The sequence below is a fragment of the Leucopleurus acutus genome (assembly GCF_964270905.1).
Source record: "Leucopleurus acutus genome assembly, chromosome: 16".
In the NCBI taxonomy this organism is placed as follows: domain Eukaryota; kingdom Metazoa; phylum Chordata; class Mammalia; order Artiodactyla; family Delphinidae; genus Leucopleurus; species Leucopleurus acutus.
In genome coordinates, this window is record NC_139158.1 from 44,387,523 (window position 1) to 44,448,470 (window position 60,948).

The following is a 60,948-nucleotide window of genomic DNA, read 5'->3' on the forward strand; positions in this document are numbered from 1 at the left end:
TGAGCTGCAGGCAGGAGCTCCCAGGATCAGGGCCACACCCGGAGAAGCCGCAGGGCCCTGCTTGGTCAACAGCCCCGCCAGTGGGACCGCACCATGGCGGCAGGGGCCGCAGGACTCAGAGGGCCGCACATCAGCCGGGCCCCGTAGGCCAGAGTCAGACTAGAGACAACCAGACGTGAGGTCGTGCATTTGAACTCAAAGGATCAGTCGTCCAGGAACGCGATGGCAGAGACTTGAACTGTCGGCAGTTCTGATGGAAAAGTCCTATATTTTGAGCTCATCATAAGCTTAATATGAACCAACACTGTGATGTGCTATAGAGATGCTAATTAATAAGCTAGGACCTCGTCAGAGGGCTTCCAGAGAATTTCTATGGCTACTGCCCATCACCCCCATGTCTGTGCTGCCCATCACCCCCGTGTCTCTCCCTCCTCCCTCCTGAGCTCAGACGTGTTTACAACTGTCTGTGAGACCTCCCCACCTGAATGTGCACAGACCCCTAAACCTGAACAATACTCACCAACATCCATTACCCACCCAGCACACCCGTCACACCTGCGGCCTGTTTTCCGGATCTCCTGGTGGTCCCGGCATCAGCCCCTGAGCCTTGTCTCACCTCTGTCCATGTCTCTCCCTCACCTCCTGCCAAAGCCTCTTCCCGGGGAGCAGCTGCCACTGACCTCCCCACTGCTCCCCTCAGCTCAGCATCGGCACCTCCTGCCTGGACACTTGCTTCCCATCTGGCCTCTTTTCCTCGTCCACCAAAGAGCCCTGCAGAACGATTTTACAAAGTGCACTTCTGCTGTTATCACATCCCTTCGTAAGGCCCCAGCTCCTGTAGAATAAAGTGAAAATTCCGTAGCCAGGTCCCCCCGCACCTGTCATCTCGTCCACCTGGAGGACGTCCTGCCACGGGCCACACTTTCGTCCACGCCGGACTCTCATGCGGACAGTAACTCAGCCCTTTCAGCCCCCCTAGTTCAAGAGCTGGCCTGAAGGTGAACTCTGGAGCGTCCGCTGGTCACCCAGCCCTGCTCCCAAATCTCTGCCCTCCTCTCCACCCGCATGCACTTCACCTTGGTGATTTTCACACTGTGGAATGAATCTCTGTTTACATGTCACTCTTGGCCATGAGAGAGCAGGACACGAGAGTGTCCTGTGTTTGTAACTCCAGCACCAGGCTTAGAGCCTTCAAATGCCTGCTGAAAAAAAGAAAAGAAATTAATAAATCCATACCTAAGGGCATGGATGGATGGACGGATGGATAGATGGGTCCCACCCCCCCTCCATCCCTTTGCATATTGCATCTCCCCCTCCTGCCTACACCAGCGAAATCTTCCCCAGGCATCTTCTCGGGTGCCATTTACAGCAGCAGGACTGTCCTTCGAAGGCCAGCCCACGGCCCCCCAATGTGCGAGCGTGCCTTGGGGAGGGTTTCCAATAAGACTCGTGAAGCACAGAAGCCTCTGGGCACAGCAACACAGCCTCCGGAGGGGCTGCTTCTGGAGCTGAGGCACCACCTGCCAGAGGAGAAGGGGGCCTTTCCGGACGGGCAAGTGAACCCAGGACGAGAGAGGAGTCGTCATGTGTGTCATCTCTTATAGGAACACAAGGCCTTGATGGAAAAGGGAGCAAGGGGCCTGCCACCCAGAAGAGGTGACAAACAAACCTCCTGAACCCTTCACAGCTGTGACTGCCACGCAGCCCCGACAGTTCAGCTGGGCGGGATCCCAGATCCTTCACAGTGAAAGTAGGAGGGAACTTTACTAACTGTGAATTAACATCTTACCCCCTTTCAGAGCATCTGGCACTGGAAGCAAAGGTTCTCATTACATGCACAAGACTTGAAATACACGGGCAGTCAGAGTATTTTATCTTTCGAGAAATATTCAAAGGACATGACACCCCAGTCTTGGGAGCTCCAGCTACCTGAAGACACCCCAGCAGACCTTAAACGCCATGTCTGAGAACGCCTTCCAAGGGGGGCAGCCGCGTGGGACGTCCCTCTGCCCAGCTCTTCCCCTCTTCCTCATCGTGGCTCAAAGGTGAGAGTTACCTGAATTCCGGTTGAAGATTTATTACACCAGCTACCAAGAGACTTTTTATGTCGAAGCTTTTTTGGGGGTTTTCTGCCCTCCTGGCAAATCAGAGAGGCAAGAAGACACCAGCGGAACAGATTAAGAGGTGAAATATTTTCAAAGAACCGCTATTATATTGCAAGGAGAGCTTCAATCTAATTTAATACACAGTTCAGGTTTTCTGGTTGGCTTAATAGTTACTCTAAGTGAGGGAAAATGGGTATAAAAGAAGAAAGAAAGAGAAGGAAAGAAATAATTTAACTGCCATTAGAGTACTGCTATGTGGCCACGTTACAGATGAGGAAACTGAGGTTCAGAGACGTTTTTTAAAAACTAACCCAAGGTCACAGAGCTGCTGAGCTTTGATGCCAGGATGCAAGCCTGTGCATCGGCAGAGGGGGGGAAGCGGACTGGACCCCGGGTCTGCTGAGGTGGAGGGTCACCCACAGGCACCCGGCAGGCAGAGGAGTTGGCCTGTCCAATGCAGAACCTGCCAGAGAACAAGGCCGGAGGTCTGCCTTCCCACAAGGGGTCACCGAGCATCCCTGATGCTGGACAGAGACTTGGGAGCTTTGAAAAGGGAAGGAATCTCCCCCAAGAAGACAACACGCCCAGGGCTTTGGGGATGGGAGTCACACTGCCTCTGTGTGCAAAATAAAAGCTGAAAATCCAGGTTACAACAGACCTAGATTCACAATCTCCAGGCTCCTGACAGAAGCAAACGTATATCCTTTCTGGAGGTATTTTAAATTCAGGCCACAAAGAATCCCCACAGATAAACTTGAATTTTTTAAATCATGATATGTATGAGGAAACAAACCATTTCAATCTAGAATCAATGACAACAACAAAAAGTGAGGAGAGAGGATTCACTGAGAAAATGAAAGGGAATTATCAAATTCAAAAATATAAAGATGCTTAACATGCTGAAATGGAGAAAAACCAAAGGAACAAGAGACTCTCAAAATTGACCATATAGTTTTAATAAAGTACAAAGTGGAATTTCTGAAAATGAAAAATATAATAATTGAAATTGAAAACTCCATGGGTTGAAGAGCAGAATAGATTTAGCTGGAGAGAGAAATAGTCCATTGCAGAGCAGAGCTGACAAAATTACACGGAAGTCTCACCTGACAGAAAAGAAATGCAGAAGAAAGAAAAGCACTAATAGTGGAAATCCTACCAACAAAGATAACGAAACAGTCCACGTTCTGCAGTGAGACAGCCACAACTGGTGAAAAGTATTTTTAAATAATCATAACCGTTTTGAAGTCTCTGGAAACCGCCCTAAGGGCATAGAGCAAGAAAACCTGCTAAATCTCAGTGAAAATTGCCAGAATCTGTAGCTCTTGAGCCACCACCAACTCCCTCCCCTCCCCACCAGCTGCCTTCCAGAGGGCTAAACCTTCTACCTTCTGTCTGACAAAATCGGTTTTGCATCAAAGGGATATTTTGAGAACGGAAAATTAGAGGTCAATCTTTTTCATAAGCATAGACACAAATATCTTAAAGAAAACATTAGCAAATCCAATCCAGCAATATATGCAAACAGTAATAGCATGTCCAAGTTGGGTTTATTCCAGAAATGCAAGGTTGACCTGTCATTGAAAATCACTTACTGTGTTTCACCACATTAAAAGAATAATGGGAAGGTACAAGGCCACATCAGTAGGTGCAGATAAGTATTTGGTCAAACAGCCACACACAGGTGGGGACACAAGGGACTATAGTGGGGCTGACCTGGGTGATGGTGACATGGAAGACCCATCAAGTTGTAACACAAACTGGCACGTTTCCAAATGTAAGTTACACTCAATTTGAAAACCTTTCTAAGAATGATGGCCCAAATTTTCTCATAACAATTAAAGAAATTAAATAAGAAGTTAAAATCTTCTCACATACGAAGCATGATAGCCATTCTGACAGGTGTGAAGTGATACCTCATTGTGGTTTTGATTTGCATTGTTCTAATAATTAGCAATGATGAGCATCTTTTCTTGTGCCTGCTGGCCATCTCTATGTCTTCTTTGGGAAAAAAAATTTCTATTCAGGTTTTCTGCCCATATTTGATTGGGTTGTTTTTTTTTTTTTTTGAGGTCGAGTTGTATGAGCTGTTTATGTATTTTGAATATTAACCCCTTGTTGATCATCATTTGTAAATATATTCTCCTATTCCATAGGTTTCCTTTTGTTTTGTTGATGGTTTCCTCTGCTGTGTAAAAGCTTTTAAATTTAATGAGGTCCCATTTGTTTATTTTTGCTTTTATTTCTTTTGTCTTCAGAGACAGATCCAAAAAATATTGCTATGATTTATGTCAAAGAGTGTTCTGCCTATGTTTTCTTCTAGGAGTTTTATGGTTTCAGGTCTTACATTTAGGTCTTTAATCTATTGTAAGTTTATTTTTGTATACGGTGTTAGAGAATGTTCTAATTTCGTTGTTTTACATGCGGCTGTCCAGCTTTTCCAGCACTACTTGCTAAAGAGACTGTCTTCTCTCCATTGTATATTCTTGCCTCCTGTGTCGTAGATTAATTGACCATACATGTGTGAGTTTATTTCTGGGCTCGCTATTCTGTTTCATTGACCCATGTATCTGTTTTTGTGCCAGGACCATGTGGTTTTGATGACTGTAGCTGAGTAGCATAGTCTGAAGTCTGGGAGGGTGATTCCTACAATCGTGTATGTTTAATTAAAAATCAGTCACCCAGGATGCACCCACAGATTTGTGCACAAGGAGGTCTGTTACAGAGTTATTTATCATCATGCAAAATTACAAACAACAGGCTGCTCAAATAAGTTACATGCAACAGATTACTTTGTAGTGTAAAAATCACATTTTCATGTGAAAAATCAGTTGAGCTACACATTTACGGTGCGTGCACTCTTTTGTGTATATTATACTTCAATAAAAAGTTTATCCAAAAATTACACTTTTAAAGAATACTTGGGCTTCCCTGGTGGCGCAGTGGTTGAGAGTCCGCCTGCCGATGCAGGGGACACGGGTTCGTGCCCTGGTCCGGGAGGATCCCACATGCCGCGGAGCGGCTGGGCCCGTGAGCCATGGCTGCTGAGCCTGCGTGTCCGGAGCCTGTGCTCCGCAACGGGAGAGGCCACAACAGTGAGAGGCCCGCGTACCACAAAAAAAAAAAAAAAAAAAAAAGAATACTTAATGACATAGTTACACGCAGATAATATAATGTTAAGTAAGAGAGAATTGCATACATAATAGGAGTCAAATTTTAAATACACACAACATTTAATATATATATTATATGTGTATAAATGTATGTGTATCACTGAAAGTAATCCACAAAGCTAGTGTGGGAGATTATCTGAGGATAGTGAGATTATGTGCAAGTTTGCAAACTTTTTTTCTTTTTCTTTTTTTATTCCTTTGGCCGCACCACGTGACATGCAGGATCTTAGTTCCCCAACCAGGGATCAAACTTGTGCCCCCTGCAGTGGAAGCACAGAGTCTTAACCACTGGACCACCAGGGAAGTCTGCAAGCTTTCTTTTATTCATTATACTCTGTGGTATAATCATTCAAATGTTCTACATAGAGCATTATTAGATGGAGAGAGGGAGGGAGGGAGGGAGGGAAGGAGAAGGAAAAGAAAGAAGAGAGAGAGGAAGGAAGGAAGGAAGGAAGGAAGGAAGGAAGGAAGGAAGGAAGGAAGGAAGGAAGGAAGGAAGGAAGGAGGAGGGAGGGAGAGAGAAAGAAAGAAGAAAGAGGGACTTCCTTGGTGGTCCACTGGGTAAGACTCTGAGCTCCCAATGCAGGGGGCCTGGGTTCCATCCCTGGTCGGGGAACTAGATCCCACAGGCCACAACTAAAGATCCTGTGTGCCGCAACTAAGACCCGGCACAGCCTAAATAAATAAATAAATATTTTTAAAAATAATAAAGTGCCGTACTTGTGCAGGTCCTGTACTCTAGGTAATATTTAAAAGAAAAAAGAGAGAGAGAGAAAGAAATTAATTTCATGGAGGCCCTTTCACTTGACATGTCACTTGACACGTGGACACGTATGGACAGTTGAAATGCTGAAAGGCTCAACCTCTAGTCAAATAGGTTTTGACGCTTTGAAAAGCATTTCCGTGCTTTGGTTGCCTGGCCCCAGTCCCCACAAAGCGCCCCAGAGTGGAGGAGGAGAGAGCGGCTGGGCGTGTTCCTCATGCTCTGGACAAGGCTGTGGCCCTGCATGCACACCGCTTCCTGGGCTCTAAGGGCACCCTCCTTCCCGGGGTGCAGACGCCTTGCTGGTGGTTGGGATGGAACCACGCCACACCAAGGCCGGCGGTGCCAGTTCCACAGTGGCCAGGAGCTGGTTCTCCAGCCACAAAACCCACTCTCGGGAAGAAAGGCTCAGAAACAAGCTCAGTCACCAGGGAGGGAGGTTCAGATTCAGTCAAGATGAATCTGATCCCGGCGCGGGTAGGATCAGTCCTCTAAAAAGAAACCACGTCCAGGACACTAGGCGTAATTACAAAACTGAGACGGTTCCTATAAAGCCAGCTGTAATCAAAGTCTTACCCAGAAGCTGCGCACTGGATTCCCAGGGAGCTCAAGCGGCCACAAGGCCTGTCGGCAGGGCCTGAGGCTGGAGGAAAACACGTGGGGAGAGTCACATCCATTTCAAAAGATGGGAAATCACCGAATGAGAACCAAAGATCTCCTAAGAATTGGTTTCAAACACGTCATTTGAGAAGGACAAGGTGAAGAGCAAGGGAGAGTGTTGAAGACAAAATGGGGAGAAAGAGAGAAAAAGAACATTTCTGTACAGCAAAGAAATCTGTAGATAATCTGTGCAAGTCAGTTTTTAAGATGAGTTCATAGAAAAGCACAACTGGGCTGCAGGGGGATGAGGACGAGTGTCATCGCCCATCAGACTGACGTACACGTTAAGTGACAACAGCCAGTGCTTGTGAATGGGACACAGAACCTCACCCACTGCTGTGAATTCCCACAGTCTTTGGGGGAAGAATCTGCCAGACCTGTCAAGTCTCAAAACCACACACTCAATGACCCAACGGTCTCACACTGGGAATTTATCCCACAGGAAAAAGGCAGCAGCTTCCAAGGCCTGTGACATGGTGAGGTGGTGTGACGGCTGTGTGCTCAGATCCCAGCATTGTTTGAGGCAGCAAGAAACTGGAAACAACCTGAATTCCCAGCAAAATAAAACGATAAAATTCTTTAAAAAGAGGAATTAAATAAACCATGGCACAGCCATTCTCTGGAATATTAAGCAGCAACGAAAAAGAAGGTGTCAGATCTCCATCTGTGTTGCCTCCGTGGATGAACCACTGTGCTGTGACGTGAGAAGGCCAGTCCCTGAGTGTGGAGTCCAGGCCTATCTAAGTGAAAAAAAAAAAGGGCAATCTCACGTGGGTGTGTTTGCAGCGTGGAGAAAGGTGAAGGAGGATACAGGTGAGGCTGCCAACGCCAGTTACCTTGGGGTGAGCAGGGGATGTATCATGGGAATAATGAAATTTTTTACTTTTTTTTTAATTGAAGTATAGTTGATTTACAATGTTGTGTTAATCACTGCTGTACAGCAAAGTGATTCAGTTATGCATATATATACATTATTTTTTATATTCTTTTCCATTATGGTTTATCACAGGATATTGAATATAGTTCCCTGTGCTATACAGTAGGACCTTGTTGTTTATTCATTCTATATATAAAAGCTTACATCTGCTAACCCCAACTTCCCACTCCATCCCTCCCCCAACCCCCTCTCCCTTGGCAACCACCAGTCTGTTCTCTATGTCCATGATTCTGTTTCTGTTTCATAGATAGATTCATTTGTGTCATATTTCAGGGAATAATGAAATTTTCTAATTAAAAAAACTAAACTTACAATCCCAGCTCAGAGAGTCTATGTACATCTCAATTACAAAAGTAGAAAGCACTCATCAAGATGAAAAACTTCTGCTTATGAAGACAAGCCCCAGACCAGGAGAAACTTGTGTAATGTGTATACCTGACTGTTGATTTCTACCCATAAGATATAAAGAAATACAAATCAATAAGAAGACACGGCAATTTAAAAATGAGCAAAAACATGAACAAATACTTCACAAAGTGAAATACACAGTTGTCCAACAAGTAGATAAGAAGAAGCCCAACACCATCAGTTTTCAGGAAAATGCAAATGAGAATCTCAAGGAGATACTGTTGTGCACCCACCATGATGGCTAAAGTTCAGGGTTGACAGTATCAAGTGCTGACAGCACTGCTGCTGGGGGTGAAGAACGGTCCAGCCAGAAAACAGCCTGGCAGTTTCTCATGAAATTGAACACACACTACCCAACGACTCAACAATACCCTCCAAGAGAAACAAAAACAACAACCACACAAGGGCATTATGCAAGAACGTTTATAGCAGCATTTTTCATGGTGGCCAAAACCTGGACAAAATGTAACACATGTCAACAAGTAACGGACAAACAGATGGGAACCCTACTCCTCAGTAAAAGGAAAGGAGACGCTGACACACAAACCACAGGGTTCAACCCCAGGGATGTCACCTGACACAAAAGAAGGGGGATGGAAAAGTCCCTCGTGCAGAGCTCAAGGTGGCCAGTCTCTAGGGGCCAAATCAGAACACGGTGCCTGGGGAGCCAGCAGACTGGTGCCAGGGCTCGAGGGAACCCAGGGCTCCGTACCCGCTTGTGTGTATCTGCGGAAGCTCATGGAATCATCCGCTTACGATCTTACATTCACTGCATGTAAATATTACCTCAATCAAATCAAAGTAGCAAGCCTCAAAGATCAATGTTTGGATAAATTTGGATTTGGAGCCAAGGGGAAGCCAGTGCCACGGGGATGCAGGCCTGGCAGGCTGCAGTGCCCCCATCATGCAGACCTCCACCCCCTCTACCCCCAGGAGTCATGGTGAGGTTGGGCTTGTCATCCCCCCAAGCCCCTCTGATCCTGTGGGCAGAGAGGCAGGGACTGCGGGCGTGGGTGGAATGTGGCAGGTGGCTGCTGCAGGGGCCACAGGCTGACAATGTCTGTCCTCTGGCTCCCACCCTGAGAGGCCAGGCAGCCATAGACCCCAGACTACAAGCCAGTGGAAGTCAGCGTCTCTGCATACACCTATGGCCGTGAAGATGCCCCCGCACCTGGCCGTCTAGGGGCAATATTCCTGCCCTCACCTTCAAATGGAGGGAAAGGGAGCCAGAGGTGGGCGTGACTCATCCTCCACCCCACAGCTTCCAAGCTTAGATCAAGGCCCAAACTTGAGTCCCAGACCCCACTTAGCCTTCAAGGGCATGGCCAAGGTCGTATCTCCAAGCTCAGCACCTTGGCTTCTTTTTTTAAATTAATTTTTATTGGAGTATAGTTGATTTACAATGTTGTGTTAGTTTCTGCTGCACAGTAAAGTGAATCAGTTATACATATACATATGTCCACTCTTTTTTAGAGTCTTTTCCCATATAGGTCATTACAGAGTATTGAGTAGAGTTCCCTGTGCTATACAGGGAACTATTATATATATTATATATATATATAAGTTACCTATTCTATATATAGTAGTGTGTATATGTGTATAGTGTGTATAGTGTGTAGTATAGTGTGTAGTGTGTATATGTCGGTCTAAGCTCAGCCCTTCGGTTTCTGATGCAACAAGTTCTGACTCCCCAGAACAGAAGACACCCCCCACTCGCCCCCGCCATCATCTCTGACGGAGGAGCCACCCTTGAGCTGAAGCCCATAAAGCAACTCAACCCACTCCCGTCTGCCCAGTGGCCTCTGTGGCTTCATGGCGGCGGCTGGGAACATCCGTGTAAATTAGTCTCGGGGGGAGCCTGTCGGCTACAGAAGGTAATAAAACATTGACACTGGCAAGAGTTAATTAAAGCTTTAACAAGAGTTTGCTCATGGAGGGCCTTTGAGTTCAAGCCAAACCCCGAAAGCCTGGAGAAATTAATGAAATTCACACACATCCCCAGCCTGGCCGTCCTCCTAGGTAGTAATAAGCCATCGACAATTAGCACAAGTTTACTCTTTCTTTAATGACTTAACTTGCAACAGCAGAGTGTGAAAGACAGCATTGCGCAGTCCACAGAAGAGGGCAAAGGGGTTCTCAGAGATAACACTTGCCTGCTTACAGAACATTTTACTTTGGGTGGTGAGGAAATAAATTAAGCAAAGAAAGGTTATTGGTGCCACGGCCCATCCAGCTGTAATGATGATGCCTCTCTGTGGGGACTCAGCCAGGACCCCATCTCCTGTCGGTCGGTAGAGCCATGGACACCAAGGCATTGAGGAGAGCCACAGAGGCCACTGGGGCGGCCGGCGGCAGACCTGCAGAGACATGCAGCCTGAAACACACCCAGACAGTAGTAAGTCGCCACCCTGAAGGTGCCCGCCCCACGACTAGCAGCCTGGCGTGTCCGTGGGCCCAGGAGAGGGGCTGGCCTGGCCTCCCTCGGGGGTCAAACAGTGGTACCCTCGGACCAGAAGCATGTTTCCATACCTATTCCAAAAGGACACCCAAGACTCTAAGCAGTTATTTTAGGGATAACTGGACTTCCACTGAGCCGTGCAAGCTTAAATCAGTAGTTCTCAAAGTGGAGCCTGGAGGAGCCGCATCAGCCTCGCCTACGGGCTTGTTAGACCCACACATTCCGGGCCTGCCAGAGGCCCTGGGCCAGAGGCTTGGAAGGGCCCAGCCCAGGGCGCTAACATCCCCATGGGTTCCACCTCTTGCTTCCCTTCAATGCCTTCTTTTGAAGAGTCACACCTGGGAGAAAGGGAGCCTGTCACTGGGCCCCTGGCACAGAAGGGAACCTGGTTCACCTGGAGCGGTGGAACTGGGCTGCAGCAGGCAGCAGGTTTCCTGTTTCCAGGGGAATTTAAACTGAGGCCACGTGGTCACTGGGCAGCATGGGGTCCCCAGGATTCAACATCAACTGAAGTGCGGCTACTTTGTAATTAATGTGCAAAAACAGCAAGAGGAACTGAGGGATGATGGGTGGATGAATGGATGGATGACGGATGATAGATGATGGATGGATGATGGAGGGATGGATGATGGATGGAGGGATGGATGAAGGATGATGGATGGATGATGGATGGCTGGCTGGATGGATAGATGGATGGACGATGGATGGTGGATGGATGACAGATGATGGATGGTGGATGGATGGATCATGGATGGGTGGATGGATGACGGATGGACGATGGATGGTGGATGGATGGATCATGGATGGATGGATGGATAGATGGATAGATGATGGATGGATGGATGGATGATGGATGGATGGAGCAATGTAGAAAAAGTTAACTGTGGCATCTAGGGGGTGGCTTGTGAATGTCCACAGAACAATTCATTCAACTTTTCTGAAAAAGCTTGAAAATTTTTCTACTAAAATGTTGTGGAAGAAATCAAGTGAGAACCGACTTTCATGACTGCCCCTTTGACCCTAGATTCGTGGTTCTGTGACACCTGCACCCACCACACACACGACATGTAAGTCCAGCCATCCCCGGTTCGGGCTGGTCCCAGGGGTTTCAGGAGGGTAAACACCTCAGCAGATTCACCTGCACAATTAAAAATTCACCAAGGATGGGACAAAGGCAAGGGAGGCGGTGAAACCAACCCTAGCTCACCACACAACTTGGAGTCGGGAAATTACAATCTGGAAATTTTACACGAGGGCTACGGAAACTAATGGCAGAAGGAAAGCCAGTGAAATGGGTTATCCACATCAGCGTGGAGCCAAACGAACGAGGCCCAAGAGTTACAGACGCCCGAGGGAAGGTTCGCCCAGGTGCCTAATTAACAGCAATAAATGGGACGTCAGATGCCAAGGGGGACCAAGGCAGAGAAGCCACTGTCGACTTAAAAAAAAATGCACAATGTGAGAGTTGTGAGCTAAGTTTTATTTGGGGCAAAATGAGGACTGCAGCCCGGGAGACAGCATTTCAGATAGCTCTGAGAAACTGCTCCAAAGAGGTGGAGGGAAGGTCCGTATACGTGTGATTTTCATTCAAGGGGAGTACATGCAAGCAAGCACGTATTTTTTTACAGAAGGTTTCTGCTAGTCACGAGAAGCAGTCATCACCATGAAGGATTTTAGTGCTTATCTAGATAGGAGGAGATACAAGAATTGGGCTCATAAAATCTGCTCCTGAAAATATGTATCTGCAGACCTGTTCTGCCAGTCTTTCCCAGAGCAGAGTGCCTCATTTCTGCTCTCCACCCGAGCTCCTTTCAGGGGGGGTGTTGAAAGTCAGCAGCTGCAGCAGCACCTGATTTAATCCTTGTAGAAGTAGGTGGCAGGTGCCAATGACAAGTGCCAATTTGTAGTTGATACCATCTTCGTGCATTTAAATCCGCAATCATTCCGTGAAACGAGGAGGGACGCAGGGAGGAAGACAAACCTGGGCCGTGGGGCGGGCGGTGTGTCTGCCTGAGCTCTTGCGGAGACCCAGCTGTGCTCCAAGGTCTAGCTGGGCCCCCAGGAGCTTTGAAGATGCTCATTCCCAGCCCCACACCCAGATCCACAGAGTGAGTGTTCACTCAGGAACAAACAGTCTGCATTTTTGCCAAGTTTGTGGGGCTATTCTAATGAGAGGCCTCCGTAGGAACCAGGACCCCACCTGGAAGCTGCCGGAGGCCGGAGGCAGGTGCTCTCAGTGCCCTGCCCACATCGCAGTGCCTGGTGGGGTGGCCATGCTACTGGGGGGACACTGTGAGCGCCACCTCTGCCTGAGGGTTCTCTCCAGCCACCCTGAGGGCTGCTCTCAGCCCACCACCCAGCACCTCCCCAACCTCCAGGGGCCTGGCTCTGAGATCCCCAGCCACCCAGCAAGAACCTGTGCGTTAACCCACCTGTACAGGCTGTGTCCCACTGCCCACCCACGACTCCTGGCGTGGAAATAAACAAGGACCACCCATAGGAGAACAAGCAAAAGCTATCTCCCCTATTCAGAGCGTGAGAGAGCAAGGGAACTCAGCCACTGGCGCGTGGCAGAGACGGGCGTGCAGGCCAGGGAGGGGGACGGGGGAGGCTGGAAGCAGGCAACTAGAAGCGGGGCATCCCGCGGGCCGGGCAGGGGGTACATTCGGCTTTCTTCTCTTGTTGATGCTAAGTTGAACACGGGGACAAAAATTGGGGAAGCTGGCAGTTCCTGACCAAGCCTGACCGTTGGGATGATTGCAGCAGAGGCTGTGGTCTGGCTTCCTGGGCAGGTGCAGCAGGGAGTGGGCAGGGTGCCATGGTCACGTGTGGTCCGGCTGTTGCCCACGAGTGCACGTGTCTCACTGGGACCCCCCCCCCCCACCATATGCCAAGTGCTCCAGCCACTGTCTCAGGTCTGCTGGAGGGGCGGTACTCAGCATGAGACCTTCCTGAGGAGGAAGATGAGGTAGGCGGTCTGTGAGACAGCTGAGCTGAGGCCCCCAGAGGCCTCAGCAGCTCCTGGCCCACCACGTTGCAGGGCCCTCCTCTTCCTGACACCCCCTGGAGCAGACGCAACAATGGCCCCAGAGATGCCCACATCCTAAGCCTGAAACCTGTGACTATGGTACTCTTCAGGGAAAAGGGCCGCTGCAGATGTGAGGAAGGACCTCGAGGTGGGGTGATTACCCAGAATACAGGGGTATGGCAGGGCGCTAAATGTAATCACGTGAAGCCTTAAGAGCAGAAAACGCAGCTTTAGTCAGAAAGAAAGATGTGAAGGGGGAAAACAGGTCAGAGAGCTGCCTCGCCTCGGCGGTCAGCAGCCCGTGTCCCTGTGCTGGGGTCACAGCAGGTTCCAGCACCCGACGTGCTGCCCTGAGCCTTTTCCTCCTCATCGTCCAGTTCCAGAATTTCCAGAGCCCCAACTCCAGACCCTGACAGCCCTTGGCTGTAAAACCCACCCGAAGAGAATGCGGCCCATGGAAACTCAGCAGGCGGGTGGGGACGATACAGGTGGACAGAGTCTCACTCTGCACACGGCCCTTGGCTCTCCAATGCCAGGTCATAGGTCACTCTACTGCCACTGTCCTGCAGCGTGAGGCTTAAAGAGCCACTGGACAAGGGCCTGGCTGGCAGCGGCAGAGCCAAGCTTGCTGTCAGCACCAGCACTTGCTCCCCTTGAGCAAACCTTCCTAGGCTCAGGTGGCCCCAGGAAGGACCCAGAGGTCCAGGACCACACGATGAGGCTGGGCCAGCACAGCACAGCTGTCCCGACGAGGCACCCGACCCCCACCAGCCTCTGCTCACGATGCTACCTCTGCTTTCACTCCTCCTTTCCTGCCAATAAAACTCCTACCCCGTCATCAGAGCTCAACTTAAATATCCCTTCTGTGGAGATAGTAGGGATGAGTCCCTGGGGAGCAAACAAGGTGGTGCTGGGAGAGCGGGGGCCTGCTGGGGCACGAGGGCAGCTGGAACTCTGGATCGGCGATGGGCCTGCGCAGAGGTGCTGCCTGGAGCCCCGGGGGTTCAGGCTGCCCCTGGGAAAGGGCATGACCCTCCCCTCGGCTGGAGGATGAGAACCAAGGTCCCGCCGTGGGGCTGGCGGTGCCCTGTGCCCACCAAGCAGTCAGCAGAGGGGGCAGCCGCTCCCTCAGCCCCTCCAGGCTAGCCCCCTGGTCCCAGGCCCAGGCCTCAGCCCCCCTCAGGGCAGTAGAGACAGCTGTGCAGGCTGAGCTCCAGTCTCCATGAGAAGCCGCTGCTGCAACATGATGTCGTGAGTCGCTGTCTGGGTGACACAGCGGGAGGCCAAGCAGCCCAGCCCTCGTGGAGTCCCCAGGTGAGGGGCAGCATCCAGCCCACCCAGGCGAGCCAGTATCAGGGCCCCTGAGGACGCTTCTTACCCGCAAAGCGTAAGGGCAAGAGGAGCAGCGGAATCTCGTCCCGTCCCGTCACACCAGGTGCTGCTCCAAACCAGGACCCAGGGCTGGCCGGTGCGGTCAGGCTGACCCACCAGGGCCCTGAGCTGAGAGCCCCCAGATCCACACAGAAGAATCATGTGTAAAGAGCTGGCAACTCTGTCCTTCCAGCCAGGTCACCAGACCAAGCAAAGGTTGGGCTGCCAGGTTTAGCACATAAAAATACACAAAATTTGGACTTTATAGAATGAATGATTTCAGTATAAGTACATCCCATGCGATATTTAGGATATACTTATACTAAAAATTTATTTGTTGTTTCTCTGAAATTCAAGTTTACAGGGTGCCCTGTATTTTAACTGGCAACCTTAGGTAACGGGTGTCAGAAGCCAGGCCAGGCCTTTACGTGACCTCTGGGCAGAAGCCACAGCACTGAGACAGGTTAAGGCAGGTTGTGTGCAGTATCTAGGAACCAAGCCCCACTGTGCCTGTGGCACGTGAGTTCAGCTCCACCTGTGGATCCAGGCTCCCGTCATCACCGGAAAGGTTCTCAGTTCTCCTGGTCAATAGCATTACCAACTTCTCCAGCCTCCCAACTGGCAAGCGCATACCCCTGATACCGACCCAGCCACAAACTTGTTTCCCATCTGTCAGTTGGGGCCTTTTATGCTGAGGGAAAGGAAAACAAACCTAGAAAATCCAACTAGAATGGTCTTAAGCAGCAAGAGACTGGATGGGAACTCATAACTGGAAAATCTAGCAGCACATGAGCTTCAGGGTAGGTTTGATCCAGGGGTTTGTCACCTGCCACTCCAGGGGCCACTACACCAACAGCCCCGCTGAGACCAAGTCCAGACGCGGCACCAGCATCTTAGGGTGATTCCAGGCCCAGCCTGTGGCTCTTCCCAGGGATGCCCCACACCCCATGGAAATGGACACGCCGACACATGCAGCTCCCCACGTGCAGAATGTGTGATCATGACGGATGGTTGCGGGCAGCACTGGGTGCAGGAACCCCACCCGCACAAGCACCAAGATCCCCCAGGAGGAGGCCCAGCCTGGGGAGAGTGAAGAGCCCCCAGGCCGAAGATTTGCAGGGTCCCTCCCACCCCCACTGAGAACTGTATTTCCCCAGAGAGGGCCCAGGACTGCTGAAATCCATCACCAGTACAGCAGATGTAGGGACAGAAGCAGGGGGGTTCCCAGAGCAGAAGAGGAAGCCCCCAGCCCCCAGCGTGGGAAACGCCGGGCGAGACCTGCTCGTTTCTTGGATCACGGCGCCACCGTGTGGACAAAGTCTGCTCGCCACCCAGCAGCTCTTCGCAGACCAAAAAAGCACATTCCTACCCCTCCACTCAGACAACCACCGTGGACTTTAGAAAATAAAGTACACGCAGGGCGTTAAGGTCTCAGAAGCCCATCGGGCAATCCTCTCCTGGGACAACCAGTTTTTTTGTGCTTCTTCTGTACATTGTTTGGGTGCACAAAAGTCACACACACACACAACCCTAGACTCCTTCCAAGGCCCCCCACACTCCTGCTCTGCAGGGCTCGGTGATGCTTTTGCCAACAGTCGTGCTGGACAGGATGTCGGCTCACACGGGCCACCATCGGGGACCCCCATGGCCAAGCTGGCATCTGCAGGCTGGCCGGTGCCGGCATGGCCAGCACGGACAGCCCCAGGCTTGGGGCCCCAGGCCGGGGGCAGGGGGGACGAGGGGCAAGGAGTGGAGGGCAGCGGCCGGGACCACAGCGCTGGGCCTGGGCCCCAACTCTGCAGAACTTCCCGCAACTTCTCACCCCCTTGTGCCTCAGTTTCCTCAACTGTCAAATGGTGTGGGGATTTGAGAAAAGTGCCCGGCACACAGCAAGTGCTGGAACATGCCCTCTCACCAACACCGCGGCTGTCATCAGAACGAATGCAGCAACACTTCTGGCGGAGCCCCAGGCTCCCTGAGCCCGGCTGTGGCCAAGACGGGCTGCACGAGGCAGGAAGCTCGGGACCTGGAAGCAGCAGGACGGCTCAGGTGTCCGGTTCGCTCCTCGGGGGCGGGCGGGGGTGGGGGGAGGACAGCCTGAGAACTGGACGGCTCCAGCCAACCAGCAGGGGGCACAGCGTGGAGGCCAAAAGAAAAAGTCTCCTGGGGGGGTTTGTGAAAACAGTTTCCTGGGCCCCACTCATAGAGCCTGATCACGGGCAGAGCCTGAGAAGCTGCATTTCCATCAAGGGCCCAGGGAGTGCTGACTGGGCACTGGGCAGGGGACCACATTTCAAGCAGGAAGGGGTGGCAGGAAGGGTGAGTGATGAACAGACCTGCCAATGAATGAGTGGGGCTCAGTGCAGAGCCCACGACCCCCAGCAGGCCGAAGATGGGGCAGAAATAGTGCACGTACACACCTACAGTCACACACATGCACAGAGACACAGACACATATGAACACACAGACTCAAAAGCAATGTACACTCTCACACACAGATACATACAGGCACAGATACCTGCACAAATATATGGGTCAGTGGTCTCCAGAAAAACAAAGGCAGTAGGGTGTGTGTATGTGTGAAGACATTTATCACAAGGAATTGGCTCATGGGATTAAGGAGGCTGAGAAGTCCAGACCTAGGACAGTCTGAGTCTGAGTCCGAAGGCTGGAGAAGACCGATGTCCCAGCTGGAAGATAGGCAGGCAGAGAGGATTCTTAGTTCCCGGCCTTAGTTCTATTCAGGCCTTCGACTGAATGGACAAGGCCCACCAAGCAGGAGGGCCGGGTGCCTTAGTAAGTTTACTGGCTCCAGCACTGATCTCCTCCAGAAACACTCCTCGTGGACACACATGGGATCATGTTTGACCAAATGTCCGGGCCCTCAGTGGCCCAATGGACACATAAAATCAACATCACAACATACATACAAAACACACACAGACTTATACACATCTGCGTGTAAGCACATACACACCTTTCATTCACACTCAGAAAAACACACTTCCACATGTTCACATTCAGACACATGTAAAGACTGGATGCACACGCAGACACATGACACATGTACACAGCGCACACATGCACACTTCCCCGGGGGCCCGTAACGCTGCTCTAACCCCAGTTCCTTCCTCCTCTCTGGGCCTCTGCTAGCCCCCAGGCCTGGGCGGTGAGGTGCACCATCACCCACATTCACAGACAACAGGGCCAAGGGCCAGAGACAGTGCAGTGACAGGCAGGTCCCGTAACCGCTCTGAGCTCCCCAACCCCCGGAACTTCTGAAAGTGGGAATGAGCCACCGCACTGAGGACATGCAGGAGTGACCGCCGGCTCCCGAGGTACTGCAGGGTCAAGGCCGTGAGCACAGGGGAAGCCCAACTCCTTGCCATGCCTGGTGGAGGGCACAGGCACAGTGGCTGTTTACATTCACGACATCCCCAAATCCTCAGCATAACCTGAGGAACTGAGGCTTGGAGACCCCCACCCAAGGTGAGCCAGGTGTTCAGAGGTAGAGCCTCAAGCCTTTTGGCTCCAGAGCTCCCACTCCTAACCGTGGGCCTGGTCTAGAGGTTGAGCAGAGCGCCGGGACCTCTAGCCCAGACACTGTTCCTCTCCTTTGCCAGCTCCGAGCCAAAAAGGTTCAAGAATCCATCACTCTTCAGCAAACGCTGTTCCTCACCCGGTTCCAGGCCTGGCGAAGTTCATTCTCTGAACTGCAGTCTGCACCCTGTTTTCCTGCTACTTCCCAGGGAAAGTCACCTAATTCACGCCAGCAGGAGGACAGTCTCCTGCAGGGGGCCAGTCAGATCCCAGAATCTAGGCCTGAGGAGCGTACCCTTTGGAGAAGGAACCCCAAGTGCGTGTGCTTCTGAAAATCCCTGCTCATTTTTCTGCTGCAACGTCTCTTCCATGTGTTTCAAGGGTAGAAAATCGCAGAAGTTTTGCTCACAGCTCTCACCTCTTCCCTCCCCTGCAAATAACTGCTGTTTGGAAACTTTTACAAAGGAAGCGGTTGAGCTTGTAGCTGCTAGATGTGGAGATGAAGAGCAAGAAACCACCACCCGCACCCCAGGCAGGTGGGCGGTTCGCGGGGCGGGGCTCCCCCAGCACCTCGCTGCCCGGCGCCCCTGCTCAGCACAGCCCTGCATGCAGCCATGCATCCTGCCGGCGTACTGCTGGTCTGTGGCCTCATCCTGGGTGCCACAGGGGACCCTTCGCAAGGTAAGAGGGGACCTCCCCACCGTCCAGGCGCCGTGAGCTTGACCCCCAACCCCGTTCCCAAGGCACGTTCCAGGGGACCTCACAGCAGCTGCCTTTGTGGGAAGCAAGCTTCGGCAGAGGGGGACTGGGGGGGTCTGGGGACCGGGGAAGTGCCTTCTGTCCCCCACGGCTCCAGGGGTCTGCAAGTACCCAAGGGAGGCCTGCCACAGCCCCTCCACGGAGACAGCGCACAGGGTAGCAGTCAGGCCGTTTCTATTTGATGGTGCACCCTTCCTGCCTCTGCTGCTGCCCTGTGACTTGGCTCGGGGGAACCTAAGTCTTCATCCTTCCAGCCAGGCCAGAGCTGGGGGGAGGGCGAGGGGAGCCGCCACCTGTAGGCCAGGAAATGAGGCACAGAGAGGTTAGGCGACTTGCCCAGTAACACAGCCCGTGAGCACCTGCCCCATGCGCACGAGGAAGCTGGTAGCCGGGGCTGAAGTGACCAGCGGGAGGTGGAGGATACAACCCCCAGGTAGCAACTGGTCTTTGCCCTCCTCCCTCTTTGAAGAGGTCTGGAGCCTGGCCAAGGGTGACCAGTTCTGGGGTGCCCAGGCAGGTGCCCAGGGGACAGCCTGAACCTCTCAGTCCCTGGAGGTCACAGCCTCGGAAGTGGGTGACACCTCAGGACCATCTCAGGCACCATGAGGACGGGACATCCTGCCTCTGTCCCCTCCCCCAGCCGCGGTCTTAGCTCACACCATGAAGCCTCACAGGTCCTCTCCTCCGGGAGCTGTCTGTCCTCCTGGGCCCCCTTAGTGCCCAACCGAGGAGGCCACGCCAGGGAAGTGGCTGGACGTTCAGGCCAGGGAAGTGACTCCCTCAGAAAGCCTGAGTGAGGGGCCCGCCATCTCCACTGCACTGGGATGTAACGTTCGTGCCCTCTGTCCCGCTTTCCTAAGCTGCTTCTGCCGGCCTCATTCCCTCCCCTAACAAGCGGGGCAGAGCAGGATTGTGTGGGGAACCCTGGCCCAGGAGGTGCTGGACGCTGGCCTCCTTCCCTTGGCAGGACTGCCTCCCCTCTGCTGGGGTTTGGTGCTGGACCAAACCCTCTCCAACCCAGTCCCGCACCTGCCCCCTCGGGAGGTGGAAGACTGCCTGCCCTTGACACAGCCCTCTGGCTGGCCTGGCCCTCCCCCATCAGGCCTGCTCTCAGCCCCACAGCCCAGATGGAGGAGGGTCCAGAGTCCAAGCCACATGCAGAGGCCTTGGGACCTGGAGCCTCTCTGAACCTCAGTCTCACTGTCCATGAAATGGGTAAACCACTGCACCCCTCAGGCCCTGGAGGCGCCTGGCTGCGGTGGCCCACGGAAGGCAATGCCCCGGGCCTGGGGTGGGGGGCAGCTGCCCACCCGCACCCCTGCTCCTGAGCCTCTGCTGGCCGCAGCCCCTACGCCACACAGATCCTTTCTGCTGCCTCCAGGTGACAGGTGACGGCCCCAGCAAGGGCCTCGGGCTCGAGTGAGTGGCTTGGAGGCCCCTGTCTGGGGGTCGAGAAGAGACAGCTCGGCCCCAGACCCGAGTCCGCCCCTCAGCCCCACGGCCTTCCTCTAAGAACAGATCCTAGAGCCTTCCGTGGTGGGAGGACAGAGGCCCCGAGTGTCGCCACCTGGGCACCTGGCTTCTCCCCACCCCTGGCGCTCAACTACGCTGACCTGACCCCGGCAGCCTCCCTCCCCAAGCCCTTCAGAACCTAGGAAATTGCTACATCGATTTCTTCAGCCACTTTTCCTTCAGTTGAAAATGGAAGCCCTTTTTCAACCTGACTCTCATCTCTCCTGGGAAGCCCTCCCAGTCGGGCTCACAGGGGCCCATCTTCCCATCACAGGCCGCCTGGCAGGGTCTGGGGTCCAGCAGCCATCGTCACCAGTGGCAGGACCCAGAGACCACCCACCACAAGGGAGGCCCACGCCGGCCTGCATCCCAGGGTGGGGGGTGGGGGGAACTGCTGCATCTCGGCATGAGGGCCAGTGACCCACCCTCTGCGTTTTGAGGTTTCTTTTTTCCAATGGGGACACCCATTTGCCCTCAGAGCGCCACTGCAGCCATTTCCCATATTTGATAATCATGACACTATGGCATGTCCTTTATCGACAAGATCTTCCTGCAGATGGTCTCCTGTATCCCCACCACAACCCTGTGGGGTTGGCGCCATCATCACCCCATTATACAGATGGGGACACGGAGGCTCAGGAAGGCCGAGCAGCCTTTGAGGCAGACTTGGGACTCACTCTGGGCATGTCCCAGTGGATTAAGGCGGGGGCTAACCAGCATCTTGTTTGTGCCGGGGGACACCTATGCTCTCAAAACAACGGGGCTACTCATTAGTCAGAGCCCCCAGAGCACAGCCGGGTGGGTGTGGCCCCACGGAATTAAGGGCAACCACCAGCACATTGAGTTCTGGTGTCACATGAGGGGGCGAGGCTCGGAGTGAACCTCCAGGTGGGCAGTGGACACCAGCACCCCGCTCTCTGGGCACAGCCCTCCAGGACCCTGCCCGTGACATGACAAGGGCCCCGTGATGCTGGCAGGGAAGCAGCCACCACGAGGAGACCACCGGGGACACGGTGGGGTAGCCTCCAGTGGGGGCCTCAGTGTTTGGCTCCTGGGCACCCTGGCTCCCTTCTAGGGTCCCCCCACCTCCCAGCCACACACAGGACACTCCTGAAACAGGAAGGGGTGGGGAGCCTCAGCTGCCAGAGCAGCCCCCTCTCCCTTCCACACCAGGGAGGGAGGGGCTGCACGGCCTGAGGCACTGGACTCTCCAAAGGGCCCAGCACCCCTGGACGCACAGCCAGCGTCCCAGGCTCCAGCGCCTCCTACAGGACATCATCCCATGTCTTCATTTTTCAGAAAAGCAAGTTGAGGGATGTTTACCAAAAACATTTGCTGCTGACTCATTTTACCAGCTGTTCTTTGTCAGGAAGTTACTGTCCTCTCCTGGGACATTTGCTGCATGTTTGGTGGTAATTGGAGGGCAGACTCCATCCTCTTTAACCTGCACAGAAACAGTTAACTGTTACCGCAACCCAAAGGGCTGCTGACCATGTCCCCCAAGCTCCAGCCCCACCTGCTCAACTGTGGATCTGCCTTGAGCCCCTCGATGTTTGTGAAGTGCCCACACACTGGTGGAGGGAACTGAGTGCCCCAACTGGTGAGGGCAAGCGCAGAGCCTGGCCACCGAAATCAGTGGGGCCAGTGTTAGTTCTGAAGAAGTGGGTGTAGGGACAGGACAGGACAGGAGCTGGAGTAGGAATCACTTGTGATTTAGATGCAAAGTTACTTTTCAGCAAGAAACATCAGAATGTTTCCTTGACGTTTTGCTTCCCATTCTGATCACATGAGGAGAGACTCCTTGACTCCCTTGTATCAGGTTGAATCAGGGGGTGTCGAAGGGGCCTGGGGTGACTTCACAGAAACGGGTGGCCGGGAGTCCACTGGTGCAGCCTGAGCAGCCCAGGGGCCTGCAGGATCCCCAGCCGTGCTGGCTCCTGGAGCAGGTCCCAGCTGTGCCAGGGCAGGTGGGAAGGACCTGCCAGAGGCAGGTCCCGCACTGGTTCCTGCCCACGCTCTCAGTTCCAGGGCCAGCTCCACCGCCCAGGTCTGAGACGACAGGCGCTCGCATTTCCGCCCTGGGGAGTCTGCTCTGGCCCCAGGAAAGCTGGGCCTCTGCCGTCCTCCCTCCAAGCCTCGCGCCTCTGCACACTGCGCTCACCCGGTGCTCTTACAACTGTGCATCCGGGGGCAGCTGGAGCCCCCGGTCAGTACCCAGCACAGCGCTGCTGTCACCCTAATCTTCCCAAGTCTCCGGCCCCCCATCTCTTGCCCAATCTCTTGCCGTCTTGAGTCATTTTTTTCAAGACCAGCTGAAGAGCTACTTCTCTCCCAAGAGCAGTAAGGGGCCCTCTTCTCTCCTTCCTGACTCAGCCCGCCCCTCACCAAGGGGTCTGCCCACCTCCCTCTTCCCAGTGCCTTTCTGGGCCAAAGCCTCCATGCCCCGCCTGGCAGGGGATGGGGGAGGGAGTCTGGCTTATTTGGAAACCTCACTTCTCTGCGCCGCCCGGCCCTCCCCCACCCCAGCGTGTGTGATGAAGAGTGTTTGTTCCTCCTCACAACCTCTCCTTCTGGTTGTCCTTTCAGTCCACGTCACCAGGCCACCACCTGCCACCAGCGTGACTCACGAGCCCCCCCTGTGGCCCCCGCACCCAGCCTGAAGCTAAGGGCAGTCAGGTCTGCCTCGTGCTCTGCTCTCTGCTCCCCTGGCCCATCTCCGCGCCTTCTAACTGGTCCCCACTCCCAGCTCCCTCTTTGAGCCCCTTCTGCCAGATCACTGTCCTGCCCCCAACCTGGAGTTGCCCACAGCACCTACTGAGAAATACTTCTTGAGAGAAAAAGAGCACAGCTTTCACACCTAGGTTTAACCCGCCCTGCACTCCTTCGAGGCCTGTTTCCTCCCTGTAGATGGGACCACGGCCAGCCCGGGGCGGGGGGGGGGACCCCTTGGCGGTGGTGGGAGGGGGCTAGCTGGCTGGGGCCCAGGGCCCCCGGCTGCCTGTCTTCTTCCAGAAGGAGAGCCCCTCTTTGGGCTTATTCTGCACCAACCTTGCCCTGTGGACGTTCTGAAGAATCGCTCTGAAAATAGGTTTGACTTTTCAACTTTTTAAAATTAAAAATGGGATTTTACTGTTTGTTTAGATAACTCTGCTGATGAAACCTCACTTAACTGAAGCCTATATTTCGGGAAATGTAGTTAAAAATAAGCCAACTTCAAGTTTCCTACAACCTCTTTGTAACTTTACCAAAATTGCTTAGGAACTGACATCACACGTTGGCAGAGACATCATCAGAGGTTTGGCCTCACCTAGTTTCACTTCATTATTATAATCATGTTAAGTTCAAGCGAAATTAAATGTAGTATACTTTATTTAAAAAACAGGTAGCAGTGGTTACCTTTGCAACACTGAGAGTGAGCTCTAATGTTTCTGTTGTACTTTTCTGTGTTTTTCAAGTTTCCTACCAAACAAGTAAGCTTATAATCAGAAAAAGCAATATATGTAATTTGTACAAAGAAAAAATAGCCGTGGATATAGACCCACAAACACATGGGCGACTGGACCGTCCACCAGGTGGTCCTTCCCGTCTGCTGTTCAGACTATGCTGACAAGCAGAAATCAAACGGTTTTCAAAACAGAAAAACACACTGGACTTCCTGTCGTCAACAGCAGGCCAGCAGCCCTCAAAGCACCAGAGTCAGAGCCACGGGCTCAGGGCCCAGCCAGCCGACCAACCCAGCTGCCGCGTCCAGAGACCTCAGCCACGGCCCAGCCCAGTCTTTGGGGACGTCATGTGAGGGCCGGATTATGGCAAAGGAGACTCTCAGAGACGTTGGGGACAAAGCTTCGTGGGGGAAGAGCGACAACCTCACCTGCTGGGAAGCTCTCATGGGGGTGGAGCAGGCCTCCCAGCTGAGGGGGCCTCACAGAGCCATCCAGAGCTCCATCTCGACCCAGGGACCCAGCTGGGGCCCACCTGCCAGGAGGGGTCCCGCTTGGGTGGGCAGTGCCAGCCCCCCTTACAAAGAGGCTGTCATGAGCGCCAGCGGCTCACCCCCAGGATCATGGGCCCTCTGCAGATTCTACCCAGACCAGACCCACGCCTCCTCTGCCCACTGCCAGAGCCCCCTCCACCGCTCCACCCAACTGGAGAGGAGACCCCTCAGCGAGGCTGCATAGGGCCGGCTCTGGCCATCCTGGTTCTCGCACCCGGTGGGGGTCTCATGTGCCCACTGCCACAGAAGATGTCCAGTTCTAAGGAGGGCTCTGTGCAGACCTCAGGCGGCGGACGGTGGAACCAGCCTCCTCCGAAAACCTCGCTCTGGGCTGAAGGGCTCACTGACACCCTGGCAAGACCTCCCCACTGAGTTGAGCTGAGCTGGCATCCACCATGTCTCACCCTCTGCTGTGACCCACGTACAGGCCGGCCCCCAGAAGAGGTCCCAGCGTTCTGGACTGACCCTGGCCGAGGCTCCTGGACACATAGCTGCACACAGGCCGTCCTGCCAGGTGCCTGGGTCCCGGCCCAGCAAGGCCACTGACCCTGACCCCAACCCCCAGCTGAGGTGAAGGTCCTCAGCTGGGGGGCCCTGTCTCCAGTGGGACACCCCCGTCCAGCCCCTGAGGAACAAAACCCCCAAGCACTGCCGACCTCACACCACTGTTTTCCTCCCATGAGTCGAGACTTCTTCACAACCAGGGAACCGTGTGTCCTCAATACAGCGGGGTCCACACCCAGCACCCTGGGTCTGCAGTCCCAGCGAGTACCCCGTGAGGAGGGGACCCGGGCAGCACTGACCCCTCCTTTCCACATGCAACACCCAGAAGCTCGTCCACGAGTCTCTACTTCCTGTGGCTCCAGCGGGTCCACCACGTGCTGACCCCACCCCCACTGAATGCACCACAGGTGCTCCCCAAGGTCACGGCCAAGGGCAGCGCAGGGCAGTGGACCCTCCACACCGGCCAGGACACAGCTGATCCCCGATGCAGGCCGTGCACGAGGCGCGGACCCCACTCTCCACGCGACTCAGTGAAAGAAAACAGCTGAGCTGGCCCCAGGGGGTGGGTCAGCTCCGAGTCACTTCTGGCACAAGATGATTTCAGGAAAATCTGGGGAATTCTTAGAAAAGAGAAGTAATCTACAACCCTAAACCCTCTTCCCATTCTCCCTCCCCCTCAATTTAGATTTTAATATAAAAGTAGTCCGTGACCACTGCAGCAAAACTGAGAAACATAAATTTGAAATCGAGTCACCCCTGAGCCACCAACTAGAAAAGCCACCACCCACCTGCTGCCCAAACACCCCAAAGGAGGCAACACACGGGTGCCGCGGGGACCTGGCAGCTGGGCGGATTCGGTCGAGAGTCCTGGGGGCGGAGGACGGCCTTCGAGCACTTCCCCTCGGCCACTTGCTGGGGACAAGCGGAGGGCTCGAAGCCAGAGGGCGGCCTCATAGGCCAGGGCCGACTTCTCGGAACACCAGGGCTCATCCTGACAGAGGCTCCAGGCCTGAGGGCGGGCAGGGGTGTCCAGGCTCCTGTAACTGTTGGAAACAACCTGGGTTCTGAAAGGACAGAACCCAGGGACACATGCGGGCAGGGACAGGACGGGACCACATCTCATCCACCTCTGCGCCGCCCACCGCACTGGCCCTCGGCTGTGGATGGGGCGACCACGGGGATGGAGGGCAGACGCACCGGGGGGCGAGACATGGACAGGCCGGCAGGGTACACGGCCGTGGGAGGGGAGTACAGGCCGGGTGGGCCGGGCACCACACTGGGAGCAGAGGCGGGAGGCATGATCCCTGGACCAAGGACCGCCCCCCCCAGTTAACGTTCTTGTCTGGTTCTGCTTCTCATCCAGATTTTTGTTCCAAGATCCTTAACTCAGGTGTGAAGCCAGGATTTCCCAAGACTATCAAGACCAACGACCCGGACGTCCTCAAGGCAGCCAGACACAGCGCTGAGAGCTTCAACAACTGCAGCAACGACGCCTTCCTGTTCCGGGAGTCACACATCAGCAGAGCCCTCGTCCAGGTGGGGTCTGGGCTCAGGACTGCCCAAGGCGGCCAGAACCGGACCGGGGCCACCAGAGTCAGGCACCGAGGCCGGCGCCGCCTCTCACTGCACCAGGCTCCTCCCGGGCAGCACACAGAGAGGAGGGCGGGCGAGGGCGGCTACCACGGGCCACAAGCTGCCCCACTGCCCACCTTCAGGGCTGCCTGCCTGCCGGGCTGCCCGCAGGCCACTGCTCCACGACCCCAAAGCACTTGCGGCCACGTCCCCCAACCACTGCCCCGTCCCTACAGAAGTGTCACACCCTGCAAGGTCCCCACGCTTCTCAGCGGCCCCATACGAGCAGCCTAGTGCTCCCCCTCTCACGGGGACACCACGAGGCAGCCAGGCCTGGCTCGTCCTGGGTCCCGAGAACACAGGTCAATGAGGGTACAGGACACAGTCAGTGACAGGACGCAGCCACTCTCGAAAAGCAGGGGCCCGGTGCAGCCGGTCAGCAAGCTTCGCAGTCACTGACCGGGGAGCTGGCCTTGGGGAGAGAGACCCACAGCGCCGAGGATGTGTGCTGCCCGACACCACCCCACATGCTGACTCACGATAATGGTCACCCCTGGGTATAGGATTGGGGGGGTGACTCTATTATGTCTCTTCTCTTTGGTAACCGCAAACTCTCAGGGCGGGATGCTGTTCCTATCATGGAGGGTGGTCTGCATGGGTATAAGTAGCCAATGTCAGGACTCCAGGGGCCCAGACCCAGGGACTGGGGTCTTCAGCCTCCACCGTCTGCAGGAGCGCATGCCCAAGCCTGGGGGGAGGGAAGTGGGCCCCCAGCTCACCCCATCTCTCACCATGTCCTAGACCCAGTGACCCAGGCCCGCCCTCTATCCCCTCAGATAGTGAAGGGCCTGAAGTTCATGCTGGACCTGGACATCAGCAGAACCAGCTGCAAGAAGACCAGGCACTCGAGCCTGGACGACTGCAGCTTCCAGACCAACCGCACCCTGAAGCAGGTAAGAGGGCTCTGGCCTCCCCACCGCCCACCACCCCCCAGCCAGCTCCGCAGCCTCGGAAATCACCCTCGGCACTGCTCTACGTGCGAGGTTCTGACCCCACCCCTGAGCAGCGCCCACGTCCACCCCCGACACGGGAGAGCGAGAGGCAGCCCCCCAGGACTTCCCAAACGACACCCCTCCTCGCTCCCACAGGCACACCTCCAGGGAGTAAACACTGCAGGTTTGGGGGTGGGAGGAGAGCAAAAGAAAACTTGTACATAATTGAGAAATTTTATATACACACACGGGGAGAGCAGATGTCGCAAAATCTGGTAATTTGTAAATACATGTGTTGAGTATATATTTTTGAATTATTCTTTCAACTTTTCTGTAGGTTTGAAGTTTTTCAAAATAAAGTCAGGGCAGGGAGTGAATTCTTCAGTAAAGAAAACACACATGCACATGCGTGGGCGCACACAGAGACACGTGAGCACACAAGCACACACGTGTACAAACACACACACACACACACACACACACACACACACACACCCGCCTGAGGCAGTGGCACTGGGAACCCACCTCTGCGGCGGGTGAGGTTACCCTGGCGGGGTGGGAAGCCTCCGTGAAGGGGGGATTCTCAGGTCACCCTCGTTTCAGACGCTCAGCTGCTACTCTGAAGTCTGGGTCATCCCCTGGCTCCAGAGCTTCAAGGTGCCTGTCCTCCGCTGTCACTGACTCCCGCCTCCCAGCTCCATCCCTGCTGTCGCGGGCCCTGGGAAACCATCTCCTGAGAGCAGAATGGCAGACGGCTGCATTGAACACATCAAGCCTCCTCCCAAACTCAACTAGTCTCCCCGACACTGTGCACCTAGATTCAGGGTCTGCACAGACAGGGCGAGTCCTCCAGTGGGGATTACACGGGTTCTCGACCCCGAGGGGCCCTCCCACCTCACTGCCCTGAGATCCCAGGCCCTCGAGGAAAGCCCAGAGGGCCATCTTTCCATCTGAATAACTGTCCCTGCACTGGGCAGGGACCAGGCATCAGTGATGTCTTGGGTGAATAGTTAGGAATAAACCTGAATAAAGAACTTGAACCTTGAAGCAATGCCTGCTGCTTGACCTGCTAAGGGGAGAACGGGGAAGTCAGGAGGCCCCCTTCCCTCCACAAAGCCCTGGGGGGCCTCGCCACTGAACCGTACTGAAGACCAAAGCCCCAAGGCCCCCCACCTCCAGCTGCGCTGTCCTCTGCGCATCCCACCCCCACGTTCTCTGCTGCCTGAGGCTCGGCAGCTGCGCCTGGGCAGGTAGGTGGGCAGGGACGGAGCAGATCCCACGGCTCGGCCCAGACAGGGAGGCAGGGTGGGGGACCTGCTGGGCGGGGGCACCGCCGTGGGTGGGAAGGCGGGAAGGCCTTCGCAGTGGAGGCGGCACAAGGCTGGGCCAAGCGGGAGCAGGGGACCCAGACGCCTGCACCATGAGCCCGGGCGTCCTCGTCCAACTACGGATTAGCGCCAAACGTGCTGTCACCTTTAAAAGAATGACTCGGTAATTCACAGGAAACAGAAAATGTGCATTAAATTCGGCGACTTAGCTCGCTGTCATAAACGTGACAAACGCGAACCCCCAAGTGAAGTTCCTCTGGCTCCTGCGGCGATGAAAGTCACGATAATTCCACAGCCGCCTCCATTTCTGCGGCCACTAATTCAGGGGCAGTGGCAGCCACTGTGCCACGCGAGGCTGGACTCATTCGAGACTCTGAAGGCCCCTGAAGGCAGCCCTCTCGTGAACACAAGCAAGTTCAGCCCCTGCTTGACCCCGTCTGTCAGCAGGACGGCAGGCACACCGGGGTCCAGCACCAGGGCCAGACGCTTCAGGACACACCTGTGGGGCCCCCGTGACTGATGCAGGGGACACAAGCTCTAAGGTCCCCTCCGTCCTCACTTTCAAACACGCACCAGAGCACAAGGCCAAGTGTCTCCTGACAACTGTGAGACCAACCGGACACTGCCCCACAGGCCTCACATGGTGTGAGAAAGGGAGGTGTGACGGGGAGCAGCCTCACGGCACCCCTGCCCCCAACTCCCCCGTGCCCGTGACAGCGTCACTTACCACAGGGAGTGGATGTCAACCAGTGGTGGCCTGAAGTCCCATGCTGCCACCCAATTCTACCTGTTTCTTAAAACTTACCAGCTTTGCTCTAAGAGGGAATGATTCTGACAGTGGGAAGCTGCACCTTCATCTCATTCACTGTCACTGGGAAAATGTAAAGTTAAGGACACAGGATTCTAAGACATACGGTACCAGAATTATGACCAAGAAGAAGAAACACTTGAGGTCTCAAACTGACCAAAACCAGTCAAACTCCCGACAGACAGGCCTGCCCTGCTCTGTGTTCCAGAGCCTCCCCGCCAGGCCCTCCACCCCTGCTCACCAGCCATGCAGACTCTGGGATCCAGCTTCAGGGCCTCCACTCCAGCCTGTGCCCCTAGGCAGGTCCCTCCCCAGCCTTGGTTCCCCCATGAGACGCGGCCACGTCTCTTTATATCACAAAGAGGTCAGTGCACATGAAAACTCAACACGGCAGAGAGAAGGCTGATGACAAAAACCTCAACGCAGGGCCTCTGTCCTATAAAAGGCAGCAACTGAGTCCTGATGGAGTTTTTGTAACGATGACAAAGCAGCACACAGTGAATGAATCACTTAATTTAATTTTAAGATCATGTTAGTAATTCCCATTAGAGTAAATCCGTTTCATGTTTACAACAAAAACCTATCATATATTTAAGCCTAGTGAGGTTTATTTTGCACCTCATCATGGCAAATTACCAGATAAAATACAGGAAATGACACTTTGAGACAGAAAATCAATATCTGAGTCAAAACAAAAAAAAGACACCTTTGCTGAAAACTGTGAAAAGCTACCAGCTTCTCTGCACTGAGAGCACAGCCCTCAGTTCCCAACCAAGAAGAAATGTTCAGGGTCAGCACGCTTGGGTTCTGTGTTTTCGAGGAAGAATGGTCAGGTTTCACCTTACTATTCCTGCAGACTCGATACACACGTGCACTGTTGCCTGTTAAAAAGCATTTCCTATGAAGTTACAACACCTGACAGGACACGGGTCACATCACGGCCATGCAGCCAGTCTGACTCTGCTGTACACAGCTATGCGTAAAGCTGGCCCCAAGCAGGCAACTCGGAATGAGCCCCCATCAGACACTGACTCTCTCCCCTAAAATGGCGCAGACCAGGGAGGGGAAAGGAGCTATGAACCAGCACAAGACACAAACGGTTCAAGTCTCACCACGATGTCGGCCATCCTTGACGTTCAATGTCATCCCCTACTCAAAATACTGCCTTTTCAAGTTACAAAGACAATTCCAGAGACACAATCCCAGATGTGTTCTCACAAATACGCAGGAAAGGAAGGAGCAGACATCAGCCCCACCTTGCAGAATGGAAACAGGAGAGGAGTGTCATGTGGACTGAGTCAGCGTGGGAGGCAGGCAGCTACAGGGGAGGCCCCGAGCCAATCTAAGCATGACCCCAGCAGAACGGCCCCTACGACAGGTGGAGGACAAGACCTTACTCACTGTTAAAGTAGATTAAAGCACAGAAGAACTTCCCAGGCAACACCATCAAGAGGTTAATCAGCAGAAAAGTCCATTTAATTACCATAATCACATGGATCACCCCACAACCGGGACCATGTGTGGACACACCCGTCAGGATATAGAGCAGCTTCAGGCTTGTAACACTAGAGCAGACGCAACCCCAGCACGTGCACTATTCACACCTGGGTCTGGAGTGAGGAACCAGGTGTGTGAACAGGACTCCTGGTGCCCAGCGCCCACCTTCACTCCCCATCCTCTGATCCACACGGCACGCTGTCCATGGAGAAGCCGGTGAGTCCTCTGAGCTGCTGGAATCAACGTGCTCTTCCTCCACACACACCCGGGTCCTTGCCTGCAGAGCGCTGGCAGGTACCCGGGTAGGGAGGGGCCAGGTGCAGCAGGAGGGTGGGAGCCACGGGAGGGACGCCCAGGGCCGAGGCTCAGGTCTCACTTGATTCTGGGGAACGTAGCCGTGCCCTCTTCACCTGCACAGCCCATCCGAGGCTTCACACAAGTTTCCTCTGAGCTCTCTGCGCCCTCCCGGAGCCCCTCTCACAAAGACAGGTATCACCCATTTAACAACAAAGACATCAAGGCTGGCGGGACACAGCCAGCAGCAAAAGCGAGACGCCAGCCGACTCACCCACAGCTCCATCCCCACACCTGAAGCCTGTTAAGTGCACCAAGTCCTCGGGGCCTAAAGAATCACTGCACTTGGGAAGGTTTTTAAGAGACAAGGGACTCATCTTCCCCAGGGCAGATGCAAGGCCAAGTCCAGGTGTCCAGGTAACAGTGCCCCGAGAGGCTGCACTACACCTCTGCGGACCAGCAGGTGCAGGTGGGAAGGGTGTGTCCACGCACCTCCTGGCCCAGGGGTGGCGCACAGGGCAACAACGGGCCTAAGCAGACTGCAGGCGTAGTCTGCAGAGGAAAGGGGACCTAAAGGAGCCCAGGTACAGGTGCCCGTCGTGCTCGTGCACCTCGCTTATGTAAGCGGCCACCTGCCCATCGGGGTCGTGCAGGCTCCTCCGGAAGGCCCCGCTGTCACTGAGCTCCAGGACGAGGCTGTACCGCGGCACGAACTTCATCACCGTCTCCTGGCTGAACAGCTGAAAGGGAAGCACAGTGAGAGGAGAGCGTGACACGGGCCACGTGGAGTCCTGCAGGCCGGGCACTGTGGCTCTTGTCACCTGCTGGGCACGTCCCACCCACCCTGCCCCCCACCTCCCCACCGGCTCGCTTCCACACGGCACTGCAGCTGCCTTTTTAAAATACCGGCACACCCCACACCTGAACAATTCAGTCAAGAAGTAGCTTGTGGAGCCAAGCAGGGTAGGTGCGTGCAGGGGTGGCCCAGACCAGAGAGTCAGTCTGAGCAGGGAGAGTCCACGCTGGAGAAGAGAGAGGGCCGTGGCTCCAAGCAGGGTGTCAGGGCCCAAGCAGGGGAGATGGTGTCCTGCAGAGTGACCTGGCACAGGCCATGAGCCCTTAAGAGGTAAGGCCCCTGCACACGGCTGGGAGGAGGGAAAAGGGCTGGCATGGGTGCTAGAGCCCTAGCCGGGGCCATGTGATGCTGGGGCCACATGACAGCTGAGGCCACGTGACAGGGGACAATGGCTACAGACAGGGACAACTGGGGAATCTGATCGCATAGGTATGAAGGAGCATGAGACCCGGGTTTCTCACCTTAGAGAAGGGAAGTACAAACACAGACAGTAAGAAAACTGGCATAAATCCTGTGGTATGGGACCGGAAGCAGAGATACAGCCTTACTTACGGTTTTCAATTTAAAGAAACAGATGAAGACACATAAATGTAGGTGTGAGGGTCTGTGCACGAACACGTGTGCATACATACCCAGCTCTCTCACGAGGGCCTGGGAGCAGTGACCCCCCGTCAGTAAGCACACTTAGCACCTGTCCACTCTAGAAGCCGGGCTCCCTGACAAACGGCTGATCCCAGAGCCGGGCAGGGAAAGAACAAGAGGAGCCTGAACAATGTGCGGGGCCAGGAAGCAGGAAATACTCCAAGAACGACTGGGACACATGCAAAGGTCAAGGGGCCATACGGAAGGGGCTCCCACTGGCCACAGCCGGACAGTGTGAGCGTCAAAGTAAGCAACGATGGTTAACAGATCATAATCACTGATGAAACCATCAACCCCGAGATCATAATGACACTTACTAACTATCGCCACAAAATACTTATTAATTACAAATGATAAAGAGTAACTTCACAGCAGAAACCCGGCACCCACCACTGGATGAGGTGACGGGCACTGCAGGGACAAGTGGACACCACGCACCTCCCGACAGGTCACGCTGAGGGCACTGGAGAGGCACAGCCTGAACCTGACCGTGAGAAACATCAGGCAGCCCGAGGCAGGGACATTCTGCAGCAGAGCTGACCTGGGATCCTGAAGGTCAGGTCTGGGAGCCGCTCCAGGCTGAAGGGGACAAGGAGAGGTGGCGACTAAGCCAGCCCGATCCTGGGCACAGTCCCATTACAAAGGACACCCCTGGGCCACTGACGAGCCTGAGCTGGGTCTGTGCACCGGAGGGTCACCCGTATCCGCGGGACATCCTGTCCCAAGGGAGTCATCCCTGCTATAGGAACAGCGCTTGGAGCATCCGGGGGCGACAGGTCAGCCACCTGCCTGCAAACAGCTGAGGGAAAGACATCCTCTGTTCCCTTCCTGCTGCTTTTTAGGTCTGATGTTGCCTCAAAACTAAAAAAAGAAAATCCTCAAAGACTTCAACAACATTCTGAAGAAAATCTAACCTCCTTTTCAAGTCTGCAGGGCCTGTGGTCCTCTCCCACCTCCCACCTCCCACCTGCCCCAGACCCACCATCTATCTCCCAGCCACATGACGACGCCAGGCCACTCCTACCCAGGACGCCCATGTCCGGGAACACGCCCACCCCGCTGGCCCTTTCTCACACACGGTCTTGGCTCCTGATGCAGACACTGTTCTAGGCGCTGAGGATAACGGAGAGAACTCAACAGAAGAAGCACCTGCTCTGATGGTGCAGAGATGCAGCCTATCAACCAGGGGGGAGATGCGATCACCACGGACAGAGCACATCCTCTGATGGGTACCAGCTTCAAGCACTCACTATACTCAGCTAAGGGCATCATCTGCATATTCTCATTAAATTTTTCCATCACCTAATGAAGTGCTATTATTCTTCCCACTTGACAGATGGAGAAACTGAGGCAGAGAGACCACATCCCCTGCCCAGGGCCCCACAGCTGGTCAGGTCTTCCTCAAGACCCTTCTCCTTGCACACTGCCATTCTGCGCCCTCCAGGCCCCAGCGAACAGATGTAACTCTGCAGCCGACGATGCGTCATTTCTGAACAGTGACCTGCCGAACTTGGAACAACACTGAAGGCCATGGGCCAGCCTCACTGAGAAGGTGCCCACAGCCCTTGGCAGGGCCCAGACACAGGGCTACGTGCCACACAGACTCAGCAACTGCTGCCCAGCACCTTCCAGGACCTTAAGGCTCAAATAGTTTAGTATTTGCAACGAAGGACATGGGCGAAATCCCATGAAGGGGGTGATGAGGCTCCGAGGAGGCAGGAGGAAGCGGGGCGGGAAGAAGGGGCACCTGCAACCACTCAAGGAAGAGCTGAGTTTGCTGAGGACGGGGTCTCGGGGAGAGCGGAGAGCAAGAGGCAGGGCTAGAGGCCCCAACAGGTCACAACGGGGAGGGTGACGATAAAAATACCCAGACAAGGAAACCAAGAGAAAAAACTCAGAGGGCTCAGATGTTTACATTTAAGTTACAAGGCAAAGAATAAAATATGTTTTAAAGAAGTCATTAAAAGCACCAAATACTATAAGCAGAACTAGAATTTTCAGAGCTTCCATAAAGGTCAAAAAACCCATAATTAGATGCATTTTCATTTTGTTTTTTGAAATCAATAGTTCTCATAGTTACCTTAAAAATCATTCTTTTAAGATACGGTCTCTCAGATAAGAAATCCAACATGGAAAACCCAGGATTGGAGCGAATGGTCGACATGCCGACCCAGTAACCCCCGGAGTTGCTGGCTCGGATGTTGTCTGGGAATCCAGGCAAGTTCTCCACAAACAGGTCGGCCCCTCCCTTCATCAGGCCAGACACGTAGAACCTGAAAAATTCGCCCAAGCAGGCAATGAGTGGCAGCCCCCAAACTGAAGGAAAAATTTTAGCCAAGCACCAAATTGGTCTTGGTCCCAATAACCAAATGGATACAACTGTAAACCCGTCCATCACGAACGATGGCACGGCTGCTCCAAGAAGCCCTCAGAGCCCTGGGCCCACCCAACAAGAAGCAGGTGCGGGAAGCAGGGCCGGACCAGGCCCACCAGCAGGGAAAAGGGCCGGGATCGCAGCCAGCATTCCATCAAGACTCTCCCAGCCCATCACGCGCAAGAAGGCTGAGGAAGGGAGAGGGAAGATGACTCTCTCATCACACGGGACAGGCACCCGCTGCGTCCCAGGCTCTGCAGCTGACACCTCACAGCCGCCCGGCCCACAGCTCGGTGGACTTGACATCAGCTCACGCACCTCCTGATCCTCGCCATGGTCAATTCCGCCACCAGGACAAAGTCCTCCGCAGGCGAGAGCTGTACCCCGTTGGGAAACCGCAAGTGGTCCAGCAAAACCTTTACCTCCTTGGTCTCGGTGTCGTACTCCAGCAGGCTGCGGGCGCCAACAGCGGAGGTCACATGGGGTGTCTGGGGGCCCCTGCTGGGCTAGAGCCCTGCTCCCGGTCTGGGCCCTCAGGCACCCTCCTCCTCCAGACAAGCCCACGGTCAGCTCTCTTGCGGACCTGAGCACTGGTTCAGCACCAGGGAGGGCCACCGTGGCTGCAGCCTCACAGGAGTCCCCTTCAGAGGTCGCCTGTGAGGTCTCCCCCCGCTGCGAGACCACACCCTCAGACAGCCTGGCCATTCTACCTTCATTTCTCCAAAGAAGAAAGTGAGAACATCTCGCTGTTTCATTGTGTCCGCCACCTGTTTCCAGGAGACAGTAAGATCCTCCCTTAAAAGCTGAGTACTATGCTCAGAAACACCCCAACAATTCCTGGATGTAGTAAGCTCTGCGAAGTCACCCTGCCTGTCTACGGCCTCCCTGAGGAGAAGATCCAGAAGGAACACTCACCGACCATCATCTGTCCCCTCCATCACCAGCAGCAGATAATCTCGTCTTTGCCATTTGCTGCTAGAATCCGTAAAATAAATCTTCCTCCCGTCCCGAGTTACTGTAAGATCATTCACGAAGGACATTTTCCTCCCCTCAATGGGTGTCTCGGAGGACAGCAGCAGTTTTACTTCACCTGAGGGAAGGCGGGGGGAGGAAGAAAAGGAAAGAAGGGAAGAAAGAAAGAAGAACGAAGGGGAGAGACTTGCTTGTATTCTAAGAACGTGTAACTCAATAATTTCAAAATATCAATCGGCCTAACTGATTTACAAGGAAAAACTAAATGAGCTTCTCCGTGTCCTGACAGAAGATTTATTCCTTCTTACAGTAAAAATCAGTGTTTTCCTTTCTTTCTATTAGGTGATGAATTTTTTTCGACCAGCTCCACTAAAGGCAGAATCCCCCCTCTAAGGATGAGGACCTCCTTTTATCAAGACCAACTGACTTAAAAATCTGGTAAGAATCTTAGGTTAAAAAGGCAATTTTCTATTTGTCTGCTTGAGAGAAATATAGAATGTTCACCTCATCTGCTTTTAAATTTAAAAGGCAGAAATCATAGTAAATCTTTTTAGATTGTAGCACAAACGTTCAAGGAGCGCTCAGCGCTTCCCACATATAATCCCATTTAAACCCCCCACAACTATCGCGCAAGGCAGGCACTCCCGTCAACCCTGCCCCGTGGGTGAGGAAAGCAGGCACAGAGAGGCTGAGTAACTCTCACACAGCCAGCACCCAGCAGAGCGGGGGCCGCCCAGGGGCCCGGTGCACCACCCACGATGGCAACTCCTCCCTCAGCATGAACCTCCCGCTGAAGCACACACAGCAATACTGTGGCACTGATCGAGGTGACATCGTGCTCAGTCAGGGGAGAGAAAGAGGAGAAGGAACTGGAGGAAGGAAAAGACAGAGAGGCAGAAAACAAACAGCAAGACCAGATGCAGAGAAATACAGAGAAGTAAAGACAGGAAGAGGAGCCTAACATCCTCAACATGAGTCCTTCTGAGATTCTGTGGCTCAAACACAAAGGCCAGGGTAAAGGAGGGAATGGGCCAGAAGCAGGCATAAGTGAGGAGCCACATGGTGTGAATACTGGCTGGTATCTGCAGGTAATATTTTCAGTTCCATTCAGTGAATAAGAAAAACATCAGGGTCTCCAGTAGACTGTACTGAACAAATTCTACTAAATCCATTTATAAATAAATGCACATACTGTTTAAAAGATCAGCAATCATCATAGAAGGAAACAAGTTACTGTCACTTACGTTTCCAGGGATTTACTTCAAATAGCCCTTTGTATGCATCAGCCACAAAAAGGGTCCCGTTGGGCCCGGCCCGGATGCCCAGGGGTCTCCCACAAGCAGGCTCATCATCTCGGGTTTCTAGGGAAACAAACAGACAGGAATCAGTGGCTGGTCCAAGATTTGTGGCCCCTCAGTGTCCAAACACTTCCTCCACCCCGTCCTAAACCTGCATCATGCTGTAGAGAACAAAACAGACCATGGCTTCAGAGACAGACGCGGCCCCCCATGTTCCAGCCCCCCTAGAGCTTAGGACAATTGTCCAGCATGTCTAGAGGGACCACCCGAGAATCTGGATGTGGACATAAGCACAGCAACTGATACCCAAGAATCAAGTTCACATCAGCATCCTGAGACTCAAACAGTTAACTCAGGGACGTCAGCAGACACAGGCCCCACTCCCAAATCCCCCAGAACCTCAGGAGTGGGATTTAGGCCCAACAGCTGGACCTGAATGCTGTGCCCATCCAGGGACATGGCAGGGTCCCTCCTCCCGTCATAAAGGGAAAGCTCCTATTTTCCTGCTGAGATCCACTCTCCTGTTCTACTACCTATACTCTTTTTAAACCCGTGGCGGAGCATATTTATTGCCGGGCACTCACTGCAGGGCACTTACGGCAGAGTGCTTACTATAGGGTGCTCACCGCAGGGTGCTTACTGCAGGGTGTGCTCCTCAAGGTGTATACTGCAGGGCACTTACTGCAGAGGCACTTACGGGCAAAATACGGAGTGGGAAAAAGCAGGTTAAATACCCAAACGTAGAGTATGATGCCATCACATCAAACCATGTGTGGGTGTGAGTATCCATGAACAGAAAGAAATCTGAAAAGTTATTCATTAAATTGTTAACAGTTACATCTGAGAAGACTCTGAGGTGATTTTTACTTTCTTCTCTGCGTTGTTTGCATTTCACCATAAAAATGCATCATTTTTAGAAAAACATTCTAGCTCTTAAAAAAATAAGTCTGGGAGCTACCAGTTTTTAAACAGTGAGTTTCTAACAGCTGAGTGACCTAAGGGTATTTCACTCTGGATGCAGGGCTGAGGTTCCTGAGGGGCTAGTACAGGAATGCGCTCCAGCACGTGAGGAACAAAGCCCAGCACCTCCTGCAGCAGCTCTGGGGTGTGGGGGCCCGGCAGGGCCACGGCCACAGCTGGATGGGAAACTGCAAGCACAGGTGGCAAATGAGGAGCCCAGGCAGCCTCTAGCTGGGCCGTCAGGCTCTCCTCCTCCAAGGACCCGACTTCTGGGGAAGACAGCTCCTCCTGGCACCCTCCTGGGTGCCTGGAAGAGACACACGTCAGGGGTCACTGACTTACTGCATGGGCCTGAGCCAAACTGGGCGATGGTCTCTACTTCACCGTTTTCAAGTTTTACGACTCGGCCATCTGCTGTACCAGTGAACATTACATCTGTTTAAAGACAGGAGGGAATAAGGGTATTACTGGGTTAGCCTAAAAACTGTGCTCTCACAACCTTCTACAACAGAGGCGGCCAGTCTGTGCTTTTTATCTCCAGAGAGGAAACGGCAGTTTTGAAGATGAAGGCAAGTGGTGTCTGGGGACAAAAGTCTTAACACGTGCAGCGATAAACCCCACGGGGGCCTCAGACAGCATGGTCGTGACCCCGAGGCTGGATCCAGGGCACAGCAGACACCAGTCAGGGATAAAAACAGGATTTTCTACCCTCAAAGAAGCGGGGACCCTCGGGCTGTTCACGTCTGCTTCATGTCAGTGTCTGCTGCTGAAGCCGATTACACCCAACCAAAGGGGAAGAACTGCTAGGAAGGCCCTCGGTGTAAAATTAAGTGCTCACTTCAGCAGCACATACACGAGAACTGGAACCACAAAGATGATGTGCAAATTCATGAAATGCTCCATATTTTTAAATGTATATTGCAAACTCTAGGGCAACCACTAAAAAAAGTTTTTAAAATAAGTATAACTGATATACGAAGAAAGGAGAGAAAATAGAATCATAAATGTTCAGCTGAAACTAGAAAGTCAGAAGGAGAGTAGAAGAGAAAATAAGAAATAAAAAAACAAAGGCAATGAACAGAAAACAGTAACAAATATGGGAAATAGAAATCCAACTACAGTTAACCCTTGAACAACCTGGGAGTTAGGGGTGTCAACTGTCACCCTGTGCACTGTCGAAAGCCTGTGTATAACTTTATGGTCAGCCCTCACATCCTCCAGGTTCTGCATTCAAGAGGTTCTGCATCGCAAGGTTCTGCACCCGTGGATTTAAGCAACTGCGGATCGAGTAGTGCTGCAGAATGTATTTACTGGAAAAAAAATCCACGTGTAAGTGGACCCACGCAGTTCAAACCCGACTTGTTCAAGGGTCAACTGTATATCAATTATCATTTTCAACATCAATGGTATAAAAACCCCAATTAAAAAACAGAGACTGTCAGAGTGTATCAAAAAACAAGACCCAACTATATGCAGTCTACAAGAAACCCTCTTTAGATATACAGACACATATAGATTAAAAATGAAGGGACAGAGAAAGATATACTACACTAACACTAAACAAAAGAAAGCTGGAATAGTTCTATTAATCTCAGAGCAGCTACAGACCTAGGAACACAATCAGGGATAAAGAAGGCCTCCACGTAATGACAAAGGGTTAACTGTAGAGAAGACATAACAGTCCTTAACATGTATGTGCCTAAAAACAATCATCAAAATACATGAGGCAAAACTGACAGAACTGCAAGGAAGCAGATGAATCCATGATTAGGGGAGGAGACCTCAGCATACCTCTCTCAGAAATGGACAGATACTGATGGACAACAAGGTCTGACTGTACAGCACAGGGAACTATATTCAATGTCCTGGGATAACCCATAATGAAAAAGAATATGAAAAAGAACGTATACATATGTGTAACTGAGTCACTTTGCTGTACAGCAGAAATTAACACAACATTGAAAATCAACTATACTTCGATATAAAAAAATAAAAAAGAAATGGAAAGATCCTGCAGACAGAAAATTAGTAAAGACACAGTTGAACTCAACAGCATCACTGACTAACTGGATATCAACTACCTCATCCAAACAACAGCAGAATATATATTTTTCTCAAGTTCACATGGAACATTCACCAAGACAGACCATATTCTGGGCCACAACACACACCTTAACAAATTTAAAAGAATAAAAATCATACAACGTCTGCTCTCAGACCAAAATGAAATTAAACTAGAAATCAATAACAGAAAGCTGGAAAATCACAAAATACTTGGAGATTAAACAACGTGCACTTCTAAATAACACATAATTCAAAGAAGAAACCTCACGAGAAATTAGAAAACATTTTGAACTAAATTAAAATGAAAATACAACTTATAAAAATTTTCTGGCTGCAGAGAAATCAGTGCTTAGAAAGAAAGTTGTAGCATCAAAGGCATATATTAGAAAAGAAAAAAGACCTAAAATCAATCATCTAAGTTTCCATCTCAGGAAACTAGAAAAAGAAGAGCAAATGAAACCCCAGGTAAGCAGAAGAAAGAAATAATAAAAATTAGAGCAGATATCAATGAAATTGAAAACAGGAAATCAATAGAGAAAAATCACCAAAACAAAAGCTGGTTCTTTGAAAAGATCAATAAAATACTGGGTTGGCCCAAAAGTTCGTTTGGGTTTTTCCGTAAGATGCTACGGAAAACCCAAATACACTTTTTGGCCAACCCAATAAATAATCCTCTAGCCAGGCTAACAAAAGAGAAAAGATAGAAATTACCAATATCAGAAATGAAAGCGGGAACATCACTATAGACCCCATGGACATTAAAAGGATAATAAAGGAACACTATGAACAACTCTATGTCCACAAATTTGATAATGTAGATGAAATGGTCCAATTCCTTGAAAGACACAATCTGCCAAAACTCACACAAGAAGAAAAGAGACAATCTGAATAGGTCTGTATCTATTGAGGAAATGAATCAATAATTAATAACCTTCCAAAAGAGTACCAGACTGAGATGGGTTCACTGATGAATTCTATTAAACATTTAAGGAAGAAATGATACCAATTTTCTATAATCTCTTCCAGAAAATAGAAGCAGAGGAAATACTTCTTAACTCATTCTATGAAGCCAGCATCACCCTAATACCAAAACCAGACAAAGTCACTTCAAGAAAACTACAGATCGGACTTCCCTGGTGGCGCAGTGGTTAAGAATCTGCCTGCCAATGCAGGGGACACGGGTTCAAGCCCTGGTCCAGGAAGATCCCACATGCCGTGGAGCAACTAAGCCCATGTGCCACAACTACTGAGCCTGTGCTCTAGAGCTCGTGGAGCCACAACTACTGAGCCCATGTGCCACAACTACTGAAGCCTGCACACCTAGAGCCCGTGCTCCGCAACAAGAGAAGCCCCCGCAATGAGAAGCCCGCGCACTGCAATGAAGAGTAGCCCCCACTCACCGCAACTAGAGAAAGCCCTCGCGCAGCAACGAAGACCCAACGCAGCCAAAAATAAATTAAAATAAATTTAAAAAAAAAAGAAAACTACAGACCAACATCTCTCATGTACAAAGATGCAAAAATCCTCAAGAAAATATTAGCAAATCAAATCCAACAATGTATAAAAAGAATTATACACCCCAACAAAGTGGGATTTATCCCAAGTACGCGAGGCTAGTTTAGCATTTGAAAATCGGTTAAGTAATCCACAATATCAACAGAGTAAAGAAAAACTACATGAACATATCAATAGATGCAGAAAAAGCATTGACAAAAACCCAACACTCATTTCATGATAAAAACTTTTAGCAAATTAGGAGTAGAGGGGAACTTCCTCAACTTGATAAAGAATATCTACAAAAAACCTACAGTTAACATCATACTTAATGGTGAAAACTAGACGCTTTCCCACTAAAATCAGGAACAAAGCAAGGATGTCTGCTCTCATAACTCCTTTACAATACTGGACTGAAAGTTCTAGCTAAAGCAATAAGACCAGAAAAGGACATAAAAGGTATACTTATGGGGAAGGAGGAAATAAAACTATCTTCACTTGTAGATGACATGATTGTCTATGTCGAAAATCCCAAAGGATCAACAATAACAAAAAAAACTCCTGGAACTAATAAGCAATTATAGCAAGGTTGCAGGATACAAAGATAATATACAAAAGTCAATCAGTTTCCTACATACCAGCAATGAACAAGTGAAATTTGAAATTAAAATCAGAATACCATTTACACTAGCTTCCAAAAGAATGAAGTATTTGGTTTAAATATAACAAAATATGTACAAGATCTAGATGAGGAAAACCATGGAACTCTGATAACAGAAATCAAAGAACTAAATAAAAGGAGAGATATTCCATGTTCATGGATTGGAAGATTCAACATTGTCAAGAGGTTCTTCCCATCTTGATCTATAGATTCAAAGCAATCCCAAGCAGCTATTTTGTAGATATCCACCAAATGATTCTAATGCTTATATGGAGAAGCAGAAGATCCAGAATAGCCAACACAAAAAGCTGGAGGACTGACACTACCTGACTTCAAGACTTACTATAAAGCTACAATAATGAAGGCAGTGTGGTAATAGCAAAAGAAGAGACAAACAGATCAAAGTAACAGAATACAGAGCCCAGAAATAGATCCACAACTCATCTCTAACAAAGAAGCAAAGGCAATATAATGAGGTACAGATGGTCTCTTCAACAAATGTTGCTGGAACAACTGGACATTCACCTGCAAAAAGATGAACCTAGACACAGACCTTACACCCTTCACAAAAATTAACTCAAAATAGATCACAGACCTAGATCAAGTAAAACACAAAACTACAAAACTCCTAGAAGATAAAAAAGGAGAAAACTTAGTTGACTTTGGGTGTGGTGATGACATTTTAAATATAACACCAAAGACATGATCCATGAAAGAAAGAATTGATAAGCTGAACTTCATTAAAACTAAAAACTTCTGCTCTGAGAAGGACACCATCTAGAGAATAAGAAGACAAGCCACAGACTGGGAGAAAATATCTGCAAATGATGCATCTGATAAAGAACTTGTATTCAAAATATACGAAGAACTCTTAAAACTCAACAATAAGAAAATGAATAATCCAATTTAAAAAATATCCCAAAGACTTAAACAGACACCTCACCACAGAAGATATACAGATGGCAAATAAGCATATGAAAAGATGCTCCACATCATATGCCAGCAGGACATTGCAAATTAAAACAGCCATGAGATACCACTTCACACCTATTAAAATGGCCAAAATCCAGAACACTGACAACACCAAATGCTGGCGAGGATGTGGAGCAACAGGAACTCTCATTCACTGCTCGGGGGGAATGGAAAATGGTGCAGCCACTTTGAAAGACAGTTTGGCAGTTTCTTATGAAACTAAACATACTCTTATTATATGATCCAGCAATTATTTTGGTATTTGCCCAAATGAACTGAAAACTTAAGTCCACGAAATAATTTGCACACAGATCTTTACAGCAGGTTTATTTATAATTTCCAAACCTTGGAAGCAACCAAAATGTCCTCCAGTAGGTGAATGGAAAAATAAACTACGCTACATCCAGACAACAGAATATTATTCAGCAATAAAAAGGAATGAGCTATAAAGCCATGAAAAGACATGGAGGAACCTCAAATGCATATCAGTAAGTGAAAGAAGTCAATGTGAAAAAACTATATGCTGTATAATTCTAACTCTAAGACATTTGGAAAAGGCAAAACTAAGGAGACAGGAAACAGATCAGTGGTTGCCAGAGGCTGGGGGCAGAGAGGGATGAAGAGGTGGAGCACAGAGGATTTCTGGAGAGGCAGTAAAAATTTTCTGTATGATACTATAATGATGGATGCATGTCATTAAACATTTGTCCACACCCATAGAACGTACACACCAAGAGTGAACCCTAATGTAAACTGTGGAATCTGATGATGATGATGTGTCAATGGAGGGTCATCAATTATAACAAATGTACCATCTTATGGGAGATGTTAATAACGGGGCAAGGGACTTCCCTGGTGGCACAGTGGTTAAGAATCTGCCTGCCAATGCACAGGACACAGGTTCAAGCCCTGGTCCAGGAAGATCCCACATGCCGCAGAGCAACTAAGCCCGTGCACCACAACTTGAGCCTGCGCTCTAGAGCCCGCGAGGCACAACTACTGAGCCCGCATGCTACAACTACTGAAGCCCCCACGCCTAGAGCCCGTGCTCCACAACAGGAGAAGCCACTGGGATGAGAAGCCCATATACCGCACGAAGAGTAGCCCCCGCTCAACGCAACTAGAGAAAAGCCCGCGCACAGCAACCGAAGACCCCATGCAGCCAAAAATAAACAAATAAAATAAATTTTAAAAAATAATAATAATGGGGAAAGTAGGAGGTATGGGATATATGGTAAATCTCTGTACCTTCCCCTCAATTTTGCTGTGACTCCAAAACTGCTCTAAAACATAGTCTATTTAAAAACTTAAAGGATGTTCATCGGCAACTCCGGAGGCTAGTGCCTCCCTCCACTGTCAGCAGCAGTGGGTCCCCAGGGCCTTTGTGCGGTTCACACCTGCAGGGGGTAACCAGAAATATCACCAAAGGACAAGCAGCTCCTTTAAGAGAGAAAAGGGAGGCGTGATGAGAGAGCAAGATGAGGCATCAGGCCAAGTAGAAAAGACAAGAAAAGCATTCTCTGAGAGATTTTTTAAAAAATCACTATAACTCCTCAAAGTTCCAGTTTTAAATGTCAATACCGGGTTTTTTTAACCAAAAACACAAAATCTGTGAAATTAATAAACATCAAAATCTTTTTAAGAGAAACATGAAGCTCTATCACGAAGTGCCCATCCCTCCTGAACAATTCTGACTTTGCCACCAACTGGCAGAAACACTCAGTCCTCGGGCCAGCCAAACAGTTGGGCTGGGAAAGATGGGCTGGTCCACAGCAACAGAAGTGGAGGCGTGGGCCTGACAGGCCTTCGGAAGGAAACAGAAGCACGCTGGCCGCCCATGCCCACAGCCGTTCCACCGTGCTTTGGAAAGACGGCCAGTGAGCAGAGGTAAGAAGCGGCTGGGAAATCCTCACATCTCAACCCTCGGCAAACTTTTCATTAACTATATTTTTTGATTCCTGAGCTTAACTCTCATTCTAACAGACAGAAAAGACCTGTTCCAGGTTGCTACAGACTCAAGAATTAGAACCAGACCCTATTCCAGTTCTTAGGTTTGGGCAAGTTTGAAGCAGATCGTTACCCTTAAATGTACCCACCAAAGTGAGCTTTAAAAAAAAGTGGAAATATTGAGAATGGTTCCTGTTCTTTTCAAAAATGAAATCTACACAAAAACAATCTGTGCTAGGAACGTCCTATCAAGTAACACCTACCCAATGTGATAAATGAACTGAACACCAATGTTTGTCCACATTTTTTCCTTTCTCCTTTCACTTTAAAGGGTCCAACAGTTTGAGCAGAATAAAATGCTTCACAGACATGAACTCAAAATCACCCAGCACTAAAATGGCCTGCAACTCAGAGAGGTGAGAGGCTCCCGCAGGGCATCTGGTAGACAAACACGTGCACGACCGCAGCCAAGAAGGCTGCCCGGGGCTCCCCACGGAGCTGCCCCCACAGGACCCCACTCAGGCAACAGACAGCGCCAAGTCCCAGGGGTCTACTTACCCCCGATATGTGCTATGGACTCTGGCCCAACAAGCTGATTTTCAAAAAGCCTTTCCGCCTGTCGCAACTTCGTATTTGGTTGCAGGACACCAAGCAAGAGCGGGGGTTCTTTGAAGCTGTAAAATAACGCAATTATAGGGATTTGTCTATAAAAGTACATGAAGAAAGTATTTACGGAGGGCCTACAAGGACCTACACGCGTAACTCCCCATTCTTTGACAAAGAGCACATGTTCCAATAACATCCTTAGTTGCCAGAAGCACAAGTTAAGAAAAAGAACTTCCTGGGATATCAGGAAAGGTCACAGCACAAAAGAGAACTGAGAACGTAAGCATGGCTGATGCAAGAACTCCGCAGGAGCAGCCACCCGAGGCCACCGGGCCTCCGCCCACCCATCCAACCTGCTCCACCCTGTGGTTCACACAGCCAGGCCTTTATTCTCCCCCGGGGCTGCCAGGCCATCCGGGTCCAGCTGAGACGGAGGGAGCGGAGTGGACATTTCACAGTGACAGCCTCACCTCCCACTCCATAGGGGACAGAAGACGGCTGGGCCTGGCGCCACAGCCCCAGCGTCCGCACACGCGCACCTGTCTCTCACCTGTCACTCTCGGGGGCCCCCCAGCTCCTTCTGGCCTGGACCCCTCCCCGCACGAAGAAGCCGCCCCAGGAGCTCTCCCCTCTCCACACACAGGCAAATACGCCATTTCTCCCAACCCGTCAGCAACTCTTGCTGATGCCACCTGTACAAGTCAGGTCCTCTGCTGCCAGCCTGGTCCACGCCACCATCTTCCCTCCCCACCTCCTCCCTTGTCCCCCACAGTCTGCTCGCAACCCAGCAGCCCACCTGCACCTTAGGAAACACAGTCAGATCACGGCATCCGCCCCTCAAACCCCTGCAACGGGCCCTCTCCCCCGGAGCCAAGGTCTTCCATGAGCTCCTCGCCCTGAAGTCCGGCCACAGCCTCCTCTCCTCCCCTCACTCTGCCTCCCTGCTGGTCCCTGAGGGCACCAGGCATCTCCCATCCTAAGTCTGCTGCCTCCTCTCCATCACCTTCTCAGTGAAGCCTGCTCCCACCACCCATTTAGCGTCCAACACGGCCCCCAGAAGCACAGACCCCACCCCACTCGACTTTGTTGGCAGCACTTTTCAGCTCTCACTTCTCTATGTCAACTGTCTGTCCCCACAAGAACACACGAGATCAGGGATTTGTTGTTTTTTCCCTGTTGTATCCTGAACACCTGGCACCCAGGAGGCTCCCGGGGAGTACCGTGGGAGGGAGGGAGGAAGGGAGGAGAGCTCCCATTTCCCCCCCACTTCGCCCACCAGAGTGGGACAACCAAGGCGGGGGGCGGGGGTGATGTGGGAACTCTCCACCCCCATCCCCCTCCAGGCAGAACTCTTCACTCCCTTCCGCCCCCTACTCAAGACACAGCACAACTCCCCCCAAATTAAATCCCCCCGCTTCACCATCTGCTGCCTCCCAATTATGGCTTTCTACCTGCTTTTCAAAAACACACTCTTGGGTTAACTAAGGAGTTTTATTTCCAAAGGAGGAGAGCAGGACCATGACCTGCAACACACCTGGGTTCAAACTCTGCCCGGGAAGGTCACACCTCCCAGGTGCAGGTACACGTGTAAATGGAACAACAGACGAGCACACAGAGCAGGGGCAGAGGAGCCTCCCCTGAGACTCAACCTCCCTCTGCCCACGTGGACGCTGCCGGTTTCCCTACACTCAGGAAGTCCTCAAGGAACGGCTGCAGCATCAAACTAGTCAGTGTATCACGTGCTGTCCCTGCCCCCAAGGAGTCTGAGTAATCTCCACGGGGAAACAAGGAAACATAGGAGAAAATGCAAAGGACACACAAAAAGGGCCCCCAGGCCCGCCGCTGGGTGCAGAAGCATCAGGGAACAGCAGCCCAGGAGGCCCAGCCCAGCACCTCGGGCCAGCCCAGGTCCATGGACTCGCATTAACTCATTAATTGTTAACTCCTATTCACTCGTGCTACTCCCCCTAACTTCAGTCACCACTTATGCTCAGTTTCCAGTTTTATCCTGTTTCTCCCCATGGTTCCATTTGATCAGGATCACTCTTTAGTCTTCCTTCTGAGGTGGAACTGAGGAAATGCCCCCCCCCCCCGACTGTGAGCTGTGAATGTGTCTCACAAGCATGTGGCCAGGACACGGCCCATGGGCCCCAACTCAGCAGTGGTCACCGCAGCCTCCACCCACCACTTTGTGGAAAGGACTCAGCTTCCATCCAGAAAGGAACAGAAACATTATTTTTCATAAAAGGATAGGACTGTTTCTGCCATATTTAAACCATATTTTTCAGTTACTGTAAAATTTAACACAAAAAACACAGTGTTTTAAAGAAGAGATTTTTGTGGCTATGATTTAAAAAACCAACAGGAATAATAATTCTTCTAGCAACTGAAAGCTATTACCATTACTGTCAAAAGTATGCATTTTATTAGTAGAGTGAAACTGTAAAACTCAAAGATAATAAATAAATAGTAGCAATAAAATGCTACAGGTGGTCAGGGATGTGAGGAGCAAATAGAAACACAAAAAATAAAACTCAGGCAAGGCCCACGGGAGACCTGCAGGGGAAGGAGAGAGACAGTGTCCCATGCCCCCTGACCCCTTCAGGAGGGAGACACACTGGGGTCCTCAGAGATGCTCAGGAAATCTTTGAGCCACCCAACCCCTCTGGTTCCACGAGCGGATGCTCCTGTGCAGTGAGGACCACTAAGCTGATGCAAGTGCCAACCACAGGTGACCACACCACTGGGCTCCCATCTATCCACATGCAAAATGTATCCTGACGTACACTGAGCAACACCCTCCAGGAATCGGGATGTCACTTATGTCGTGTCCACTAGTCCCCAATCTTCCTAACAAAGAAAAGAAGGTTGCTCTGCACAGCAGGATCTGGCCAAGTCTGGCAGCCTTCCCGCTGACTCTGCTCCCTAAGGACTGCCACCAACTGCATAACAAGCCACCCTGGAAGGGTCTCCCCTAGTCTTGCACCCTCTGGGTCTGTCTATCCTCTGTTTTCCTGAATCCCCTGCAGACAGAGCCCCCAGGACACCTCCCCCAGCTGAGCCCCACCAGCACTGAGACTGCACCACTCGCCCTAGTCGGTGGGTCTCCCCCTTCCTTGTTCATTTTGCTCTGAAGGGAGTTTTACAAAAGTCCTGTTTGCTGCTGTTATCAGCACTTTTCCCCAAACCCCAGATCGTTCCCGTTCTCACCATCTGCCAGCCTTCTGCCTTCGTTCTGGCTTTGGGGGCCCACAGCCCCAATGTGAGCCCAGTCATTCCCTAACTCTGAGCCCAGGAGAGGCCCGTCAGCCACACCGGTTTCTCTGGGTTTCTCCTCACCCGGCACATCTACTCCACAGACAGGGCTCAATCTGCACAACCTCAAAGCCTTCCTGATCTCGCTCCCCTCCAGGCTGTCAGGGCTTCACACCTTCTTTCCCCGAATTTCTTCACCACTCTGCACAAGAAATGACCTCTACTGAGATCACAGGTCTTCGGTCATGGAAGCTCTAATCCTCCCTGCCCCTCAGATGCCGGATGCTCACCTGCTCCCCACTGCCTCCTCTCTCTAAGGCCGGCTCCCCAGCCCAGGTTTTGATCCCCAGCTGTGGATACAATTCATGCTCCTGCCTGGCCAACTGGATTATCCAGAAAGGCCCAGGCAGTTTGCATTTGGGGCAGGCTTAGCCGTATCCTTCTACCCAGTGAGGGGGTCGGCAGGAGGGAGCCCCTTCGAGAGGACGCCCAACACACCACCATGAAGCCTCAACTCTCACTCACAAACCACCAACGTGTTATTCAGTTGTACCTGTTAGATTCTCTCTATACTGAGACAGGGTTCTTATCTAAAGCTTTAAAGTCTTACATGAACTCACTCATAGTAAACTTCAGACAGCCTCATCACCCTGGGCGGTTCTGAGGGGAAACAGGAACTTACTGAACCAGACTGCACAGCCCTTGATGTCATAAATAATCACACCAAGAGGAGCCTGGCTCTGCGTGACTGTAATTACAAATGTGAATACATTCACAAGACCCTGAGGTGTACACTATTTTTTCAAGTTATAACGGACTGCATTACCCACAGATCCCCACTGATAAAGGGTAACTTAGGAAAAACAGAACAGTAATTACAAGGTTTACTAAAAATCAGCTACTTATAAATCCTTATTCCAGTAAACATATTTGTGACTGCTGAACAAATAGCACTTATCAATTTTAAAAAAAATCAGTTACTTAAAAAATTTAAAGACGGCAACTTGAACTTAACCTTCGTTTATGTGTGCTTTTGACACTTCAAATGAATTCAGGTTAATCATCTCTAATACTTAAGCTTCTCTTGTTTGGGATTTTTCTGGGTTTTAATTTTGCTTTGTACAGTTTTGTTTTTGAAACAGTAACATGGATAATACTGTACAACATCTAACTTAACATGAAACAAAGGCACTAAAGAAATCACAGATCTCTACTTCCCATAATAACTTACCTTTCAGAGCAGGTTGGTTTATCAGTCGAGAAGTCATTTCAGCCCGTTTACTATATTTTGTCAAGCAGCACCCCCAGCCCCCCAAGTTGTGCAACAGCTCACCTGAGAGGCTGTGGGTCTATGGGAGAGTCCAGCAGCATCATGGCACCAAGCAGGGGGACAGTGAGGAACACAGCCAGCATCAGGAAGGTGGCTCGGAACACTCTGCCACTGAAGGAGCTGCCGGAGACAAAGCACAGGAAGGCACTGGGCAGGGCTCAGGCGGAGTGACCGCAGTCTCGGCCCTCTGGGCAGGGGCAGCCCTCCCGCCTGGCCTGCCCGCCACCACCTCCACGTCAGTGACTAAAGGTCAGCACTGTGCACTCCATGCCCTTGCTCTTTTGTTAACCTTTCAGCGTGTGGGACACTCTTCTCGGTTATTTCCAAGGTAGTCTGCTAAGCTATATCTTGGATCCTCTAGCAGAGGTTAAAAGTGGGCAACCCAAAGAACTGATGGGCACAAAGTGACAGAGGAGAGAGTGGCGCTGAGGCAAGGAGCCACCCTCATCCACGGGGAAGACAGCATCCCTCAGCCACTACCTCTAGCCGCCTGGACTCAAAGAAGCAACGCTCAGAGACAAACTCAAGAAGGAAATAGGGCTTCCCTGGTGGTGCAGTGGCTAAGAATCTGCCTGGGCTTCCCTGGTGGCACAGTGGTTCAGAGTCCGCCTGCCGATGCAGGGGACGCAGGTTCGTGCCCCGGTCTGGGAAGATCCCACGTGCCACAGAGCAACTAAGCCCGTGCGCCACAACTACTGAGCCTGTGCTCTAGAGCCCACGCGCCACAACGACTGAGCCCACGTGCTACAACTACTAAAGCCCACATGCCTAGAGCCCGTGCTCTGCAACAAGAGAAGCCACTGCAATGAGAAGCCCACACACTGCAACAGCCCTCCCTCGCCACAACTAGAGAAAGCCCGTGTGCAGCAACGAAGACCCAACACAGCCAAAAATAAATAAATAAATACATAAAATTAATTAAAAAAAAAAAAGAAGAAGAAGGAAACAGAAGCAGAACGTCCTGAGCATCCAACCCCAACCATTTTGGGCATCGCACCTCTAAGAGCTCAAGAGGTGACCCCAGCTCTTCTGCCTGGGAGAAGCCGGATAGATACAGACAGTTAGAGAACCTACAAGATCACACCTCCAGGCCGTCACTGCGAAAGCCGTGGGGAGACCTGACAGTGCCCTGGGACCTCTAGCGAAGCGTGTGGACAAATGACCATGGGGGACTGAAACTCCTCTCTAACAATCTTCACACACATCCTCACTCACCCATGGACCAGGGAGCACGTGAAGCCTCCTGCTAAGAAATAAACTGCCCAGGATCACTGTTTCCTTGCATCAGCGTATTCAAATTCACTGAACACCTGAAATCAAGAGTAACTTAAAGCAAATTAAAATCATGAGCTCCTAAAGTGGAAAATCTTTTTCTATCAAAAAAAGTTGACTTGAAAAAAATCAGGACTCACACTTAACAAAGCAACTTGACGTGAGGGCAATGTTTCACTTGACTTTTGACAAGATGGTTTCAATGAAGAATGCAGAAATGTGGGGGCCTGGGTGCCAGCCCCAACTGTCCCAACTACAGCCACGCCACTTCAGGTGAGCTGTTGCACCCCGAAGCCCACGGTTCCCCACTGTGACTCAGGGTTTGTGGCAGAGTAACCTCAAAGTCCTACCCAGTTCTGAACATTCATGATTTTAATAAGCAAATAAAGCAGAAAACAAATCGTTCTGCTTCTACTGGGTGTAGGTGGAAATGCAAGAATGACAGAGTGCCCCCTGCAGACACATGGACAGCATGCTGAAGTGCTTGAATGCTGCCCTCGGTCTAAACAGGAGGAACAGACTGTCCTTCGAGCTGCCAGGAGGAACGTGGTGGCCCTGCTGATACCTTGGTTTCAGCAAAGTGAGACTGTGCATGACTCCTGAGCCCGAAACTGTGAGAGAATCAATTTGTGTTGTTTACATTAAGTGTGTAGTTGCTTGTCATGGTGGCCACAGAAAACTAATACAGTTTTTTTTTAATTTACTTATTTTATTTTATTATTTATTTTTGGCTGCGTTGGGCTTTGTTGCTGCACGTGGGCTTTCTCTAGTTGCGGCGAGCGGGTGCTACTCTTCATTGTGGTGCACGGGCTTCTCGTTGCTGTGGCTTGTCTTTGTTACGGAGCACAGGCTCTAGGCGTGCGGGCTTCAGTAGTTGTAGCATGTAGGCTCAGCAGCTGCGGCTCGCCAGCTCTAGAGCGCAGGCTCAGTAGTTGTGCCACACGGCTTAGTCACTCCGTGGCATATGGGATCCTCCCGGACCATGGCTCGAACCCATGTCCCCTGCATTGGCAGGCGGATTCTTAACCACTGAGCCACCATGGAAGTCCTAATACAGTTTTCTGATTAAACTAAATCTGTTACCTGGAAATGGGGTGCTGCTATAACGAATACCTAAAAATGAGGAAGTAGCTCTGGAATCGAGCTGTAGGTGGAGGAGGAAAGAATCGTGAGGATCAGGAAAGAAAAGGTCTAGATTTCCTCAAACTGACTGTTGTTAGAAACACGGACCATAAAGACTCTGCTGGCAAAGGCTCAGTACGAAGTGAGAACAGACTGTGAGCTGAAACACGGACACGGAAGGCACTGTTGGTGAGACCTCAGGAGGATGCCAGGACAAGGACCAGACCTGGAGGAAAGCAGCAGAGAGCCGGGCTGACTGTATCCCACAGTGAGGGGGACAGCACACCTGTACCTGATGAGCCGGGACACCTCCAAGCAGAACTGAGGTGCACCTGTACCTTCATGCACAGGGGACAGCGCTGACCTTTGACACTTCCCTTCTGCTAATGAGTATCCCAAACTGCACCTATTTTCCGTCTAATAACCTCCAAAAAGCGAGTTTTGTTCCTAGCCCCCTTTTCACATGGCGTTGAGGACGCACCCCCAGCAGATGAAACGCCGAGTTGCCAGGCTCCTGGCAGAAGACAGGTGACCAGGAAAGGAAAATCAGGCAACCCCTCCCTCCCAGGCCGGTCTCCAAACCCCATTAGCCTTCTTCTATCATGACTGACTCACGTGGTCAAGGGTACAAGAACAGAGAGCATGCAGTGCACACGTGGCACAGGTCAGCACTGACCACCACACAACAGCAGGCGGGCACGACCTGAGAGGCCTGCAAGGGGCAAGGAGCAAGGGCCCCGAAAAGGGTGATGACAAAGACGGTGAAAACAAGAGGTGCCATGCAACGTGCTCAGGAGGGTGGCCAGGCAGAACCGGACTGTCCACTCCAGGACGAGGCAAGTGGATGGGGCACGGTGGCCGGCGCACGGCCCACTGCCAGAAGGACGAGACCGAGGGCCAGGTCTGACCCCAAACCCACAGTCACTGCTAGCAACACCACCTGCCAAGGACCAGAGGAGACGCCTGGACCTGGAGCCTGGAGTAGCGTTTGAAACACTCTGCACAAGCTGACTGTGTCTGCCCTTCTGGGCGTTGCAGGTAAATGGAGCTACCGGTGTGGCCTCTGTGAGCCGCTCCCTGCGCTCAACACGACGTGTCCGGCTTCATCCAAGCTGCAGCACGTGTCAGCACCTCCTGCCTTCCGCAGCTCAACCCCACCAACATTTATCCTCTCGTCTGCTAACGGACACTTGGTGGGAGGAGAGACGGGGAGTGATTACTTAATGGGAACAAGGAGTTTCATAGGATGAGGAAAAGTTTTGAAACCACGGTGGTGGTTGCCCAACACTAAACATCACTGAACTGTACACTCTGAGGTGGTTCCCTTTATCTTATGTGAATTTCACCTCCAAAAAAGTTAACGGTGATGAAAATATTCTTAACTTAGACTGTGATGACTGTTGCAAATCTCTCTGAATAAACTAAAAACCCCTGAATTGGACATTCTAAACTGGAGAATAATGGTATGTGAATTACATCTCAACAAAGATGTCAAGAAAGTAAACAAAGTCAGTGACCAACTCTGCAAACCGCCCATCCACAGGCTGGGACATGCATCACTCACTCGGTGCCCAGTCTGTCAGCGTGATGGCCACAGCCAGTGTCTGCACAGCAAGAGGGCATCTGCAAGGGCGCAGGGAAGGAATGACTGGTCCTGTGGTTCCTTTAAAAGTGGAGTCCCAAAGAGCGGGCCACACGGCACTGCACAAACCCTTCCTTCCGCAGGGCCCCCACAAAGAAGGACGGGCCGTCCTGCAAAGGGGGCTGATGTAATCCCCCTACCCCCGGCCCCTGCTCCTCAGGGGAAGCTGCCTTGTGCAAACTCACCAATGAAAATGGTGACATTGGCCAAAGAGCCCCTTTCCCTTTTCCTTGCTGAACACGATTCCACATAAGACAGATCCTTCCCATCTAGCTCGGACTCTATGTTGTTAACTCTCCTTTTCTACACTGTTGTGTACATTTGAAAATCTTAATTTAGGAATGTGATTTAGAGCTTGTGGCAGCGTGCTTGAAGACCTGGTTGCCCCTTCCTACGACGGGGAAAACGAGGAGTCCAGCCAGGACAGAAGGCACCTGCATACAGCTAGAAAGGCGGCCGGAACTCAGACAAAGGCCTGTGTCCACACGGCCCATCCTTGCCGGGACCCAGCCAGCCCCCTCTTACAATCAGAGTATAAAGAACTGGAGAAGAACTTGGAGGCCACCCAGCCCAGTGCTCCTGAAGGGGGCACCTCCCCTGGGGCAGCTGTAAACAAGGCCCAAGATTCTGTCTGGCAGGTTCAAGCCCCCCAGTTGTGCCTGATGTGCAGCCGGACACCGCTGACCTGATCCAAACCCCTCCCCAGTGAAAGAAGTCCATCAACACCCTGGCTGACCGCCAGCCAGCCCCTTTGGAAAGTTCTGCACAGGGTCAAGTTTTAGAAACAGCAGCTCGGCCCCAGGCTGTTTACTTCCCCACTGCAGGCTGAGACACATTAGCTCAAAAGACCCATCAGCGCCAAACTCCAACTTTACATATCCAATTACTTTAAAAATAGCCCAAACACAAATTTTTAGCCATTTAGAGCCTGCCTGCTTTGCATTCTCTGTGAAACCTCACCAGACAGCTATTACCCATCGATAAAACAGCCTCGCCACTCCCACCCCACTCCTGCCCTTGGAGCTCTCTGACCACCTGCCTTGACCTGGGAGCCTCTCTCATCCCCTCCCCCGTGAGATTCCCCCACGCGCAAACCCGTCAGTGTCACCCACGAAGCTCACGTGGCTGCTGCCACCCCACAGTCACATCACTTTCCTTCATCAGCCCCAGCATCCCTCAAACCCACTACATAACACCAAAAAGGGACTGAATTTTTAATTTTGGTTCATTTTAATTAATTTAGACTTAAGTAGCTACATGTGGCCAAGTGGCTGCCACATCAGACAGCACCACCTGGGAGCCCACGAGCATTTAATGACCACCTCCACACACAGCAGGCATGCCAGGCCCCATCAAGTTCCCGCCCTCCGTGCATCCTGGTGTAAACACGGCCCGCTGGGGAGTGACAAGCACACAGGGGAACAGTACAGCAGGTCGGGGAGAGGGTGGGGAGGGCTCGAAACCCATGAGCTCTGCCCAGAAACTTCAGGAGAAACCACTGAGCAGAGCCATGCAGCCGAGGAAACACAGGACTCAACGAGCTCTCGGCACAGGCGAGAGCTGCACTCCCCTGGGCACTGAGCCTGTAACTGCTGGGTGCACAGGTCCCGGGGGTGAGGTCGGAGGGCTTCCCACCCAGGCTCTGGGCACATGGTTATTTTAGCCCAAGGTTCATTAACTCTTTGACAGGCCCATCTCACTGCCAGCTCCTGTGAACTCACAGTCAGCCACAGTTCTGCCTCTCCTGCACGGCTGCCCCCACCACACACCTGCCCTGCGTCCACTCGAATAAAGGACCCTCCATTCATCTGTACTGTTTTCACCAACAAAGTGCTGCACATGCCCATCCTACTCTCCTTCCCAATCTGGGCTGACACATCCCAGAAGGTCAGCAATTTCCCTCCCAGGTGCCATCTGGGAAATCAACTTGTTTGCCCCAACCTCTACACCTGCACCCTGAAATTTCCTGCAGTCTCTAAGGCAAGAGAGCGATCACAGTGACGCAACAGGATTTGACAACTACCATGGGCTCAGCCACGACTTACAAAATCCTGTTGCGGCACCAGCCAAACGCGGCAGAGAGCATTCTCTAACCACTTCTGCACACAGGACATCAGGTCCTCGAGTCGCAGACAGAAGTCCTGACCAACAGATTCAGTGAGATCAAAAAAGACCTGTGATTTTTATGTAAAACCTGTTAGGCCCAAATCCAGGGGAGACTGGAACCCAAGGTGCCAAGTATACCTGGAACCTGAGTCACACACAACTCTTCTCAATGCTTCTCACTGTCCAGCAGACAATTCTGTCCTTCATTCATTTTCATGTCACTTGTGACTCCATTCCTCTGTAACTTTACATAACCCACATCACTCACAGAGACCTCAACGACCTCACCAGGAAAACAGAGCTAATGCCACCTTTCATGCCAAGAGTCAGGAGATTGAGCAAGGTATCGTTCAGTGTCCTGTCCACCGAAATCTACTGTCCTGCTTCTGTTAACTGAACAGTATGTCCTTCAAGGCTTCCTTTATTCTGTTCAGCATGTCTAAAGTTTATCATCATCACATTTCTACTTCCTTCAGATTCCTTTACTTCACCCATTATACACAACGTTTTCCCGTCTTAGGGTGAACCCTCAACTTTTAAGGTAATCCAAGATGACAATCAGATGAACTACTAGAAACCACCACAAAAGAAGTGAAAAATAGAGAAGAACTGCATGGTAAAAATAAGAAAAAACTAAAGAATTACAATATACACATACGAAGGAAGGTGGGTGACAGGAAAGATACAAAGTTACAAAGATACAGAAGAAGAGCAAAGAAGAGAAAGAGGGAAACACAGGAAAGCCAAGAAAATGTCTTAAATCAACACAGTGCAAAAGGCACCCAGGGAAAGACCAGCAACAGGTGAGGACTTTGGAACATTCAATTAACCCTACCATTAAAGAAGAAACCCCCAGAGAAACTGAAAAACAGCTGAATTAACTCCGCCCCCTGCCCTGGGGCCTGGTGTGCCTGGGGGAGCCCAGCTGAGAGTTGGGCCCATCGCACGAGTGCCCTCGGGCACTCTATGCCCTGCACCTTCAGACAGACCAGGCCGGCTGCTTCCTGGTCTTCTGGGCATGAGTGTGTAGAGACTCGGTGTTGGCACAGTTTCTGGAGCACAGCACTGCCAGTCCGATCATGTGTGCTCTAAAGGCTCCTGAGTCATCACCAGATGATTTCACAACACCCACAGTCAAAAAGGTGTCCAACCTGTCCTGGTTTGCCCAGGGTCAGCACTTGCCCACGTCCAGGGCAAACCAGGATAGCTGATCACCCTACACTGAGGACTATATACAAAACATATATCCAAACTTTCCACTGGCCCCGAGACATATTATTGAAAACTCTCCATGAATCTCCTTTCTAGAGCCCAAACGCTCCTCTCTGCTATGTCTCTCCTTCAAATGTGTTCCTCTCATTATCATCAGGGAATAAATTCGGTCTCTCTCAGCAAAAGCTGTCCCGCATTCAGTATGTACCATACCCGCTGGCACTCCAAGAAATATTCCCAATATTTCTAACAACATATAAGTCAATCAGTTCCACACTTCGAGCTTGGTCTGTGTGGGGCCTCTTGGTTCTTCCTAAAAATCCAAAGTTAGGACACTCAGGGCATAAAGTTAAAAGGAGAATTTTATAGGCTTATGCTTCAGTTTTTAGCTAACAAAGCAAAGTGTATTTAAATTCCGGAAGGTCCCTATGCATCTCCGTCCCTACCAGGAAAATGTGCAAGCCTGGACCCTCACAAAAACTGCCCAAAAACGTCCCTTCGGCTCCCCGTTCTTCCTGAAGGCGCGGCAAGAAGGGCAGGTGCGGAGGCCCTCTCCGCGCGCCCCGGGCTGCTCCGCAGACGTCCCCACGGGGAAGTGCGGCAGGGCCGGGGGAAGGGGGGCCTGGGAGCCGGGCAATGACCGAAGGGCCGCAGGTGCACCGCGCGACGAGAGCCCGCTTCCTCCCGTGAAGCGAGGCCCCCGGGGACTAAACGAGGCGCTCGCCGCTGTCACCGCCTCGGGGTCCGGGCCCGGCCTACCTGCCGCCCTTGGCCTCCGGGACCCGGGCATCGTCCGTGACAACCTGCGGCCGCACGGGCCGCCGCTGCCGCAGCCCTTCCGCCTCGCTCATGGCGCCCGTGCGCCTGCTGCCTGAGCCCCGTTCCCCCTGCCTACGGCCCGGCGCGCGGAAGTGACGAACAGGCCCCGCCTCCCTCCTCGGCCGTGCGCGGAAGTGACTTGGGCCCCGCCCCTTCCGGCCGCCGGGGCGGGAGTTGCTGCAAGGCGGTCACCCGCTAGTCCGAGCCAGCGCGCCGTCCCGGAGGCGGCTTCCGGCGTCTGCATCGCCGCGTCCTAGCCCGCCGTCCCAGCCTTTCACGTCCGTTCTGACCTCGAGGCGAGGCCCACCAAGAATCCCGTGGCCGTTTCCTAACCGATGGGGTTAAGGGGAAAACGCGCCGGAAAAGGGCAGCCGGCCGTGTTCGCCATTGTGTCGGTCACAGCGACGTTCGGCGGTTTGTAAGCGTGTGGACGGAGCTGTCGCCAGGAGCAGCGGACAAGCCGAGGGCCGCGCCCGCCGACTGACCCGCGCGATCTCCTCCCGGAAGAGCCGACTCTAGCCGGTCGTCGTGAGACACTTTGGGGTTTTAATGAGGAATTTTGCCGAAGGAGACCAACGGGCTCGTGAGGGCGTCCGGCAGATGACGGAGCTGAAGTTGTATGGGATTGGGGAAGACACTGGGAGGAGGTTTTCCCGGCAGAGGAAGCCGGCTCCTGTTACTCGGCAGCGTCTCCAGAAAAGGCCACTCAAAATGAAACCCTGAGAATCGATTTTCTTGCTACTAGGCAAGGCGGTCCCCAGGCCAGTGTGCCACGGCCTTTCTGGGTGCTCGAGGGCACCGGACTCCCACCCAGCTGTCCCCAAGAAAAGCTCGGAAGACCCAGCGTGGGGGAATGAAGATTCCTTGTGTGAATCCAGGTCGGCAGGGTCCCGGATTATAGTTCAGGCCTTGGCAGCATCTTACTTCATTCCCCGCGGGATGCAGCCAGTACAGCTGCTCTGCCAGGGATGGTTTTAACAGCGCTGCATGATCGGCCCCTTCCTGCCTGTCTGGAGTGTCCCTACCCTGAATCCTGTGTTTCACACACTCAGGATTGCTTGCTATTACTAATTCTGTGCCTCCCTGCCTTGGTCCTTATTGTTCCTTCACCTCCACTTGGTCAGACCGGTTTTATCACTCAGGACCCACTTCATTTGCTGAAAATCCCTCCCCTAATTTCACAAGCAGGATATCTTCCTAGTGTCTAAGGCACTTTCACTGTAGTTATTTGTGTTCCATGCCAACTGAAAACAGCCAGGAACATGGCTGTACAAGAAAATAATAAAAGGTTAGGTTTATTCAACTTGCTGCAGCAAAGGAAGGAACCAGAGGACACGTGAGTCTCCTCAAAACAGGGGTGTTATGGAAGGGTCCTCGAGGGGTGTGGGGCTGTAGTTGGCCGTAGATGGTCTTGGCAAGGATGGGTCAGAATTTGTAATCGGGAGAGCCACTGGAGGGGTCAGTGGTTTTGTCTTGGAGCACGTACTCTGCATGAGCTGAGTCACGTGTGTTGCACGGCATGGTTTAGTCCTGTTTTTCTGTTTGGGTGTCATGGTCAGGCCCACTTTGCTAGCTGTGGTTTCTTTCCTTCTCAGTCCCCCCACCCACCCTCCAGCATAGCTAACACCCCGTTCCTGGCAGGG

General features: G+C 52.0%; 2 protein-coding genes across 5 annotated transcripts; one reads left to right on the top strand and one right to left on the bottom strand.

Annotated features, from left to right (window-relative positions):
* Positions 1-18,443: 18,443 nt before the first annotated feature.
* On the top strand, positions 18,444-28,804 carry CST7 (cystatin F). Of its 3 annotated transcripts, XM_082857998.1 has the most exons (4): positions 18,444-19,122; positions 26,574-26,746; positions 27,619-27,735; positions 28,378-28,804. In XM_082857998.1, exons 1-4 carry the CDS (start codon positions 19,056-19,058, stop codon positions 28,453-28,455), a joined length of 435 nt encoding a protein of 144 aa, XP_082714124.1. In that variant the 5' UTR covers positions 18,444-19,055; the 3' UTR covers positions 28,456-28,804. The 3 variants fall into 3 exon arrangements, with proteins under 3 accessions (XP_082714124.1, XP_082714122.1, XP_082714123.1); XM_082857996.1 differs by lacking the exon at positions 18,444-19,122 and having other exon boundaries at positions 26,009-26,746; XM_082857997.1 differs by lacking the exon at positions 18,444-19,122 and having other exon boundaries at positions 26,009-26,746; positions 28,423-28,804.
* A 1,459-nt stretch (positions 28,805-30,263) lies between these two features.
* Positions 30,264-59,384, bottom strand: APMAP (adipocyte plasma membrane associated protein). Of its 2 annotated transcripts, none has more exons than XM_082857985.1 (9): positions 59,246-59,384; positions 51,136-51,252; positions 46,500-46,615; positions 39,146-39,238; positions 37,790-37,906; positions 36,489-36,588; positions 35,892-36,026; positions 35,280-35,472; positions 30,264-32,441 (listed from the first exon to the last, which is right to left on the bottom strand). In XM_082857985.1, exons 1-9 carry the CDS (start codon positions 59,335-59,337, stop codon positions 32,232-32,234), a joined length of 1,173 nt encoding a protein of 390 aa, XP_082714111.1. In that variant the 5' UTR covers positions 59,338-59,384; the 3' UTR covers positions 30,264-32,231. The 2 variants fall into 2 exon arrangements, with proteins under 2 accessions (XP_082714111.1, XP_082714110.1); XM_082857984.1 differs by having other exon boundaries at positions 30,268-32,441; positions 36,489-36,663.
* Positions 59,385-60,948: the final 1,564 nt, after the last annotated feature.

Excerpts from the sequence above, each read along its gene's own strand:
- APMAP (XM_082857984.1), bottom strand. The coding sequence starts at position 59,337 with ATGAGCGAGGCGGAAGGGCTGCGGCAGCGGCGGCCCGTGCGGCCGCAG. Across the intron at positions 36,664-37,789 it reads TGAAGTAAATCCCTGGAAAC|GTGAAGTAAAACTGCTGCTG; the intron begins GTAAGTGACAGT and ends GCCTTCCCTCAG. Across the intron at positions 35,473-35,891 it reads ACCATGGCGAGGATCAGGAG|GTTCTACGTGTCTGGCCTGA; the intron begins GTGCGTGAGCTG and ends CGAATTTTTCAG.
- CST7 (XM_082857996.1), top strand. The coding sequence starts at position 26,300 with ATGCGGGCAGGGACAGGACGGGACCACATCTCATCCACCTCTGCGCCG. Across the intron at positions 26,747-27,618 it reads TCAGCAGAGCCCTCGTCCAG|ATAGTGAAGGGCCTGAAGTT; the intron begins GTGGGGTCTGGG and ends CTATCCCCTCAG. Across the intron at positions 27,736-28,377 it reads CCAACCGCACCCTGAAGCAG|ACGCTCAGCTGCTACTCTGA; the intron begins GTAAGAGGGCTC and ends CCCTCGTTTCAG.